The sequence below is a fragment of the Panthera uncia genome, chromosome B1 (assembly GCF_023721935.1).
Source record: "Panthera uncia isolate 11264 chromosome B1, Puncia_PCG_1.0, whole genome shotgun sequence".
Classification (NCBI taxonomy): Eukaryota; Metazoa; Chordata; class Mammalia; order Carnivora; family Felidae; genus Panthera; species Panthera uncia.
In genome coordinates this window covers 102,935,543-103,007,631 of record NC_064811.1, presented here as the reverse complement: position 1 = coordinate 103,007,631, position 72,089 = coordinate 102,935,543, and the positions used below count along the sequence as shown (strand labels likewise).

Here is a 72,089-nt window from a genome sequence, read left to right as displayed (position 1 = left end):
CTAAACTTGTTTCAAGGAAGGCTGACCATGGAAAATCACAAGTAAACTGGGATATAAGGGGAGGGCAAGAGACAAAGAGATAATTATCTATACAGAGGAAAAAATCTTTGCAAAGATCCTTTAATAGAATGAATTATGGTGTTCACCTAAATTGGTGCTCACAGCTCCTTTCTAGCCTCTATGAATGGTGCCCTGGGAGTGACTCATTGACCGCCTTTCATGACTGCTGATGAGGGTCCTGCAAGCGGGACTAAAAAGAATGACCCTAGTGCAGCGAGAGGTTGGAATGGTAGGAGTTAACCAAAATGGAATTTATAAATCATTTGAAGTATTATTGTTGATTTCAGAATTTTAAATTGTGAAGTCACACAGATTTAGAAAGCTCATTCTAACTGTAGTGTGGAGAACAGAGCAGAGGTCGTACAGAGTGAAATCAGGGAGAGCAGGTAAGCAGTTAGAGCAGTTGTTCAGCTGAGAGAATATGGTAACAGCAAAGGTAGAAATAGCCTCATGAAATCCCTAGGAGAGAATCAGCCTTAAACTTTGTTCAGTTGTACTTCCAATCTAATGTTTAATCTCCTCTAGAAATCACCACCAGGTTGCTATGTACTTCTCCTCTTAAACACCTTCCAATGTTGATCTAAAATAAAATTATACGTAGGCTATTATAATTGAGCAATAAAGTACCCAGACTGGATTCAGACTATTTGGTTTCAGATCCACTATCACCTTGCATAATCATGGGAAGGTTTCTTAATTTATCCATGTCTCCCTCTTCTTGTTGGTAAAATAGTGAAAATTGTATGCACATCAGAGAGTTGCGATGGTTAACTAAAATAATATACTTTAAGAATGTAGTACAATTCCTAGCAGGAAAAGCTCAAGAATTAGAGTTTTATATTAATAAATGATGGAGTTTGATTTGTAAAAACCTAAAACATCTGAATCATTTTAGCATCATATTATTTCATAATTATTTTAGGATAAAGTGAATATTTTACAATATTCTCTCTGAGAGCCATTAAGAGACTAAAACCAAGGTACTTTCTTCCATGAAAAATAAGATTTCTTATACTTTTATTCCAGTGACCTTGACAAAAAATTTTGACACTAGGGTATATTTGGAGGCCAAAGAAACTGTTTTAATTTCGATAATTCACACATCAATATATCCTTAAAAGTTAATTGTATTATTTATATTTAAAATTCTTATTTATATCTCCAAAATAGAATGTGAAAGGAATATAAATTTAGCTATCATGGAGAAATAAAATTTATGACTTGATAATAGTAAGATTTATAGAGTTTATTAATCTTGTAAATTTACTTAAGAGCATTTCTGGTGCATAAGGTGGGAGCCACAGATATAATGCTGCCTAATTCAGCTATTGTGGCATAAAATATATTCACTTTTTATTGAAGTATAATACTTCTTAATACTATAATATAATTTGTGTTAAGTGCATAAAAATTTACACATCATTCCAAGGATACACACTCCTTCATCTTTTTCTTTAACAGATATAAATTTTAAGAACATTGGGATAGGGGTGCCTGGGTGACTCAGTCAGTTAAGTGATCAACTTTGCATCAGGTCATGATCTTGAGGTTCGTGAGTTCAAGTCCCGCGTCAGGCTCTGTACTGACAACTTGGAGCCTGGAAACTGCTTCAGATTCTGTTGTTTCTCTTCCTCTCTGCTCCTCTCCTGCTCACGCTCTGTTTCTGTCTCTCTCTCTCAAAAATAAATAACATTTAAAAAATTAAAAAAGAACATTGGGATAACAAAAATGATGATAATCATTATTGAAAAAGCCAACTTAATTATCTTCATCATTGAAAATGGACATAAACCTATTTAAAGTGTCACATTTGGAAAGTACCGAATGTGTGTGTTGTTTTTAATTTCATGAAACAATACATGCAGGTATAATCTAGCATTTTACGTTTACTGTTGGTTACTACTTTTACTTTTTATTACTATGGAGATAAAAAATCTGGCTATATTATTATTAATTCATGTCATAATTTTTATTCATGGCTCTTTAATGAACAAAGATACTATTTAATGCCCCTTTTACACTTGAAGAGATGATTTGACAATAACTGACAATGGAATATATGATTTAAAATTTTAAAAAATTGAGAGGTTTCCTTTCCTATAATTCATATTCATTTATTCCTCAATTCTTTTTCACAAGAACTTATCCTGTGCCTAATGAGTGACTTTGTAAAATACATTCCTCTTGGTTTTAAAAAGTACACATTAAAAAAAATCTGTATCCCCAGAGAATCCAATGGCGACATAGACAAACACAATGCGACTGCTTTAATGGAATAGGTGTTAACTATGGAGACAGAAGAAGGATTAGGTGAAATGGTTCCTGGAAGAAATCAGGAAAGGTTCCATAAATGGGGTGCCTGGGTGACTCAGTCGGTTGAGTGTCCAACTTCAACTCAGGTCATGATCTTGCAGTCATTGAGTTCGAGCCCAGCTTGGGCGCTGTGCTGACAGCTCAGAGCCTGGAGCCTGCTTTGGATTCTGTGTCTCCCTCTCTTTCCCTGCCCCTCCCCTGCTCACTCTCTGTTCTTTCTGCCTCTCAAAAACCAATAAACGTTAAAAAAAATTAAAAGAAAAAAAGAAAGTTTCCGTAAAGAAACTTAAAGCTAATGGTTAAATAGGGGAGTTTTTCTTGTGTAAGGAAGTTTGTGAGAAGGAAGTATTCTAAATAGAATGTTTCCAAAAGTATGGAAGCATAAAGGAGATCAAGCAATTTAGTATGCACAAAGTGTATACAGGGGAAAAAGTCAAGAGATAATTTGGACTGCTAGTTAGATACCATAGGATGAAGAGCTATACAAAGGAGTTTAGCTCCCACATAGCTTCAGAGCAGCCAATAGGGAAAAAAAAAAAAAAAAAAAAGGACAATGATGACCAGGGTTTTTTTGTATTCAAAATATCATTTTTGCAATAGGAGAGAAGACAAATGACAGAAAGTTGAGACTAGAAGTAGGAAGACTAGAAGAGAGAGGTGAGAATCTGAACTAAATAGTAATGCTTAAAACAAGACAGATATAAAAAATATTTAGGAAAAAATAGAATTTAATATGAAGAATAAAGAAAAGGAAGAAGTGTGAGACGGTTCCTAGGTTTTTGACTTGAGCAACCAAGTATATAATGTAACCAAACAGTAAGAGGGAATCCAGGAGGAGGAACAGATTTGTGTGGGATGGGAAGATATGTTCATTTGAATTAAAATGAAAATATCATGTTGTGGGAATATTAAGTGAAGTTGCTTTTTATAAAAGTAGCTCTGTGGTTCTCTGTATTAGTCATAGTACATTTATTTATTCAACATTCTTGTTGGGGAATAACAATGCCAAGGTAGGGTGATGTGTGAGGGTGGACGGTAATGACTAGTAATGGATGTGCATGGTCCCTGCCCTTCAGGAGCTTATAATAGAGTGGCAGAGTGGCAGTAAATTTCAGAAAGAGTTAGTTTGTATCATAAAATATCACTATGAGAATTCAGATAGGAAGCCAGTTATATGTAGTGGCAAGTCTCAGTAAATATACTTCTTTAAAAAAGATGACATTTAAATTATATCTGAAAGAAAGAAAAGGATTTTCACGGAAAATGTGGGGAGGGCATTTTAAGAGAAGAGAAGAGAGTGGGCAGAGAGGGCAAACCATATAGAAACACCATGTGACTACCTAGTTTGACTGATACGGAAATTATATTTACAATAGTAATGAGCAATAATGTTGGAAAACTATCATTTTACCTCAGAAGAAGCCAGGGAGTCATGATTTGACTTAGCAGTAATGGGAATCTACTGAGAGTTTCTGAGAAGGGAAATGAATGATCTATCAGAGCTATTCTTACTAAGATTAATTATCAAGTTGGTTTAGTGGGAAAACCATTTAAAGGGATATCAGGGCTTACCTAGAAAAAGATCAACTGATACGGGGAAAAAAAGACAACATAAAACCAATCCATGGAATTTGTCCAATTGTTGGAATTAACAGAACTGAAATAAATGATGACCCTGAAGTTTTAGATCAATATTACTGGATGTATCATAGTGACATTAACATTGGGAAGACAAAAGAATTCTTATTTTAGGAGAAAATAATGAAAGTCTATGGAGGAATGCCATAAGACATTCAAATGATGTTGCCTAGCAGTCTTTTGCAAACAAAAGACTAAAAGTCAAGAAAGAGGTTAGACCTGGACTTATAGATTTGCAGGCTGATGAAAATAAGTAATATAGGATCTTCATTGCAAATATGAAGATTCAGTCCTTCGGATGTATTCTGAATCATATATATGTAATGTTTGTCCTACTTCTGGTGACTGAACTCTGTAGGTGCAGAGGTATGTCTGCATCCCAAGCACCTGGGACATAATAGGGACTCATTGTTGAATGTTTGTTTGGGTGATTTTGGTTGCAAGGAGCAGTCACTTACACAAGATCCCATGATGGACGTTTAATATAAGACTCAGTAAGAGAGATGAAGCTTACATAGAAATATAGGAGAAAGATCCAGAATAGAATCTGTGGGGATTGGAACCAGATTCATGGCGGGAATAGGGACCTCAGAAGCAAGAATTGCTGTTTTTTCCCTTTAGAGACAGGCAATGAACATAACACCACTATTTTCTTTCCCATTCTTTCTTTTTGAGTCTTTTCTCCTTGTTCCAACTACAAATGGATGTAATAATTCTTTTTTCTCTATTTTATGATTGTTGATAATTTCTGCATTCTGATTCTTCCGCATTAACATGATTCTTATTGGAATTCATGGTCTCTCTGCCTCCTTTCATTTATACCTCCTGCTGTATCTGCCTGGTTTTCTCTGTGGATTGTAATATCTGCTCCATAACATACAGCACTGTTGGTCCAATTCATCCCAGGTTTTGTGGAGCTTTTCAGGCTTATTCACCTTTTAGGCTTTCTGGCCAATCTAAAAATTCCCTTACTAGGGTTAGCTGCTCATTCCTGGTCCAATCAGCTGAAGTCTTATGGGTGGAGAGCAGGGGTGGTTCATGACAGAAAATACAGCCACTTACTGCTATGAGTGTCATTGAGGTGTTTAGTACAAACACAATTTTTCCCATTAGAGGTAAGTTGTTAATACTGTATGTGTTTAATTCAAAATGATTTATTATATAAATATTATTTCACTAAAAGTAATGTAGGGGTGCCTGGGTGGCTCAGTCATTAAGTGTCAGACTTCGGCTCAGGTCATGATCTCATGGTCTGTGACTTCGAGCCCCGCGTCCAGCTCTGTGCTAACAGCTCAGAGCCTGCGGCCTGCTTCAGATTCTAGGTCTCCCTCTCTCTCTGCCCCTCCCCCACTCGTGCTGTGTCTCTCTCTGCCTCTCAAAAATAAAGAAGTGTAATAAGAAAAAAAATTTTTTTAAAAAGTAATGTAGGAACAGGATTCGAATTCTGTTAAGTGCTATGAAAATAAATGTATTCATTAACATAAAAAATTTCTTCATTGTGTACATTTGAAACACTTCAGAGATTTACTGTTTATTCTTAATAAGTTTCTATGATCATATTAATATTAAATTTATAAAGTTAAATTGGACATGACTAATGGTAAGGCATTTTGTTTGATTTCAACTTGCAAATCATAGAATAGAGTCTTCTATGGGGGGGAGGGGCTTTATTTCATGGCATATTCTATCAATATTCTTTTATTATTTTATCAGTATATGTTTTCTTTTTCAAAAAAGTTACAGGATAAACTACTTTAAATCAAGCAGTATGTGGGACACCTGGGTGACTCAGTCACTTAAGATCAGACCATGATCTTGTGGCTCATGAGTTCGAGCCCGACATTGGGTTTTCTACTGTCAATGCAAATCCTGCTTGGGATCTGGTACCGCCCTCTCTGCCCTTCCCTTGCTCATGTGCACACTTGCTCTGTCTCTCTCTCAAAAATAAATAAGCATTAAAAAAAATAAATCAAGCAGCATGTTTTCAATTGATATTGTATTCTCCACAAAGTTTCATAGAATTGAGAGTAAACAATTAAAGGAATGTTGTTAGATAACCAGTTGAATTCAGGTTCTATAAATTCATACTTGTCAATTTTAAAAAAGTTTGAAATGTAAAGTTTAAGAGGTTTGTTATTTGTGTGTATATGGACATGCACATGCATGCATACCCACACACACACACCCACGCATGCACACTTGCACACACACACGCACACATTATTAAATGCCTGCACCTTGTAACTCATGTCTTTTACTCCTCAGTCCACTTAAAAGATAAGGGAATTGCTCCAGGAAAATTTTCTAATCAAGTGCATATATGTAATCGCACTTTTCTATCTCATACTATTTGGCATTTATTCTTTTTTATACTTAAAAAATATGAAGACATATGAATAATGGAAGTGAGAGCAAGATCCTTCAGACTTTTCTGCTGAGTCACTCATGATAACATTTTAAGGATCTAGCTTAATTTGTAATTATCTTTTTTCTTTTTCATTTATGTAGAGTCAATTTATGTTTCTGTTAATTAACTCTCAAAGGCTAATAGCCCACTCATAAAGAAAGCCAGCTTCACTGTCTACTTCCAGTAGATATAAACATTATATTTTTAAACCATTATACTGACCACTCTGTAATCGCTCCTTTTACTTATGAAAGAAGCAAAGATCTTGTGATACTTCTGCACACCTTGAAGAACCATCGTGGGCAAGTATTGTGCAGGCACTGGTAATACTTAAAGGAATAAAAGCGAGTTCCTGTCTTTCAAATGTTTAGTATCTAGGTGTGGAAGACAGACTTGCAAACAAATAAATGAAATGAAGTGTTATTAAATGCCATATTAGGAGTTCAGCATGTAAAAAAATCTTATTCTTCAAACACAATGTGCCTGAAATGTGATTTTGTTTTTTCTGTAATTCAACCTATTTCTATTGTGACTCCCATTCTACTTGATAACAGAAAGTCCATCTCAGAATCAGTCAATTTAGAATGGCCTCAGGAAACTCTTAATTCCCTTAGTCAATTCGGAGTTTCCTTGGTCACTTTTCATAGTTCACCCTAACCCCTGATCCTGAGAATTATCTCAATGTTCTAGGGGATATCAGAGCTCCCAGGTACAGTGGAGGAAGAAGCAGTGGCGACTAGAAAGGGGACAGTCTGATTAATGGTTGTTATCCTCCAACTGCACTGGTTTCTCCTAAAATGTTCATATTCCCATTGGTTCTCTAGTTTTTTACCCATGCAAGCCTCTGGTTTTGTGTTTGTTTTCCTTTTTAGTTATACTTAAACCTTAATCTGGAAGACCAGCTCTCTAAGATACTTATGAGCCCTTCTGAGACATATAACAAACAATTGATTTTCACTCACCTCACACTGGGTATGAGAAAACTCTGGAATCTGTCTCAGGCACCTCTGCTTAGACACTCTGTTTACCAATTCTCTGGTACTCGAACCGCAGAGTTCCACTCTGGAAATACAGCACGTGTCCTCTCTGCTCTCATGCTCCATCTTCTGAAGCCATCTAAGCTTTCCGTTGTATTTTCTATGAAATGAAGCTGAGGACATGGGGCTTACGGTCCATTCTCAGGAAGCCACCACTATCTCCTTCTCTTTACCTCCATTCTGATTCTCCCATTTCTCCCCAACTCATGGGATATTTTTTCCCCTAGAATGAGAAAATTTTGCTTTTATATCATCATGCAATTCTTCTAAGTCTATGATTTATTACCATAAAATGTGCACTCTTCATCTTCCAAAGGTTAGGTTTTGGAAGCTCAAATACCTAAGATGTTATAAATCAAAAGCTTTGCTTCAGAAATGAAAGTGACATTTTTCTTCCTTTTTGTTGTGGGATCATCTCTCCCTTGAGGCAATGGATTCTCACTGTCTATATTAATAGAAAATAGGCTATATGGATAAAAGGAATTACTAGGAACAGAAGACACATCCATTGACAATCAAAATGAATCCTACCTTGATATATATACAGACTTCAGGAAATGCTAAGAGAGGGAGTTATGCCACCAGAGTTGGGTTGGTGGAGAGGAAGGATAGAGCAAAGCCGCACAAAGGCTTTAGAGAAGATATTCTGTTGAGTTGAATTATGAAAGATGAAAAGGATTTCCACACGATATAATGTTGTATATGTATTACCTATTCAAATAAATTAAATACATTTTAAAACAATGAAAATGAGTTTATCAGCTTCATGAAAAAAGGAGAAGAAAGAGAGGAAGGAAGGAAGAGAGAAAGGGAGGAAGGGAGGAAGGAAGAAAAACAAACCAAATTGTGTAGGAGTTCAACAGGATACGAGAAGGGAAAGAGAGTGTCAAGGTGGTAGGATAATATGTAAATAGACATAGGAATGAAAGCATTCAGGTAAGATGGTTGCCTTTGATTAGAACATATGATGAGGGACACCGGGTGGCTCAGTGGGCTAAGCGTCTTCAGCTCAGGTCATGATCTTGTGGTTCCTGGGTTTGAGCCCTGCGTGAAGCTCTGTGCTGAGAGCTCAGAGCCTGGAGCCTGCTTCAGATTCTGTGTCTCCCTCTCTCTCTGCCTCCTAACCCACTCATGCTCTGTCTCTCTCTCAAAAATAAATAAACATTAAAAAATATTTACAAAATTAAAAAATTAAAAGAACGTATGAGGAAAAGGTAGGAAAAGTAGGAGTTGAGAATCATCAGCATCAGATATGTAGGAGTAGAATCATGGAGGGATCTTTATACCCCAACAAGGATGTTAAGTTTTACTTAATGGTTATATGGACTCAATAAAACATTCACATGTTTAGGAGAGCCTGGGTGGCTCAGTCGGTTAAGCATCTGACTCTTGGTTTCTGCTCAGGTCATGGTCTCACTGTTTTACCAATTTAAGCCCTGCCTCAGGCTCTGCACTGTCGGCCCAAAGCCTGCTCTTTCTCCATCTCTCTTTCTGCCCCTCCCCCACCCATGCTGGCTCTGTCTCTCTCATAATTCAATAATTAAAACATTAACATGTTTGAACAACTTAGTATTATGGTTAGATATGTATTGAAATGAGCGTTATGTTGGTAATATGGAAGATGGATTGGAGAAGCCTAGATAAATGAAAAACAGACAATTACATGCCCAGGTAAGAACGGAGGAAATCCTGAACAGAAACAGTGTGATGATGATGAGAGGAATCAAATACAAAAAATGTTCAGGTAAATTAGGAAGGCAAAATTCGAATGCTTGAATTATGGGTTTAATGAAGGAGGTGTAAAATACCTTCCAAGGCTAATTTGGGTCCCTGGATGTCTTCTTTTGGCCCTTTGAGATCTGTTCTCTGCTATTCACTAGCCTTGTTCCCAGAGGCAAATCTGTGTGGATTCCACCCTTGCCCTGGCAAGGTTCCAAACCTTGCCATGGTTTCAAGTGAAACTTAGGCAAGTGAGAGGTGGGGAGAAGAGATGAGAGAAGGGAGGGATGGGAAGTCATGATATTCTTCTAGTTCTTTCCCAGAGGGTTCACCACAGGTTGGCTCTGCCCTATAACTGAAGGCCAGCTTCAGGCAGCCCTCTTTTTGTGCTACTCCCTCCAGCTTCCAGTAATTACTCTCTGTACTTGTCCCTTCAGACCTTGGATGGTAACACTTTCTGCTGTGGCTAACCTCAGGGTATTGTACTATTCTTTCTTAGTTTCTATAAACCTTGCTTACATATTTCTATTCAGCTTATTTAATATGATCTTTAAATCACTGAGTTTGAGTATGCCTCCTTTTACCTGCTGGGACTTAACTGAAAATGGTACCATTAAACAAGACAGGGAATATGGGTAGAGGAGCCAGTTTAAAGACAAATAGAATAAATACAATCTCTGCTCCTACTCTCTACTGTAACCCAGTCTCTAAGATAATGTAAATCAACTCTTCTCAAATGTGATCTTTAGACCACTAAGGGCCTCTGAAACCCTCTCAGGGGATCCATGAGGTCAAAATCACTTTCGTAAAAACACTAAAATTCTTTTGACTTTTTCACTATATTGACATTAACACCAGTAGGTACAAAAGCAATAGTAAGTAAAATTGCTGGCACCTTAACGTGATTCAAAAGCAGTGTGCTGTGCTTGTAGCCGCTGCATTTTCACTGCTGTGTATTCATATTTAAAAAAAAAAAAAAAGCTACTTTCACAGAAGAATACATATGACTTAGCAATAAAAAATATTTTGTATTAAATTTCATGGCTGAGTACCTATTCCACTGCATACCAAACTATGACTGACTCAATGAAAAACACTTGTGTGTGGTGTGAGTTAAATTGGCCACTTTTTTAATGAAACTCCATTTTTTAAAAATGCTTATTTATTTATTTATTTATTTATTTATTTATTTTTGAGAGAGAATGCACAAGCAGGGGAAGACAGAGAGAGAAGGAGAAAAAGAATCCCAAGCAGAGATCTCACAAACCATGAGATCATGACCTGAGCCCAAATCAAGTGTCGGGTGCTCAACCAACTGAGCCACCCCGGGGCCCCGTGAAACACTATTTTTATTTGAAAGAACAACTGATAAACAAACTATGGTTATTCAGGGTTGGATATCTGGCAAATATTTTCTCAAAAAAATGTATGAAGAGAGCTTGTCACTTGAAGAAGACCAGGTGACTGTATTTATTGCCGTTGACAAAATTTATGCTTTCGACCTGAAATTAAACTTTTTGAAATATTAGCTCCCACATCTGTGAACTTGACCAACTTTTCTGAGGCGATTTGTAGTGACATGAACAAAAGTAGAGTTTTTTTGATATTGCATAATGAAATTTGTTTGCATAACTTTGTGAACCAATATTTTTCACATGACCAATGCATGATGCTACAAAATCATGCATGGATAAAAGTCAATTGAAAGTTCAAGATAAACCAGCTGTTATTGACTGAATGTGCCCCCCCCCACTCTAAATTCATATGTTGGAAACTCAATGTGTTGGCATTTGGAGTGGGACCTTCTAAAAATGATTAGGTTATCTCTGTGGATTAGTCCCCTTGTGAAAGAGACCACAGAGAGCTTCTATGCCTGTTACGCCATGTGAAGACACCAAAAAGATCGTTGTCTATGAACCGAGAAGCGGGTTCTCACCAGACACTAAATCTGCTTGTGTCTTGATCTTGGACTTCCCAGACTCCAGAAATAAATTTCTGTTGATAAGCCATCCATCTATGGCATTATAGATGGATGCCATCTATATGGTTATAGCACCTAAGCACATGAAGAGACCAATTAAATTTATTGTAACAGAGTATGAAAAGTTCATTGATATGGATTCAGATTCCATATTGAAACTAAAGCTTTAAGGCTTTAAGACATCACCATTTGCCATGTTTTGGTGTAGTATAAGAGAGAATTATACATTGTCTGAAAGGTTATTAAAATACTGTTCTTTTTCCAATTACTTATTTGTGGGAGGCTAGATTTTTTTTTTTTTACATATTTCAACCAAAATAGCATATAAAAGAGAGTGCATGCACAGGCAGATAGGAGAATCCAGTTGTCTTTTATTAAGCCAGACATTAAAGACATTTGCAAAATGCAAAACATTGACCTTTTCTCACATAATATTTTTTTGGGGGAAAATATAATTATTTTTTTATGAAATTATGTTATGTATATTAACATGAAATAGGCTTATGGTCATTTACACATAATATATTTACAATTTTGTTTTAATTTTGAATATAGTACATATCAATAGATAAATCTACATAAACCCAGTTCTTCTTCATAAACTGTTAACAATGTAAAGGTATCTTGAGGCAAAAGAATTAAGAACTGATATAAAATATTTAGAAAGAAAAATATATGACTGACATAGTGACTGACATTAACAACTTCCATTATAGTTCACTTCAAAACACCTAAGGATATTTCTCTAACCTGCCTCTATAATGCAGAGCTTCATAATTTGAGTTCTGCCTTTGAAAACAAGAGCATAACAAAATCTAGAAGCCACTTTAACTGATAGTCATCCAATCCTTTTGCTTCTTTATCAGAAATACAGACTTGAGGGCTTGCTGTATTTTGCTTTAGTTTTCTTATCTCTAGCAAGTTTGCACTGGAAAAATATTTACATCAACTCTAAGATTTACATTATCTCCCTTCTATTTTCTCAGTGCACAATTTCCTCTATTTTAAAGTTATCATTGGCATTCAATTTTGGACATAATGAGTTTGAGATCCTGTGCAAAAATCCAAATGTAAATATGCAGTAGTGAGCATAGTACCGAGAAGCTGGACCAGGCGTATCTATTTGGGGGATCCCTTCAAATAGAGACAATAGCAGAAGTTGAAGGGTTGAATGAGAATTTGGAAAGAAAGAAGAGGACAATGAATAGAATGCCGGAGAATATCCTCATTTGAGGGGAACATGGATGAAAATGAATGAACAAAAGAAGACTGGAAGTGATAGTCAAGGGTTGATGAGAAAAACAACAGAAACATGACTTGGAAATAAGGGCAACTTAACAGTGTTGTTTCAACACGGTGAGATTGATTAATGGGGACTGAGGAATGGCTCATTAGAAGGTCATTAATGACATAACTGAAAACCAATTTTGGCAGAGTTGTGAAGGTAAAAGCTAAATGACAAGAAGTTTCAGGGAAAATGGAAGGTAAGACATTGGACACATTAAACTTGGCCTAATATTTCTGGAAGTTTGAAGTTAAGGACACAGCCCACAATTCAGCCTTCATATTTCTAGTTGTGTTTATAAGTAGGTATCATGGTTATTGTTCACTTTTGGTTTTACTACTAGGAAAAACAACAACAACTGATGAGGTCTGCACAGGGAGCTACAAAGGCACTGTATCACCCTGTTAGGGCTACTTTAACAGAACACCACAGCTTGGATGACTTAAACAACAAAAACTTATTCTTTCACAGTTCTAGAGGCTGGACGTCCAAGATAAAGGTGCTGGCAGTGTTGGTTTCAGGTGAGATGGCTCTCCTTGGCTTGAGGATGACTACCTTCTCATTGTGTCTTTACCTGGCCTTTCTTCTGTTTGTATACGTCCCTTTCTTGTCTTATAAAGACACCAATACTATGGGATTAAGATTTCACCCTTATGACCTCATTTAATTTTAATTACTTCCTTAAAGGACCCACCTCCAACATTGAGGATGAAGGCTTCAACATATGAATGTTGGAGGGGACACAATTCAGTCTATAAAAGACATGTGGAAGGGCACCTAAATATATTAAGTAAAGCATTAGAGGTTTAGAGATCTCATTTCTAAAGGATGAAAAGTGCAGAGGAAAAAAACATGACAAATAACATTGCAAGTTAGTTGAGAGTAAAAAGGTCAGGAGGCACAAGAGAACAAAGAACATGTCTAGGGAATTTCAGGCAGTGTCTATTCAATATGCATGGCCGGGACAGAGAATACAAGTAGAGTAATCGTGAAAGAGAGAGATGCAGGAGCCAGATGTCTCTTTAAAAATGTGGAAGAGACGATCATATCAGAGACAACTACAGAAGTAGCAGCAGTGCCACAGAAATAATAACTAATATGAATACATTGCTTCGCATTTGTTTAGTATTTTTAAAGCTTTTATTATGAAAAAAAACCTATGACGAAAAGTGAATGCAATAACTTAATTGATTTGCTCAAGATTAGAATCAGAAACCTGATGTCTGGATTTTTAGGTTACTCTTCTGATAGGCCTTGTTCTCTCAGAATCCATTAAAGCTTTATCCCAATGGCCAATGAAATAGAGTACTGTTTACTGTTTGTCATTTTATTTCATCAATATTCTTCAGATAACAATCATTCTTGGTGGTGTAGAGAGGGTGTGTCTATAGAAACGGACACTTAGAAAATCAAAGGGAGGGTCCATCAGAAACACTGGCTTGTGATTCTGACTTTAACTGAGAGGACACATTTTATGTGTACGGCTAAAGTACTGAGGGCTTCTCATTGCTTACAATTAAAATGGGTTCATACACTCAAATACCAGAGCAAAGTTTGAAATGAAGAAGAGAAAATCAGACATATTCAAAGCACAAGGAGGATTCGATGGGCTTTTGCTGTCCCCGAAGACGGGGGCCTTTCTTCATGTGCAAAGAAACGTAGGCAATCTGTAGGAGATAAGACTGGACCCCAGCTGATAGCCAGCAAGGAAATGGGGAACTACATGGAACTGAATTCGGCCATTAACCTGAATGAGCTTAAAGGCAGACTCTTCCTCAGAACCTGAATAGAAGAGTCCCGCCTGGCTGAGATCTTGACTTTGTCTTTGTGAGATTCTGAGAAGCCAGATAAGCCATTGTAAATTCTGACTTAGAGAACTGAAAGAATAAATTTGTGTTGTTTTAAGTTACTACCTTTGTGATAATTTGTTACACAGCAATAGAAAACGAATGTGGTTACAAACATTCTGGCCCAAAAATTAGGAAAATGGAGTCTTTTTTAAATCCAGCTGAGAAGGCCCCATTAGATTTCAAGGCTTAAGAATATACTCTGGGGCTTTCACCTCTGCCTTCTGGGATCTTAGTTCTGAGTCATCCTTCCTTTCTTAATGAAAGGTAGATCCTGTTTGTAGCTGACTTGTATCATCAGAACCAGCTTCCGGCCAAGAGAATTTGGGAATGCTGAGAGTCTCCGTTTATTTCATATTCTTTCTGTCTCTTTCGATCCCAGCTGGTGGTGCTCCCGCTGATAAAATATTCCCAAGTACCTTGTGGGTTGATGTGGATTTCTGGAGGGGTTGCTCCACCAGAGAAAAGGCTCTCTCACTGATCTTTTTTTTTTTTTTTTTTTTTTCTGAGATAATTCCTTTTCTATTTTTTGGTTTGAGCTAGGATGGCTAAGGGACACTGCTAATAAGCTTCTTAGGCCTTCAAGTCTGATTGAGATCTATGAGGCACACCTTTAATCTCTGGTGATTGAGCACTCTGACCTTTTGATCTTTCTAGGGTGGTAGCAAAATGTCGTAAACACACACCCACACCTTTTACGCTGTGCTACACTTTCAGGGGTAATCTCTTAATTTTAGGATCTTTTTGCCATCTCTGTAGGCTGAGAATTTCCCAAATCAACATGCCCTGATTCCTTTTTAGTTAACAGTTCTTGCTTCAATTTCTTTCTCCTTTCTTTTATTATAAGGAGAAAGAGATCTTACTTAGAGATCTCCTCAACTCAATACCCAAGTTTATGATTTACAAATTTCTGCTTTCTATATAACAGCAGGAAACAACTTTTATTTTTATTTTTATTTTTATTTTTTGTAACGTTTATTTATTTTTGAGACAGAGAGAGACAGAGCATGAATGGGGGAGGGACAGAGAGAGAGGGAGACACAGAATCGGAAGCAGGCTCCAGGCTCTGAGCCATCAGCCCAGAGCCTAACGCGGGGCTCAAACTCAGGGACTGCGAGATCGTGACCTGAGCTGAAGTCGGACACTTAACTGACTAAGCCACCCAGGCGCCCCAACTTTTTTTTTTTAATGTTTATTCATTTTTGAAAGAGAGAGTGCGAGCAGGGGAGGGACAGAAGATCCAAAGTGGGCTCTGAGCTGACAGCAGAGAGCCTGATTTGGGGCTCAAACTCATGAACCATGAGATCATGACCTGAACTGAAGTCAGGGCTCAACAGACTGAGCCACCCAGGTGCCCCAGAGAACAACTTTTCTAAACTTCCCACTACTATGTAGCAAGGATCTCTCTCCACTGTTCAGTAGCAAGTTCCTCAGTTCTTGCTAAGCCCTCACCAGCAGCATTTTTAGTGTCCATATTTCTACTAACGGTCTTCTCAAAGCAGTCTAGGCTTTTTCTATCATGTTCCTCAACCTCGGTTCATTACCTGATTCCAAAATCCCTTCTACATTTGTGAGTATTTGCCCTAGGGGCACCATAGGTACCAAAACCTGCACTGGTTTTCTCTTGCTACAAAATTATCACAAATTTAGCAGCTTGAAACAACATACACTTAATATGTCACAGAAGAATATGACACAGAATATGTCACTTCATATGGCACTTGAGAAGTCCAGGCAGCGTTGAGTGAGTTTCAAGTATTTAAAGCTTAAATAAAGGTGTCAACTGGCTGCATTTTCATCTGGAATTCAAGTTCTTCTTCCAGGTTCATTCTTTCTATCAGCAGAATTTTTTTTTCCTTGCAGCCGTAGGACTAAGAGCCACCATCCAGTCCTTGCGCGTTGCTCCCTCCCTCCGTCTTCAAAGTCCACAATCCTTCTCACACTTCAGATCTCTTTGTATCCAAAAGAAAAAAGATTTTACCTGAAAATCATCACTTATAGTTGGGTTTAGTCCAACTGTGAGGCTTGAACTATAGATTTTTCATTTCTATTTAGCATGTAATTTGTGGACTTTGATTTTAATATGAACTCCCCACCATGAACTTTTCATTAATTTCTGCTGCTGTGGTCTGAGAGCATACCTTGATTAAGGTATTTTCCTCTTTCCAGCTTCTACCTCTTGTTATCAAACGGCAGCACACTGTTCCTCTCAAATTGCAGGAACCATATGAGAGTTTCCTTTATGTAACCTGTGTACCTAATCTGAAAGTCTTGCTTTTATCTTATCAATTACAGATTATAGGCTGAAATGCCAGGCACTTACCTATGTGACATTTTAAAATTCTTCTGCAAGCAAATAGTAGATGTATATTAATACAAGTAATAAAATATTCTTTATTTTAATTGGGATTTAGCCAAATTAAACTACCATGTGTTATAATACTTGTTCATATCACACAGATTGTATTAAATACAAACTATGTCTTCAGAATATATTACTAATGTCAGTTATTACATGGGAAGTTATTTTTGAGACGTGTTCGTGTTGATATAAACCCCAACATGCACTAGTTAATTTTTTAATTATTAACTAAAATTATGCAAAAACTCTACTTCACTTCCCTGTTTAGAGAAGATCCTTCAACCACCAGTAACTAAAGAAGATAAAAATAGATTGCTTTTAACCTCCTTAAATTAAAAGAATTTAATTGCAGATAGAGTGACAAGTTGATTAAAATCAGAAATTTTTAAAGAACTAGAAAACAGAATATTGTCTTTTGTTATGTATTAATTTATATAAGTAATAATTTCATTCAAAGTGAAGTAAATTATCAGTCACTACTCAACTATGATGTAAGTTTTTTGTGCCTTAACTCTTCAAAGTCCTGTTAAGTAAAAACATAATTTTTGACACAGGATATATAAAACTGAGAAAAATGTCAGTGCAGATGGCTGTATTTTTTCTTTAACCTTTCACAAATCCTTTTGACTGTATTCTTGTTTATTCATGTTAAGTTGCACATTGAATTTAGGGAGAGCTATTTATTTTTTAAATGTTTATTTATTTTTGAAACACTGCGAGAGACAGAGCGCAAGCTGTGGAGGGGCAGAGAGAGGGAGACAGAATCTGAAGTGGGCTCCAGGTTCTGGGCTGTCAGCATAGAGCCCAACGTGGGGCTCAAACTCCTGAACCATGAGATCATGACCTGAGCGGAAGTTGGATGCTTAACCGACTGAGCCACTCAGGTGCTACAAGGGAGAGCTATTTAAATCAGGGACTCTTAGCCTGAACTCCCATCACATAGAAGGGCATTATTGCTTTAAAATTAACACAGACTTTGCATACATTTGCCTTTTTTTTTTCTTCCTGGTGGAGAGTTAAATTATTTGTCAAATTCTCAAGTTTTCTATTTGTAGTACTTAAAAATCATAGCAATAATATTCACCTATCAAAAGGTGAAGTCTGTCTGTTTTTCCACCCCTTGAAACTGGTCTGTCCTCGGAATTGCTTTGACCTATAAAACATGGCAGAAGTGACATAGTGTGAGTTCCAGACAAAGGCCTCAAGGGACTCTCCAGATACTGCCTTAGCTCTCATGGAACTCTGAGACCACCTTGCTGTGAAAAAGCCATCAGAAGAAGGCCCAGCCACCTCATTCTTTGCAGCCGACCCAGCTGGTGACCCAAACATGGGAGTGAAGCCAGCTGAATACAGCTATATGAGGGTTTCTAGGTAAGACCAGCAGAACCACCTAGTCAAGCCACAAAATGTGAAAAATAATAATTCAGTGTTGTTTTAAACCACCAAACTTTAGGTTATGGTATGTGATGTAACAACAGATAACTGATTCACCAAAAATCTAATATGCCTCAAAAAGCTGGATTAGAAGCAGAAAGTAAGTTTACTTTCAAATACTTTTTCCTTTGCTACTTTTGACAAATGTGTCAAAAAAGGAGACTGTCAATGTTTTAATGGTATCTTTCTTCCAATCTCAAAAGGAGGCAATATTGATTTTCAGAAAAAAAGTATTATTTTACAAGGTTTTTATAATTTTAAAAATACTTTTGTAATAATTTTATTAAATAAAAATGATATATAAATGGTTTTTTTGTTTTTTGGTTTTTTTGGTTTTTTGTTTGTTTGAGGTGTCAACATTTCCAGGATCATTTTGTCAATACAAGAGCTCATGGGCCTAAATCCGTATTCAATTTCTCTGGGTTAGGCAGCCGTTTTGCAGGTAATATTGGCTCTGCCCTATTATTCTTCTGAATTTTCCTTTCCCTTGATTTTTCCTCATTGGCTTGGAGAATTAAGGAATCCTTTGGGGTAAAATTGATCTATACCATTGTAGGAAATAGAGCCCAAATCTGGGAAATCGTGTGCTGTATATAGCACAAGAATTCTCTATCTTAGCAGACTACAAACCAGGATGCAACTATTGCTCTTAGACTGGCAGTTACTTTCTTTAGCTGCCTTATAAGCTTATCTCCTTATTTCTCTTCATCCCCCTTGAAATACTGTCAGTGGAATTTCCTGACCCTCTCTATGCAAAAATGTATAATTTCCAATTTGAGCTTTTCAAAGCTATCATGGGGAAGGAGTCTCCCTCCAAGAAATCGATCATTTTATGTTCACTAAGTCTTGCCTCAAAAGTGGTTATGTATCTATATCACCTAGTCTATATCTTCTTTGCCCTGTTTACTTCCAGTCTGAATGCATATGATATGAATTTAAATGTGGTCTAATCTAAGCAGAAGGTGATCGCAATTCAGTTGTCACTTATGATTTAAAGATACATGGTGTTGATTTTCAGCCCATGATTTATTCAACTGTTATGTGACATTAAAATACATAGCTTAGTTTTGCACACACATTTTCATTAAAATGTTTTTTAATCCTTCAGTTAACTTACCACCTGGTCTTCTATTAGATTTTCATTGTCAATGACTTTATTGATTTATTATTGTGTGACAGAAGTTTGATAATTTTAAGACAAATTTAAATAAAAACGTCCCCCTAAAGTTTAGAATGTTAAACAAAACAGAACTACTTGGTGAATATCAAGTTGAGGGAAAATAATCTGACACCAATAAAATAAAATAAATCATTGACTTTCTCATAAGGCTTTCTCCCCAGGATTTAGAAGGAATTTTAACATTTTATTCTAAACTTCTAGTCCTTCTATCAATTTTCTTTGTAGGTGACACTTTTTCCTCAGTATGCATTGCATGATGAGCCATTTTAATAATGATATGCATATCCTGAAATAACGTATTTCCATACCCTTCTGAAATTCTTTCTTTGACAATCTCCAGCCCTGGTTTGCCTTCCTCCTTTACCTTGTCTATTTTTGTCGCTGGGACGCTGAGCATTCCTAAAGAAAGTCACAAAATTATGCACATCCTGCTTTGTCTTCCTAGTGAACTTTCTGTATTTCTTCCTACAGTGGAACCCTGATTTTTTCGGGTAGCAATGTGTCTAGCTAATATAATCTATTTCCTAGCTTACCTTGTGCAGTTCTGGTAAATTAGATGTGTGCTGAGAATTACTGGAAAACTTTTACTTTTCTGTGTACCCCCTATTCTCTACTTCCTCCTTATCTTCTTCCTGTCTCCAAGATAGAAGAAAGACATGAGGTGAACATGAAAAGCTAGAGGTAGAATGCCATGTTGAGACCATGTAGGGGGACCAACTGGTTTACTTGAGACTAAGGAGTTTTCTTAGATGTGTAACTCTCAGTTTTAAAGCCAGAACATTTTGGTCATCCTGCTGTGATGTGACCATGAAAATGTCACACGCACTTAGGATAGCAAAAGAGAAAGAAGAGAAAGATAGAAGGGTGATTCCTGATGGCACTCTAAATCTACTGTATAAGCCACGCCATCCATCCAGGCTTCTATTACACAAGAGAAATAAGCCCTTATGTGTCCAACCATTGGATGTGGGTTTTGTTACAGAAGCTCAAATACGATCTCTAACTGCACTAGCTCCTTGATGCACTCTGGTTTACATGAAGCACATGACAGTCTATCTGAATGGTGTCATCTGCAGTGGGGCAGCACACAGCCTATGCAGCACCAAAATTACACTTTTTTAAAGTTGCAAACCTCCTAATGTTCCAAGATGATTCTCCCTTGCAGATGATGCTGTTTCTCAAATACCTTCCCTCTCAAAATTTCCCAAACTATATTCCCTTTTTTTCTTCCATGTGATCTCTTAGAAAAAAGAATTATTTCTCCTTTTCAGAGTGTACCTCTCCAAATGTGACATTGGTAGCTTTCCTTCCCATCTCTTCTGGGGTCTTAATTTATCTGATTTGATTGAAAATATTTAGTTTTATATTTCTGTGATTGCAACAATAAATTTGATGAAACACTCACATAAAGACATGATCCTTGGGTAAACTAGTTTACCTCCATGTTAAATACTCCAGTGAAAAAAATGAAATTTGAAGGGGTGTTTGAGTGGCTCAGTTGGTTAAGCATCCCACTTCAGCTCAGGTCATGATCTCATGGTTTGTGGGTTCAAGCCCTGTGATGTCAGCACAGAGCCTAGAGCCTGCTTCAGATTCTGTGTCTCCCTCTCTCTGCCCCTCACTCACTTGTGTGCTGTCTCTCTCTCTCAAAAAGTAAATAAATATTTAAAAAAATTATTTCAAAAAATGAAATTTGGAATAAGCTATCAATGAGCTAGTTCACCTGAATCATCCAAAATTTAGATCTATATTTTTTGTATATGTTTCTTAATAATACGTTCTTAGCAAATATAGAATCCTCTATGAAAAAAGAAACAAATTAAACAAAAGCCCTTATTTAAAGTTAAAGCTAAACAAAAAAACTTTTTTCCTTTTAAATTTTGAATTAGCTACAAACACTCAGAATTTAAATCAACATTATTGCAATAACGTACTTCATATTTAAATTTTCCCTGCCTTTCCCAACATACCATCCTAGTGGAAAGTAAAACTTTAGAGGTAAATTGAGAGGGCATCTTCTAAATCTCATTTCTTATGAAGTATTATGCTAGAACCCGATGTTTTTATATATTTGGAAATGTCATATGGCTATCCGATAGGCTAGAGTCAGAGACATTCTTATTGAATGGAAGTTTCTAATGTGATAAGAAATATGCAATGGAGAGAAAAGACACTTGTAAATAAATATAAATTATCATTCGGTCCAATGATCTTAAAAGTTTACTTAACTTCTGTCTCATTTTTCTAATTAGTTCTCAAATGGATGGTGAATACACCACAGAAAAGTAGGATGGTATAAATGAAAGTGTGTTGTTTCAGTTCCCCAGAGTTATTTAAATTGCCCGAGAGACTAGATGAAGAGAGGGACAGGAGAAATCATATGCAGTATTTGTGGAATACTAGATTCATTTCTATCATATAGTGTTTTACTTATTGATCATTATATAACAAACCACTCCAGAATTTAGACGTGTAAAATAGCAATCAGGTTGATACCTCTCATAGTCTGCAGTTCCACTGGGCTCAGCTGGATAAATCTTGCAATGGGCCTACACAGGGTCCTTCATGAGTCATAGTAAACGACGGCTGTGGCTAGAGTCATCAGAAGGCCCAAGCAGGATGATGGGCTGGCTGGGCCTCTCTGATTCTCCAGAAGATCTCAAGGCCTTTCCGTGTTGCCTCCTGGTGTGGTATCTCCACATGGTCTCTTCAGCAGGGGAGCCAGACTTCTTGAATGGCGGTTCCCAAAGGTGACCATTCCAAGGCACGACACAGAAGCTGCCAGTCCGCTTCACATCTAGGTCAGCAGAGGGTATAGTGTCACTACTGCCTCATTACATTGGTTAATGCAAGTCGCGGGCCAAACCAGATACAATGTGAGGCAACTACTTAAGGGTGGAGAGTCCAGTAAGCATGGTTCCTTGAGGGCATTTTTGGAGGCTACCTAGGATATGTATCATGAATAGCTAAAAGGAAAGCATAAAAATGTTGCTTCCTTTTTCCGGTGTGGAAATCTATAGATGTGTCTTTTAGAAAATACTCTTGGGGTGGTAGTTTCTAGTTTACCAATCATCTCTGACAGGATGTTGTGTTTCATAGTTAAAAGACTTGTTATTTGGGTGCTCTTCAACCAATTCAGTTCTAGACTTGGGATATTGGTCACGTTTTTCCATCAGATGAATTTTCAAAAATAGAGGAGGCTTATTCAAAATTATGTGAAAATAAAAGGAATGATCTAAAGGAATGATCATATATTAGGCTAAACTGAAGTGTGCTAATAAGAAATATGGGCATGTAGATAAAACTGACTAGTAAGGAAATTATGAGTTACCTCATGGAGGTCATTTACCATCTAGCCTAATGGAGAAAAAAACAAAACAAACTTTCTGGGTAATTAACCACCCTGCCACAGGCCTCTTGACACTCCTATTTTACACGACTCTCCCTGCCTCCACCACTACAGCAAAATATAAATGAGTTCCCTGGCAACTTGTGTGGGATGAGAAGTGTGGGATTCACAGGAGCCTTTGTGACCTTAGGAAAATGTTTTCTAGGATGAGTTACTCCCACAGACTCTTCCTTCAGTTTATTTTTATGCTTTCTAGTATTAGTCCTCCAAATTGATACAACCTACCTCTCAGAGGTTGCTGATGCCAAAGTAAACTGGTGTAGCAAATAACAGAGTCTTGGAAAAAGGCAAAATAAGGTATGGTTTCTAGAAAAGTGGAGAGATTAAGGACAATAAATAAAATAATATCTCTCATTTACCTGGGGACCTATCAAGTTGACAAATTGTGTGCACCAAATGAAGACATTAATTCTCATATTTCACTGAAATTTTATCAAAGAATTCATAGTACATAGACATAATAAAATTAGGGAGGTCCATCTTGACCAATGGCATTTTGCATTATTTCAAAATTATTATATGTAATTATTGCCATTTTCACATATGACACAAAAGTCGGGAATATAACTTATTACTAAGTCAGTTTCAGCTGTTTCAGATATTTAAAATGTGGTTCAGAGAATACACAAATGACCTTTATCAGGATAAGAGATTTGATAAAAGGGTGATAGTGACTTTGTGGTTGGACCTAGGCATTTAAGCTATGTATAAGCCTTTAAAATTAAAGGTAGGATAAAGCAGTTATGAGAATCCAAGGGAGGAACATATTTTAGAAGATTATAGTTTGTTTCTTTAAGCTCCTTGCTGTCTTTGGGAGGTGGACAAGGGTATGAACTTCAGATTCATACTATCACGTGTACTATAGGTATAATTTTAGGGTCTACCGAGAGTTTTCTGTTCTATCTAGGAGCCTGTAGGATAAGGTAGAGCATTGTAGCCAGCTACTCAGTAACCACAGCTAATGAGTTTTTACTCCAGTTAGCTTGTAAATCTGCAAAATATATCTTATTTTGGAGTTTGTTTAATCGCTTGAAGGAAAGGACTATACCTTACAAATCTTACAAGCAAAAACTATTTTTAGGCTTGTTTTCCACAACAGAAACAAATACAGCTGGCAACAGTAATTTTAAAACGTAAAGCTTAAATAAGCATTCTTTTAAAGAGTATTTAAGCAGACAGCCCCAGCTGGATATTCCTATCATTATGCTTACTATGTCAAAGACTTCTATAGTCCAGGGCCACATCAGGTCCATTTTAAGTAACGTAACTTGTGCATATTTGTGTAAACAAAGCACTGTTATTAGCAGTACTATTAAAATAGTCTGGGTGAGGTTTGGTAGACCTTCATATTTATTTGCAACTTCTGCTACGGTCTTGTTTCATAGTGCGTGAGATACATTATTAGCAGTGGACAGAGTTCTTTAAATTTGTGGTAAAATTTGAAAGACTGCCAGCAATAACTCTTTTCCGGACTCTTTCCTGATGCAACGGAACTAACCCCTTCCTTTCAAGGATAGTGTGCAGGATACCAGATGGGGGAAAAAAATAGTTTGATATGGGAGGCTAGGTACAGCCAACTCTTGGTCTTTGTAATAGAGAAACTTTCAAGCTTGCTGCTCCTACCAGGCATTTTGGTACACCAGTCAGATGTGCTCTGGCCTGCTGCGGCTGCTGCTTTGATATGCATGAACTCACCAGGCTGCCACTTGTGAGAATCAGTGGTAAATGTGGAAAACTAAAGGTAAGGTAGAGCTGAAATATGTGAAATAGAGACTGAGTTACTCTGTAGTACGGCATATAGCAAATAAGCTCAATGTTTGGGGCAGTAAACAGAGTTCTTTAAATTGTTGGCATTGTCTGACGATCGCCCGCGATGTTTATTTAAAGAATTACTTTGTCAACAAATCTGAATGACCTACATTAGTTAAACTAGAGGACTAAAACTAATCTTTTGAATATTCATAGCATTTCATTTAAAATCATCATAACTCTAAAATTAAAATATTAGACTTTTGCAACTTCTAGATATTGTTAATTATTGAAAACAAAAGTTGCAAATAGGAGGATGTTGAAATATACTTCTACCAATCAAAGAAGGAACCGAAGAGCACAGAGGTGTCTGGGTGGCTCAGTCAGTTAAGCATCCGACTTCCGGCTCAGGTCATGATCTCACAGTTCTTGGAGATCTCCAAGTCCCACATCGGGCTCTGTGCTGACAGCTCAGAGCCTGGAGTCTGCTTCAGATTCTGTGTCTCCCTCTCTCTGCCCCTCCCCTGCTCTGGCTCTGTCTCTCAAAAATGAGTAAATGTTAAAAAAAAAAAAAGAGACAGAGAGAGAGACAGATTACAGATATTATCAAAGACCCAGTTTCCAAATTTATAATTGTGCTTTGGAACACCTCAATCAACTTGTGAGAATGTTTTCATAGACCTTCTGTTTTTGACTGAATAAAATTGTATTTTGTATCCAGTGGATCAAAACTGAGAAGACCTTGGGGCACCCTGGAGGGCTCAGTCAGGTAAGTATCCCACTCTTGATTTGGGCCCAGGTCGTGATCTCTCAGTTCATGAGATTGAGCCAGAATTGGGCTCCACGCTGATAGCACAGAGACTGCTTGGGATTCTCTCTCTCCCTCTCTCTCTGCCCCTCCCCCAGGCACGTGTGCACACACTCTCTCTCTCGCTCTCTCTCAAAACAAGTAAATCAAAATAAATAAATCAAAAAATGAGAAGACCTATAATTTTGCAGTATCTAAATCTAGTTGAAACTATCAAAATACACATAAAGAGAATGTACATGATGAGCTTTGTCTTATAAAAATGTTTGTGGAATGATGTTACTTTGAGTGAGGTTAAAAAGAGAACACACCTGTGAAAAGATTTGGGTTGAAAACTTTGCACATTTCAACATAAAGATTTTTAAATTGAGAATATATTTTATTTATTAGAGTTTGCTTTGAACTTACTAGGTACCTCAGCACTTACAGAGAAAATTTAAAAAAAAAGTCATTGGGGTGCCTGGGTAGCTCAGTTGGTTAAGTGTCCAACACTTGCTTTGGTTCAGGTCATGATCTCTCAGTTTGTGAGATCAAGCTCCAGGTCAGCCTCTGCACTGACAAATCCCAAATCCTACTTGGGATTCTCTGACACATGTTAGATATATACATGTACACATGTCTAATATATGTCTAAATACATGTCTCATATACATGCATATGTGTTTTTTTTCCCGAAAAATGGAGATTTCAGGATTTTGGTGAGAGAGATTTGAAGGCAGAAATATGGTCTAGAGGAGGTGGAAGAAACAGAAAACATCATTGCTTCATATCAAAAATTGGGGAGATAAATGGATATTCTGAAAAGAAAGGAAGGCTAAAGTAAACCCAAGTTTCCTTTGCCCTTCAACGACACCCCCAGACTTTAAGAAACTGTGTTCATCCTGCCACAATTGTGTATAACCTACCACTAAGCACAGCATAATGCCAGGTACATTGGAATGCTATAAATAAGTAATTGTCAGAATGAAAGAACAGACAGGCTTCACATGTAGGGAACCTTGCTAAGTGCTGGGAATGCAAGGCTGTGTAGGGCAAAGACCCTGCTCTTCAGAAATTTTTCTATTAGGAAAAGCCAAAAGCCATAAAAGTGTAATGTGAAATAAACTTTAAAGCAAAAAAATTCTAAATGAGTCTGAAGGTTAATTAAAGCTCAGTTATCGCTGATGCTATTTCAACCAGCATTCTGAGATGGTTAGTTATCATAAAAAAAATAGGCCCACTAAACTAAGTTTCTGTAACTTCTCTCTCTATTGGGCAGAAATTATTTTAATTATTGTATTAGCAAATAGCTTAATGGAAATGATAGTTTAATGTACATACTTAAATTTTTTCTCTAAACATATAATATTACAGCCATGAAATGTCATTGAAGGAGTCAATGACTATAAAGCTGAATGGCAAACAAGCTAAGTGGTAATTAAAATTGCTTAAGCAAATGTAAATCAAACTTGTAGTTTTTTAAAAAAAATCAATTTTAATCTAATTCTGGAGAATTTATATCTTCTGCCTTTTTTGCTTGTGTTTTGGAAAAGAATCTCAGAAGTCACAAAAGAATGAACTAAATGTTAAGATAAACAAGCTTCAAATGCCATGGATAGGCTAGTAATAAACAGAACGGAAGGGTAAGCACAAGTACAATCTATTTGGTTATACGCTTTTCTAGTTAAGTGGGATAGCTGTACTTGGCAATTCCAGAAAAACCAGATGGGAGGCTGGTTTAACATTTGGGAAATAAACATTGAAATTAATGGAGAACGGGAGATGGAGAACTCATGGCTTTAGCATAAATAATAAAATAATAAAGATAGCACATTTTCTACTCTGTCAGATGACAGTACATTTACCTTCCCAGCAGAAACCTGGAATCTAAATAACCCAGGTCCAAGTGAGTGCAAACAACTGGCCTGCCTTGTTCAACAGTAACTGCCTGTAGTTAGGCCCTCTAGGACAGTTTACCTGATTCTACAGTCTGACCTCGACCATGGACTCTTTCCCTTAGAGTGGCCTCTGCGGGTCATCCAAGTGTCCAGAAGGGCAGGAGCCTGAGACCGATTCATGACTGCTTTCAACCTCCACCTGGTGGAGGCCACGTCCTTTTCATGAGGCCGATGGGAATGTCGCGCTACAGCCCCACTATTTTTTATTCTTATAATATTCTTCCCAGTCCTTTCCTTGCTTCTCTCAGTCTCAGGCTGAGAAAGTAAAAGCATCACCGGAATTTAATGGATTGAAAGGGAACCCAGACGACTGAAGAATAGGACGGGTCTGGAGTGGTCTTTGGAACAAGGGGGTTAAGAAGGCGGCAAGGGGCAACTCTCCCAGCTCAACTGCCCTTCGTAGGAGCGGATATGGCCCCCAAAGCCAGCGAGTCCTCGGCCTGAAAGACAAAGAAAGGCTCGGGGCCGAGTGGTGACGGGGTGGGTGGGGGCAGCGACTCGCGTGAGCTCGGGGACGTGAGAACGCAGCCCCCGCCCATTTCTCCTCCCCCCACAAAGGCGGGGCCCGAAAGCCACCCCCAGTAAGGTTCCCCCGCGAGGCGGGCAGCGGGTCCAGGCGCCCGCACACGCCCAGGCACCCGCGGCGATGGGCCGACGCGCAGGGGTAGGGGAGGAGTAAGGGGAGGAGCCGGCGGGCGAAGAAAGGCCGAGCGGTCGGGTGGGGGCGGGGCCTGGGCTGGAGGGCGGGGCCACGGAGTGGGGCGGGGCGGAGCCGGCCGAGTCCCGGGCTGCCTGAGACAGTCACTGCCCTGACGGCGGCGGCGGCGGCGGTTGGCTGGTGGGGGTTGGGAGGAGCACGACCGAGGCTGCTGGGGCAGCTGGAACTGGCAGTTGCCGGGGGCCAACAGGAGGATCCGGAGCTGAGAGCGTGCTCCAGGCCGGGAGGAGGAGGAGGCTGCAGTTGGAGTCCCGAGAGCGCTGGCGGCCGCGGATTCTCAGAGGAGCAAGTGTCTGAGGCTTAGAGTCCGCAGCGGCGGCGGCGGCGGCGGCGGCGGCCACGGCGGCGGCTGGGGCCGAGGTAACCGAGGGGCGGCGTCGGCGCTAGAAGCGAGGCCCCTTCTCAGGTCGGAAGCTCGGGGGCTGTGGCTGGGCTCGAGGCTGACTCACCCACCCACCCTTTCCAGTCTCCGTCCCCTTCGTTCCGCCGTGGGTCCGGTGGGGGCGGGAACGGCGCGAGGGGTGGGGGCGCAGAACTGGGCGCCGACTGGAAGGCGACCCCTCATCTGGGATTGGCAAGGGCGTCGGGCACCCCCTCCCCCTCCAAAAGACACACCCCAAAATCTCGGGGCGGGGCGTTGGGGCGTTCCCAGCCTTCTGGAAGGGAAGACCTCGGTGTAGAGGCTGCACCTCCGTCCGTGGCCTCTCCGAGGTGGCCCCCCTGTGGCTCCTTGAGGCTGCTCAAACCGAAGGTGGTTCCCGTCTCTGGGAATCCCGGAGTTCCTTTTGTCTATCAGCTGAAACTAGAGGCCGGAACTGTGGGCAAACACCCACCAGCCCTGAAGCATTCTACTCCTTATCCCTTTTCTGTCTCGGAAGGAATTCTCCCCGGCAGCCTTTTCTCCGGCCACAGTAGTAGATTCCATTCCTCACCCCCATCCGAAACATTTATCTTTGGCGCAGAGGAAGGAAGGATTCACGTTGTACTTGTATTTGGCTTTATCATTCGTGTTAAGATTATTCCCATCCTCCCCCTCTATTTTTTTTTAACCCATTCCCATCCAGCCGCAACCATAGTAATCATCCCCTAGATTTTGCAAACTATCAACAAAGAAGTGTGACTAGTCGAGTAAACAGAGTCCTTGACTGGCTGGACTGTGCAATTTAATAGAGCTTCCTTTAACTGGCGCTGTTCTACCAAGCTTGTCGGAAAGACCTTTTTGGCTAGAATTAAGGATGTTACTGTGTGTGCATAAAGCCTTTTTTAAAAATCCAGGGTAACTGGATTAAAATGTAGCTGCTTGGGAAGCATAACCGTAGAGAAAGTAAAATATAGAAAGGAAAGTGGAATTATGATTCTGGGGGTAATTGTCCAACTTTTTTAAAGTGCCGAAGATGAAGTATATGGATTTTCTTAAAGTATATGGGTTTTTGAGATTATTTTAACTGGCAAATTATATCCTTTTGTAAACTTTTAAGTAAGTAAGCTCTTAACATATAATATTATGCACTAAGATATTTTTGTTTTATTTGAGTTACTTGTAGAAATTGTTGATTTCCCAGATATCTTACAGCTAGGAACCTGTGAACAGGTTCATTAAGAATCAGCTCTCAAAAAAAATGGCATTTTATCAATACTTTGGATTAAGGATGTGTTAACAGTGGCCTGTCCTTTCTGCCACATAAAAGACCCTAATCTAAAACAGTTCCCTCCCTGGCAGTTGCCCAGATGCCTGAAAATGGCAAGGTCTAGTACTTTGAGTGACTATCCTTCAACAAGAAATACAGAGCTACCTATCAACTGTATACGTGGGATCGCTTTGATGGCATTTACTGTAATGGACATCTTTTCTGCATCTAATTTTCAGATACAGAATTAACACTTGGAATCTGGAGAAGCATTTTGTACACATTGAAAGATTGGGCATTATCTTTAGTTTTCCAGATGTATTGTCTCATCTGCACACTTGAAACATCCACAATCACATAAACTCCAGATATAACCATGGAGTTATGTGACCCATCAAGATTTAGGAAAAGTATTGCCACGCTTTGGAACCAGGCAATTTTCCACCAGTTCAACAATTAAACTAATATATTTTCTGCTGATAATCAAGAGTAAAGAGCTAAATAAAGTCATGCACATTCGATTGGCAAATGGCATCTCTCGCTGTTGAGTTTTACTGTAACTCGTTACTGTATCATTCAGAGTCAACTTAATATGCAAGTTATGTCCTAATGGATGTAAAGACCTGTGTTGACGTATCCAGGATCTAGCGAATGTTGAAGATAAGAAACCTATTATGACTAATCCTTGGGAAGAGAAAGTCTGCAAAATGGCTCAAACGAGTTTACTGCAGGGGAAGCAGTTTTACTGTAGGGAGTGGGTTTTCCACAAGCTTCAGCATTGCCTCCAGGAGAAAACTAACTGCTGCAATAGTGCTGTCAACACACCATCCCTTGTAATGAATTCTGGGAATAATGCTAGTGTTGTCTCTGGAAAAGGAGCTGCCTGGGGTGTGTTGTTGGTAGGAGGGCCTGGCAGTGGCAAGACAGCCCTATGTACTGAGCTGTTGTGGCCAAGTTCACCTACGAGCTTGCAGAGAGGTTTACATCGCCAGGCTTTGGCCTTTCATTTCTGCAAAGCCCAGGACTCTGATACTTTGTGTGTTGGAGGGTTTATTAGAGGTCTAGTTGCCCAGATCTGCCGCAGTGGACTACTCCAAGGATATGAGGATAAGCTAAGGGATCCAGCAGTCCAAAGCCTGTTACAGCCTGGAGAATGTGAAAGGAACCCAGCTGAAGCATTTAAAAGGTAACAATAAGAATGCCATGATTCTGGTTTCTAAGCAAAAATTAACATGTTTTCTAGGTTTTTTGTTTGTTTGTTTTAGTTTTTTGTCTGTTTAAATTTTGTGGGGTACCTGTACTACTGTGCATTTGGGGATAATCTGTAGTTGTAAATACACGTGTTACTTTGAGTATCGAAAACAAAATTTAAGCTTTGAATGTTGCACAGGATATGAATTAAAAGTATGTCTTTTCTTTTACTTCTTCAATAACAGAATATGAAACAGAAACTTAATTTTTATTTCAAACTTAGGACAATTGCTTATTTACTTATTTATTTTTCTAGTATTATCTATAATTGGTAAAGGATATTTCTTATGGTAGAAAAAACCATTTAGCTGCTTGGAAAATAGGCTGCATTTTCAGGGAAGGCATATTATAAATGGTGCTGAATTTAGAGGAACTCTCAGCGTAGAATCTAATCTTTTTTGCTTATAGTAGTCTTTCTTCAAGTTATTTTTGAAAGAGATCATTGGCCATTGAGAATCTGAAGAAAATCTATGTTTGGGATTTATTCCCCTATCGAGAAAACAAAAAGTTAAGTAGTACTTTTAAGTATATGATATTTATAAAATAATGAAAATCTGGCATAATTTTACTACTTTTAGTGAGTGATATGAAAAACAACTTTTTTTCTAACCTCAATTAAGCATTTTTCCTTTGGTAAATGGAGTGGTCTAGGAGGGGAGTAAGTTGCTTTTCAGAGTTGTTGCAGATTCAAAGTGTATTCAAGAAGACATGATGCCTTGAAAATAATTTTTTGCCTATCAACCCTCTGCTTGTTAAAAGAAGCAGGCAGATTGTTATTTTTGTGCTTGCTATTGACTCACTGCTGCTTGAATTACTCATTTTGTGTATACTTTTATTTCTACACAGTAAGTAGCTCTTAGCAGGTGGAAGTTTGTTCCCCAAAGATGTAGGTATACTGTGCGATGGAAGTTAGCATACGTGTGTGTATATGTGGCTGTATGTGTCTGTCTCTCTGTGTGTCTCTAGGAGTCTTTTGAGTAGGATTTGAATTGCTGTAAAATGAGTGATATTTATTTTTATGATGTCCTCAGATTTAATGGTATGAAAAACGTAAGTTTTAAGTGGTGTTGAAAATATTAACAATAATAGCAAACGCTATGTGTCAGTGTTCTAAAAGATTTACGAATATTAACTTACTTCATTTTCATCGCAATCCTATGAGGTAGGTACTGTTATTATTCCCATTTCATGGATGAGGAAACTGAGACACAGAAAGCTTTGTAACTTGTCCAAGGTTACAGTCTTGTATGTGGCAGGCAGAGCTGGGATTTGAAGAATGTGTGCATGTATACAGGTTTGTAATCATAGAAATTCTTTGAAGGACTAGAGGGGGAGGGTAGATTAGAATTTGTGGAGGACAGGGGGGTGTGTCACAGTTGTGATTTGAGTGGAGTTTTCAGATTGCCCATATAAGTGACAGAGTAGTAGTCTGGAATGATCTTTATGGATAGTGGTATGGAATTCAAACGTGGGAGGGGTATATTAAAGTCAGCCAAAGAGATGTGTCTTTGAGAGGTGTGCTATTCTTGCAGATTTTTTAATGTTTAAGTGCAGTCCAGTAAAATTCAGGGCAAATCTCTTATCTTTTGCTCTTAGCCACCAACATCAGGGTTAAAACTATTCAATCATTTTCAAATAAGAAGGAAATCCGTTAGGTGATAACTGGTGCACAAATAGGAGATACTGGCTTCAGTGGACAGTTTTAAATATGGACTGTGTTTATTCAATAACGTAGTCTTCAATATGTAAAACTTTACCTTTTAAGAGACTTAAAAGTCTCTGGGCATAAGCGGCTCTTTTCCTATTGACTTCCTACTTTTTCTGAAGATACTTTCACTAGTTGAAGAGCTGAATTTTCATTTCTTATAATTTCATTTCTTAGAAGTTACTTGGATTTAACACCTTAGAAAATCAGTTTCAAAGAGCTTAGCTAACTACGTTAAACTTAGTCCAACTAAATTCGGTAATTATACATTTTATTTTATTGAAATTTATATGTAAATTTCTAATGCCTTTAAATATTTAAAATCATGTCTAATTGTACATTTTTGCTATATTCTGATCTTGAGCAGACCTTTCTGTATGGTATCATAGGTTTTCCTGAAAAAGGTCCGTCTACTGAGATGGTCCTGGTTTTTTGTTTTTTTTTTTCCTGTGTAAATTTTAGTTATCAAATAATTGAAGAGAAATGAGAAGCAATTAGAGCTATATGTGAAAACCACACCGGTGCTGATTTTCTGATTGACAGAAGGAGCTAACCACTTTGTATTCCCAGGCTGTACTTTGGTAGAGGAAGCACAGCCTTTCTTTTTGGACCATTTTGGTGATCTTAATCTCCTTCTGGATCTTTCAAAAGCCTGGGTTACTTTCTTTCTTCATCATTAAAGTAGTTAATCATTAAATAAATTAGGTAACTCTGATACTGTAACAACTGTTTCTGATAATTCATAGAGTACATTTCCTCTAAGACTCTGAAGCTTTCATATAACCATAGTCAAATGCAAGTATGAGAATACAAATCACAGTTAAAGAGAAATATTTTTGCATCGTCTATGGCATTAGATAATCTAAGCCTTTACTTTTGGATAGCCAAGATTTTATTGTAGGTTCTATTACAGTAGGTTCTATTTGTGATTGATTTTTGTTAAATAAGGCCTTAGAGATTTTTAATAGGAATCTTATTTTGTGTAGGCAGGGAGAAATGTAATTCAACAGGTAGATAATCATTGCTTTCAAGAAGTTATAATATTTTGAGAGAGACAGAGATCAAAGTGATATGATGGGAGATGAAATATAAACAAAGAGAAGTAAAATCTTTTTTTGCTTTTGAAAAAAAATTCAAAACCCACTTTATTCCTTTTTTAACATCTATCTAACACTTGATAATATTAATGGTTTCATATATTCATTTGTAAAACAATTTAATAGTAATAGAAAATTGATAAAGAGAAATCTTAGTTCTTGACAGATGAACAAAGTTGGGGAAATTGCAGAGAAGTGATTCCGTAATGAATGCATTTTATAAACTTTTCTTCAGTTTTACTTCCTAATTATTTACGTAGTTTTTATGTTTAATGATACTAGATAGAATACGTAATGCCACAAAAAAACTTCTTACATGAAATCATATACCTACGTGGTAACTTGTTAATTGCTGGTGTATTGAAATCACTTTCTCTATGATAAGAAAAATGAGAGGAATGTCATTTTAATCTAGTTAAATGCTGCTACTTTCTTTCCCCTCTGACATGATATCACAATTCTTAGACATAGTAGTCACAAAATTTATTCTGACTTTCATTAATTCTTACAGCAAATATTTGAGAGCCTTTGGTGTTTTAAACACAGTTGAGCTGGAAATATTTATTGAGAACCTTCTGTGTGTTCAGTTCAGTTGTAGATAAATCAGTGAGTTGAACAGACAAAATACCCTGCCTTCATGGAGCTTAAATTCTTATTATAATATTTATCTTATTTCTATAAAGAGAAATAATATTTGGGATAAATGCCTGTTACAGTGTTCATGCAACACATAAATGTTTTAAGACTAGTGTAAGGAATTATATGATCTGCTAAAGGGAATGATGAATGAAGACCTATTAATTTCTTTTTTTCCCTTTTCCATTTTTCTATCTTGATTAGTTAAGGTGCGAAGCTATTGTTACTGTGTTTAGATTTTTTTTTTTTTCTCATTTCTGTTGGTGGAACTAAGATGGTCTAATTGATGACAATTAACATTTTTACCTGAAAACCAAAGGCTGATTTCTTTCCTTCTGCCTTTCCCTTCACACTCTTATTGCAAAACTTTGTATATTTTGTGTATTTTCTAGAGTTTGTGTTAGAGTTTCCTGGTAGTCCTATAACTGTAAGCCAAATCCCAGTTATTTTTGACAGAAGTATGAAGGCATCTAAGTTTAGGGAAAGTGAGAAGGAGTGGAGTAGTTTCAGATCTTGTGACTGGTTTAGAAGCACAACTGAACATGATTATTTCATTCAACTAGAAACTCCTTTCTGAATCTTACTATCATAGTTATTGCACCCATGGATCTTCTTGGAGATTTAAATGGATGTGGAACTGGGAAATACAAATTTTTGCTTCTGGTAGACACTATTCTCTAATTTTTATTTCTAGTTAAAATCTGCCAGACCAGGTTATTAGTTTTCAATGTGTGATGTCAATTTTCCAGATTTGAGTAAAAAGATTTTGTTCTGTGTAATGTGTAAGTGGAATAAAATTGTGATGAAGAATTAGGTAACTGACTCTAAACTTTGAGAGTTTAGCCAAAAAAAAAGTTGTGTTGGTAGTGAAAGGCTTGTTAAGTGAAAGTAACTTGTTAAGAAAAGAGTTGGAAACTGGAAGACCAAACTGACATTTGTGTTTTTTGTCAAATAGGAACCCTCAAGTGGTTGAATCTTCTTTCTGATTTTTTTATTTCCTTCTCCTTGAACATTTATAGTTTTTCACTTGTATCTCTTTAGATTTTTAGCTTCTTTAGTTAATTATGCATATATCTTCTGTTATCTCTTCTATTAGGCATATGCTTCTTCATGACGTTATTCATGACTGATTAATTTTTTATATTTGTGCTTTGAACAGCACTTTGCATGTAGTAAGTGCTAAATGATTATCATTTGAATGAGGGAATAAAGCTACTTACCTATCTAGAATATGTTTGAACCTAACTGAAGGATAGCTGAAGCTCTTGCATAAGGAAGGGAATTGAAATGTTATATTGTTTAGGTCAGTTTTCAGTGTAGACCAGACTGGTATAGTGATTATTAATTTATTAACCTGCCGTTGTGTACTCTTTAGCATGTATGAATATGGCATTGGTCCAGATAGTTTTAAGTGGCCAGATGTCTATCTTCTGTCTCAACTGGCTGCAAGTATTTTTGGCTTACTCAACAAAGGGACTAACAACAGAATGAGATTGGAACGTGTGCTTCCTTTTTACCCTCCTTTGTGGGGTATTTTCAAGGCAAAATATTCCCTTTCCATTGTCTGTCTGGTATAACTAGTACTATTTAAGATAGCCATCATTATCCATTCTTCAATATTACCAGATTAAAAGATCTCGTAAAGTGTCTTTGCAGTTCACATTTTAAATGAAATAAATGAATTAATATAATTTTCAAAATCAAAATTCTACATTTCTTTTAGTCTAACATAGTCATTTTTCACCAAATTGTTGTTTCCATCTTTTGACCATGTTATTTTTACTTTAAGATGGACTTCCATTCATTCAGAACCTCCCACTTTCCCTTCCTAAAACCTTTTGTTTCTACCCTTGATGGGTTCTTTTTTATGCTTCATATCTAAGTGCTGCTTCCTTTGGTTCCTGTTGCTCATACTCCATAGAATTTGCTGAACCGTTCCTCAACCTTTAATCACTTATTCTATAATGGCATAACATATTCCTCCATATTTATGTTATTTAGTATCAGTCACGTTTTTAGTTCTGCTTGGCCATTCTTCCATTTACTTCTTAGTAACTCTGTTTGTGTTTTGTTTTGTTTTGTTTTGTTTTGTTTTGTTTTGTTTTATTTTGTTTTGTTTTAGACCAGAGAGAGTAAAGTTATTCCCTACAGGTTGAATACTTTTACCCAATTCAGGAAATTTCATACACACATCCAGATTTCTAGTTTTTCTCGGAAAAAAAGTGGAAATTTTGACAAAATTAGGTTCTCATTCTTTTGAATCAGTAATCTAGTGGAGCCATGTTAGCTGCTGTCTTCAGCTGGGGCCTACTTGCCCTAATTTGATTCATCCCCCCAAGTCTGTTATTCTATTCCACGACCACTTTACCTGTTCATATGTGCCAGCCTGGCTGCTACTGGCATTTTCAAACACAAACGTGTTTCCTAGTACTCTGACAAAAAGTGTATTTTTTTTTATTTCCTACCAAATCTTCATATTATCTCTAATTTGTGTACGCAAGTCCTACTTATGTGTCACCTCATTTCTTAACTTACTGAAGTCTGACTTCTATATGTATATATTCACAGAAAGATGTTTGTGCAGAGTAGCTTCTGAACTCATTGCTCACTCTATCTTAGCCTTAGATGATACATTCTAGAACTTTTTTCATTATCTGTAATTTCTTCCTTTCAAAATCCTTTATGTTCTTTGGTCTCTCTCCCTCTAGGTACTCTCTCGGTGTTTGTCCATCGAAGCTTACTTAGATCTTCTCTCTTTATACATATTCCTTCAATAATTTTATTTATTTACATGGCTACCAGCGTTCATATCTAGTATGATAGCAGTCAAATCTGCACCAACATATCTAATATGATAGCAATCAAATCTGCGTCAACAGCTTTTATCCTCGCCCTGATCAACATGTATCTTTTCACTGGAGTGTTCTTCACTAACCTTGCTGTGTTTTTCAAATCAGCATCTCTTTCAGCATTTCTATTCACTGGCTCACTCATTTATTTCTGAAACGTATTCTGCACCTGCTCTGTGCCAGATAAGTGGTCAGTGTCAGGGCTAAAGTTGTAAGCCAAACAGTTAAGTGGTAGGGGCAAGAGGGAAGTACATTGAACAAATAATCACAAAAATAAATGTAGAAATGCAGGCTTAACAAGTGCCAAGATGGAAGGATACAGGATAAAAGCATATAATCTGAAGCCTGATCATTATTTGGAAATCTGGGAAAAGTGACTCTTTAAGTTATTTCTTAATTCTTGTTTCCTAGACTCTGCTTAAAAGTGTGATCTTAAGATCAACATTATCAACATTACTTTTGGAGGTTATTAGAAATGCAGAATCTGAGGTCTGTTGAATCTCAGTCTGCCTTTTAACCCATTTCCTAAGTGAGTGAATCCTGTGCACATTGAAGTTTAAGAAGCACTGCCCTAGGCTTGTTTCTAGAGTTTGCTTTGATTATTTTCTCTTATATTAGTTTATTCTAAAGCATTTAATCCTTTTCTTGTAATCTTTTACCGTAATCTAGAATATTATTTATCTACTCCTAGAAGTAATTTTAGCCTCTCTATCTTCTAATTCCTTTTGTTCATAGTTGGCCAGTTTTACCATAGTAAAACAGTGGTTTCTTTAGGTCCTTCTTCTGAGGACTGTGATAACTTATACAACAAACTCAGATTTCTCTGCCTACCTCTATTGAAAGGTCTGGATAATTTCATTTTGTTCTTTTAAAGTATGTTTCGTGTTTCCAAAACTTGATTAGAACACATAAGTTCATTTATTGTTTCAAGAAACATTTTAAGCATATGAGGGAATGTTAAAGTCTTTAGGAGATATGAGAAGTAAGAATATTCTTATTTTTCTTAGGATTTAGTAAGAACTTCATATATATAATAAGGATATAGATTTTTTTTGTTATGTATGTTACAGGTTTTTTTTCCGTTTTTTTTTTTAGCATTTTTGCTGTTTTTTTTTTTTAAATTAATGAAATAAGATGGTTTCTATATGGTAAAGTGGTTTGATTTTATGAAGTAAAATAAGTAAATACTTTTCTGCCATTAAAAATATCTTAAAGGGTGCCTGGCTGGCTTAGTTGGTAGAGCAGGCAACTCTTGATCTCGAGGTTGTGAGTTCGAGCCCCACGTTGGGCATAGAGCTTACATTAAAAAAATAAAAATATCTTTGGGTGCCTGGGTGGCTCAGTCTGTTAAGCTTCTGACTTCAGCTCAGGTCATGATCTCACGGTCCATGAGTTCGAGCCTCGCATTGGGCTCTGTGCTGACAGCACAGAGCCTGGAACCTGGAGCCTGCTTTGGATTCTCTGTCTCCCTTTCTCTCTCTCCACCGCTTCCCTACTTGCACTCTGTCTATCTGTCTCTCTCTCAAAAATAAACATTAAAAAAATTTAAAAAATATATCTTTTTTTTTTTTTAATTTTTTTTTTTAACTTTTTTATTTATTTTTGAGACAGAGAGAGACAGAGCATGAATGGGGAGGGGCAGGGAGAGAGGGAGACACAGAATCAGAAGCAGGCTCCAGGTTCTGAGCCATCAGCCCAGAGCCCGACACGGGGCTCGAACTCACGGATCATGAGATCATGACCTGAGCCGAAGTCGGACGCTTAACCGACTGAGCCACCCAGGCGCCCCAAAAATATATCTTTGAAATATATTCTGATTGGTTGCCTGTTTACCCTACAGTTGTTCTAGTTATCTTTGACCATACTATATATAATTGTCTTAAATTTTAAATCAATTTGTCTTTCATGTTATTCTAATCTCAGAAATATTCTAATGTTATTTTTTTCTACTGTATATGTGTATAGTTAAGTATAATCATTGGTAAAAAGATAGGATTTTAAATGCTCATGTAATTGCTTAATAAAAATAAGTATTAATTAAGAGAACTAATTATACGTTACTTGTGGCTATCTAGAAGAATGATTTGGAGCTTTCCAGAAACTACTGACCTTTTACAGTTATGACTCATGATTTGAATACATGGAAACTGTGGTAGATTGAATTATTTGTTTTTGTTCTTCATCTCTCCGTGTATTCTTGGTCTTTGCCATATGATATTGGAAGTCCTTCTACTAGAGGAGAAGTATACTTCTCTGCCTTTTTCTGTTTGGGTCAACCATGTCATTTGCTTTGGCTGGTGGGATGTCAGTAGACAGGATCCAAACAGAGGCTTAAAATGTGCACGAGTAGTTGGGCTTATCCTCTTTGCTTCTAGCATCACCATGAGAATGACATGCCTTCTTGGCTCAAGAAGATGAGAGAGATGTGGAACCAATGATATGCCACTGTTGTAAAAATTGCTAACAATAAAAAAAACTAAGGAAATAATATTTCATATCAAAACCCGTAATTTTCTTCAAAAATTTAGGAATCATCATTGATTCCTCAGTTTCACTCATTCACTACACTCAATCCATTAGCTACTTTTGTTTTATTTCAATGATAAAAGTACCTTCACTTCTCTGCATCCCCATTGCTGCTACTCCTATTCTTTCTTGCCTAGCTTGCTGCAGTCGCCTCCCAAAATGGTCTTCCTGTTGCTATTATTGTCCCTCTTATCTTTACAAAGTGTTAAAGTATCAGGTCATATTAGTTACCTGCTTAAAACCTGCCAATGGCTTCTGACTACCTTAAGAATAAAATCTAAGCTTTACATGGTCCAGTCTTTGCCAACCCTTTGACCTCAGCGTGTATCACTTTCATCCTTGCTCATTGTTCTGCATCCACATCATTACCCTTATCATGTTTTGAAATAGGTGACATTCCAGCCAGCAGATTTTTATATGGCTACTTGTCTGGTATCACTTAGGTGCCAGCCTTAATATTACCTCCTCAGAGAGCCTTTCCTTTCCATCAAGTCTTTGAGACATCTCCCCACCCAGTCAGTTTCTTAAATCCGATCCTCCCACTTTGTTTTCTTTATTTCTTAATTTTCAGTGTCTAGCATGATCTGAAGTTATTTTGCTTCATGTGTTTACTTTGACTTTCTGCCTACCTACTGGAACGAGCAGACTACCTACCTGACTTTTTCACTTTATATCTCCAGAACATAGACTATAGAAGACAGTAACTATTTCTTGAATTGAGGGAATAACTATGTTTTAATTAAAAAACATCATAAATTTGGTCACATTTATAATTTGTGTTGCTCTAACCACATTCCGTTTGAAATAGTACATGTTTTTCTGCAGAGTGATTTATACATATAGATTATATAGTTATTAATGACAGAGATCCATTTGAACTAGTATTTTTTTATTTTGTTGTTTCTTACAATGCATGCTAAAATTAATTTTTATAAAATGGAAAACTTTTTAGCGGCATCCGATTTATATTCTATGATGTGAATCATGAGGTCACGTTTTGCCTATCTTCTATAAATCCCTAGTTTCTTCTGTGTTTCATAGTTTCATTCCTATAAATCTTTATGAGATTATCATTTAAAATTTATATTCATTAGAAAAGAGAAAAAATGTTTGTAGCTTAAATCTCAGTTATGATGTTTATTAATTGCTACTTTAGCGAGAGAAACAACTCGCACACCATAGACTTCACAGGAATTGAAACATAAAAATTAATGACACCAAGTACAAGAAGTGGTTGCAGAAAAAGAATTTGTGGAGAAAATGATTGTTCCTATCCCTGAAGTTTATCATTTATACAGGGAAATAAATAAAATAAGAAAACAAATATGCATCTACCTACCTATTTTGCTATATTTACTTTAAATCTAGATTTACTATTTTGTTTTAAAGAAAAAATAGGGGTGCCTGGGTGGCTCAGTTGAGCCTGCCACTCTTGATCTCAGGGTTGTAGGTTCAATTTCTACGTTGGGTGTAGCGATTACTTAAAAATAAAATCTTAGGGGACATTGGGTGGTTCAGTTAATCATACAACTCTTGATATCGGCTCAGGTAATGATCTCACAATTTGTGAGATCGAGCCCCGTGTTGGGCTCAGCGCTGACAGAACTGGATCCTGCTTGAGATTCTCTCTCCCTATCTGCCCCTCATCCTGCACAGACTCCCTCTCTGTCTCAAAATAAATAATTAAACATTAAAAAAAAAAATCTACATTTGAATCTTCCCTGGTATCCCTTGCTAATTTTGACCTACTCACACCCATAAGATGACCCCTCTTATGGAGGCTGAGTGGCTCATTCGGTTAAGCGTCTACTTCGGCTCAGGTCATGATCTCACAACTCTTGAGTTCAAACCCCATTTTGGGGCTCTGTGCTGACAGCTCAGCCTGGAGCCTACTTCAGATTTTGTCTCTGGCTCTCTCTGTCCCTCCTCTGCTCACGCACTGTCTTTCTCTCCCTCTCTCTCTCTCTCTCTCAAATATAAATAAACATTTAAAAAAATTGAAATTTGAACTAATAAAATTTTAAAATAATGTATTAATAAATATTTAATAATAAATTCATTACATATGAACAGAAGTAACATTTTAATGACAGAATTAATATTGTCAAAAAAAACAAAAACAATACACAAAGTTAAAAGAAGAACATTGTTTTACCTTTTTTTCAAATCTTTTTAATATTAGGCTTAATGTATTGGATTATCATCTCTGCTTTTGAATGCAGCCTCTGGAAAACTCCACTCTGTCCTTGAGAGAGAACTACAGTGAAAAAGCAAATCACATCTTAGTTTTATTCTGGCTCTGAAATGCTCTAGGGTATAGGGTACCCTTAGGGACCCTCACACCACACTTTGAAAACCACTGTTCTATATAAATGGTGTTGTGTTGCTAGCAGTATTCTGTAATGTTTTCTGTGTAACATTTTTTTTTTACATTGTTCATGTTGTTACATGTTCTATATGATTCATCTTCACTACTATATAATATATAATTCCAGTCTGTATAATTCACTTGTTGTTGTCATGTTGATACTCATTTAAGATGTATTTAGCATTTTAACTTTTATGAAACAGTACTGCTGGGCTCCTGGGTAGCTCAGTCAGTTGAGCGTCTGACTCTTGATTTCCGCTCAGATCACGATCCCAGAGTCGTGGGGTTGAGTTCCAAGATAGTCTCTGTGCTGAGCTCGAAGCTTGCTTAAGATTCTCTCTTTTTCCCCTGTGCCCCTCCCCTCCCCCCCTCCCCTACTCTCTAAAACAAGCAAACAAACAAAAAACCACAGTGCTGCTAAGAACATTCTTGGATACTCTCTTGGACATATACTAGGAGAAAAGTAGCAAAGGGTAACTAACTCCAAATTGCATAGTTAGAAGTGAAATTTGGAATCATAGGGTATGTATATTCATCTTCAGCTCTGTGAGATAGCACTAAAGCTTTGACATTGTATCAGTTTGTCCTCATAGATGTGTGTAGATCACCAACAGGTGCTGTATTGTCATTGTTCTTTGTGTTTTAGAAAGCGAATGTGAAATGATATCTTACTATTTTAAACATCTTTGATCCTTTGGCACTTGTCATTTTGTCTGTGAAAATTTTGTTTTGAAATGTAAAGAGTGAGTATTTTTTAGTTATTTCCTTTATGTTTTATCTTTTTTGGGTCTTAATGTTTAAAAACGCGTTCTCTACTTGGTTGTTCTACTGGCATTTGTTGAGTGGCATGTGTTTCACTATTAATCTATAATACCACTGTGAGATACACATACATACATATGTATTTCTGAGTTCTTCTACATTGGTCCATTCATTCATTCATTCATTTATCAGTTATATATTGATGCTAGGAATGTACCAGATGCCATACTGGTATATGTTAGTAAGTAAAAATGGAAATGTCAAACGTGTTTATTGAGCTTACATTTTGAGGGTTGGAGTACGTGGCTGGTAGAAAATAAAATGTTAACAATATATAGCATATCTATTGGCAATAAATACTGTATGGAAGATCAAGCTAGAGTAAGGAGGAGAGTAGTGATGTACTGGGTAGGTTGTGGGAGAATTCTTATTTTATATAGGGGAGATTAAGATATTGTGAAGGAAGTTTCTGACAAGAATTTCCAGACTGAGGAAGTACTAAGTGAAAAGTCCTGAGGTGAGAGTTGGCTTAATATAATCCAAGAAAAAAACAGGATTTTTTTTGGAGAGCCTGTGTGGCTAGAACAGAGTGAACAAAGGAGTATGTGTAGGAGACAGGTAGAGAAATAGGATTCATACAATGTATGCACTTCGAGGCTATTATAAGCACAATTTATTTTTACTTTCAGTAGATTGGAAGACATCAGGTCTTTCAAACAGTAGTAACATCATCTGGTTTAACATTTTAAAGGATCACACTGTTTACTTTTTGAGAATTGGGTTGAAGGTGGAAACAAGGGAATCAGTACCTGGCCAGTGCAGTAATGGAGGTAAGAGGCAATGGTGCTTGGATTTGGGTAAAGTGGTTGATTATTTTTAAGATTTATCTGGTAGCACATTGGATGTGAAGTATGAAAAGGAAAAAAGGATTAAAGGATGATTCTAAAATTTTTGGCCTGAGAAACTGAAAGGATAGGATTGCTCTTTACTGGAAAGAAGAAGACTAAGGTAGGAGCAAGATGAGGATTAGAGGTCTGAAGTTTAGGTTTTAATATGTTCAAGATTAGACAACTAAGCAGAGAAGTGGAGTAAGAAGTTAGACTCACAAGTCTGGATGAAGAAAAGAGGTGCTGACTGTGTATATAAATTTGGTTTCAGGGCATTAATAAACTTACGTAAAAAGTGAATGGAAGAAGATCCAAGATACAAATATTGACATATATTTCAAAATTGAAAGGTTGGGAAGCTGTGAAGAAGAGTAGCTAGTGTGGCAGGAGGAGAGAGCCACGTGCTAGGGGAGGAGGTATGGAGTTGGAAGAGCTTCACTTTAGCCTTACAACGTCACACAAATAATACAATAAGTTAATTTGAGAATGGGATTGACGCTACAAAGAAAACAGTCAGATGGAGTCTTTAGAGTAACAGCAGTAAATGATGATAAAGGCTTCTTAAGACGTGGTGATTCGGAAGGTGCCTTTCAGGATTAAACTTTGTGTTGAAACATAAAGGATAAGAAATTTTGCCTGGGGGAATTCTAGTAGGAGGGAGTACCAAATACATCGGCTTCAAAACAAAACAAAACAAAACAAAACTGAAAGGAGAGTCACGTGGCTGGAACAAATGGGAGGATTCAGGAATGGATCCTAAGATTTTGGCCTAAGAAACTAGGGGATGATGAGATACATTAAATGACATGGGGAAGTCAGGTGGGGAAGAACTTATTTTGGGGGTAAATTGAAAGAGGATACGTCTTTAAACATACTAAATTTGAGACGCCTATGGGGCATACACAGAGAGAGATAGCAGACAGTTTGGGAGATTTTTACTTTTGAGTTTAGAGTGAGGTCAGGGCTAGAAAAAATATCTCAACATTTTTAAAGCCATAGCTTGGCTTCTGACTTATAGTATGACTGAGTAAGGCATGGAAAATAGCACAAAAACAAGAAAGTAAAACAATGAGAGAACTATAAACCAAACCCCAATAAAATGTGGAAGTTAATATCAAATTGAGATGCAGACAAAACTGGCAGAACATTTATTCTTTAAAATAAGTGTGTACTCTGAATATCATCAAGAGTATAAAGGCTCTTTTTTTGAACCATGGAGACAGGTTACAGACTTATGCTGGAAGTTCCCCTGGACCCAATTAGGCAGAAAGAAAGAACAAAGAAGGCAGGGAAGAAGGAGTCAAACATTTGGGGGGTAGTCCGGGAGGGGTTTGTGGTGAGAAATCCTGCCTTATATATATCCCCACAGCTTCTGATCTTAATTGGCTGGGGAGAAGTAGAAGCTCAAAGAAATTTTTCATGCTTATAGCTCTGAGTCATAAGGAGAATTCTTACAAGCCTGGACCTTGGATACACTAACCTGCAATTGCTGATCCAGAGGGAACTTAATCTTATTGAAGAGCTGTCGTAGATATATAAAAATGTATCTCAAGAACAAAAGGAGGAAGGAACACAGGAAACACTCACCAGAAAAATGTTGCCCTGGAACAAAAAGAAATCTGTGGCCAAATATATTGCCTTAAATGAAAATGTAATTAATAAGCAATTGCCTGAGTTAAACAATTGCATGAAGCAGAAATAAAAGTGCTTGGAGAAGAGATGGTGAGACAACAGGAGGAGATGAAACATACCCAAAATATATATGAAAGCTTACTCTGTGAAAAGAGATATTTCCAATCACTAGGAGAAAGATAATTTCATAAATAGTTTTGGGATAACTGTGGAGCCATGTGGGGAAAAAAAAATGTTTAGGAACCATAGTTCACATCTTTATGCCAAAATTAATTTGATTTAAAAAATAAAATTAGGGGCACCTGGGAGGCTCAGTTGGTTGAGCGACCAACTTCGGCTCAGGTCATGATCTCGTGGTTTGCAGATTCGAGCCCCACGTCGGGCTCTGTGCTGGCAGCTGGAGCCTGAAACCTGCTTCTGATTCTGTGTCTCCCTCTGTCTCTGCCTCTCCCCTGCGCATGCTGTGTCTCTCTCTGTCTCAGAAATAAATAAACATTAAAATAAATAAATAAGTAAATAAATAATAAAATTAAACGTTCAAAGCTTTTGAAGAAAACATGAGGAAATGTTTTTTAAGCTGAGAGTTGGGAAGGCCCCTCAAAAATGTGACATAAAACTCAAAAGTCATAAGAGAAAAAAAATTAATTTTGATGTACATAAAAATTAAAAAAAAGAAACTGCATGCCAAAAAAACCTTAAAAAGTCAAAAATAAAAATAACAAATGGTGGAAAAATTAAAAACAATGTATTTTCTCTATACTAAAGAGTACCAAGAAGAGAAAAATTGATAATCTTTTGTAAAGTGGGTAAAAGGATATAAAGACACATTTTAAAGAAAAAAAGAAATATGACTCCTAGGCATATGTAAATGTGATTGGCTCATGAGAAACAAATGTAAATTAAAACTATAGTGGTGCCATTTTTATGTATCTGTGGAAGAAGTAAATAGGCATTCTTACACAGCTGTTGGGAATGTATATTTATATAATTTTTAAGGAGAGTATTTTGCCAGTTACTACCAAAGTATACACAGATATGCCCTTAACCTAGCAACTGTAATCCTAGTAATATATCTTACGGATATACACATTGCAAAACATTGCAGCTTAACACATTGCAAAATGATATGTATAAGAACAAGGTAGGTTTAAACTGAACTATATCAATAATCACATTAAATGTAAATGGTAAATACCCTAATTAAATGAGTTTGTCTGATAAAAATATGAGATCTAACTATATGTTGGCCACAACAAATATACCTTGTATATAAAGAGACACATAGTTAAATGAAAAAGAATGAGAAAATACATACCATGCTAACCCTGATCAAAAGGAAAGACTTGTATAGCTACATTAATGTCAGGTGATGTGAATTCTGAAGAAAAGAATATTACCAGGATAAAAGAGGATCTTTCGTAATGACATAGGGGTCAATTTCTCAAGGATATAACAATCATAATAATTGTTTATTCCTATAATAACAAAGCTTCAAAATATCAAAAACTGATAGAATTGCAAGAGCACATAGACAAGCCACATTTATGTTCTGATATTTTAACACTCCCCTTTCAATAATGATAGAGCAAATAAACAGCAGATCAGCGAGTACATAGAACAGTTGAAAAACACTATCACCAAATTGACCTAACTGACATTGGTAGAACAGTCTACCCAACAATAGCAGACAGTACACATTCTTTTCAAGTGCCCATAAACCATTTAGTAAGATAGATATATTCTGGGCCACAAAACAAATCTTAATAAATTGAAGGGTACGTAAGTTATACAGAGTATGTTATCTCATCACAGTTGAATTGAATAATGATAACACAATAACATAAAAAAACCTAAGAAATCCCCAGATATTTGAAAGCTGTACAACCCACTTCTAAATAACCTATAATTTAAAGAAGGAATCAAAGGGAAATTATTTTGAACTAAATGGTATTGGAAATAGTAGGGAATTCATAACATTAAGGGATTATCATTAGAAGGAAAGTGTGAGGGGCACCTGGGTGGCTCAGTCAGTTAAGCATTGGACTTTGGCTCAGGTCATGATTTCATGGTTTGTGAGTTTGATTGAGTCCTGCATTGGGCTCTGTGCTGATAGCTCAGAGCCTGGAGCCTGCTTAGGATTCTGTGTCTTCCCCTCTCTTTCTGCCCCTCCCCATTTGCGCGCGCTCTCTCTGTCAAAAATAAACATTAAACAAAAACTAAAAAAAGAAGAAAAGTGTGAAGCAATTATTTTAGTTTCTAAGAAACTAAGCAAAGAAAAACAACCCAGAGTAAGCAAAAGCAATAAAATCATCAATTTCACCCACCAGATTTCCCTCAACTCTGTTATAATATTTGCTGTAAGTATAATCAGTAGACCCTAATAGATAAGAGTGTAGACTAATGTGACTGACTGCCTTGGTTTGCCCAGGACTGGGGGTGGGGAGTGGGGATGAAGGACAGCTAGTTTCTAGGACTCTGTGCTTAAAACTTGGAAAGTCCTAGGCAAACCAGGATGAAGGGTCCATCCTTACCTAAGTTCTGGAGTCACAGCTTGGACTTGAATTCCTTTCTTTAACTGGATAAATGACTTATCTTCATGTGCCTTGATTTCCTTATCTGGAAATTGGTATTATAATAGTACTCATCTTAAGTTTATGTGAGAATAAAATGAGTTAATTGGTATGTAAAGTACTTAAAGCATGTAAAACACTGAATTAAAGTTAGAAGTGGTCCCCCTGCTTCTCCCCTTGCCCCACCGTTTTTTATAAGCAGTGGCCTCCGATCTCACTCTTTTCTTCTACTTACCTGCTTCAGGCTTTCCTTCAAATGTAGCCAGTTATCTTTCTAAACAGAGATATAAATGTATCAATTTCCTGTCTAAAATATTTCAGTTGACTCCTTAGTTACCCTTAGGTCATAGCCCAAATTTCATAATAACGTTTATAAAACACAGTATTTACTCATTTTCCTAACTCTTCTCTTCCAGACTTTGTTCACAAGTCTTTCTTTTCTTCAAGATAAATGTGCTGTTGCCTAAACTAGATTTTTTTTTTTGTCCTATGTGTTGTCTTTACCCTAGCTCTTTCTGTTGGCTAAGCTTGTTTATTTGGCTTCCCTCCCCCCAACTCCCATCCCTATCAAAAGTAGGTTCTGTGTACTCCCACAGCATTGTGTGTTATTTATCAAGTGATAGTGATCATATAGTACATTAGTATATCATATACTATAGTGTATATATATTACTGTAGTACTTGCTTTTCATCAAACTTCTTTGTTCTCATGATAGAGGAAATATGTACAATAAGGTACAATAAATTGTTTTCCCAAATTTAGTATATTCCTTCTGCCAAGATTGCTCTGCTTTCCTTTTATTACAGTTTATTGTAAAATTTTCCCAGTTCCTGGAGAATAACTGTTTCTTCAAAACTTAACTCATTTTGAGCACCTAATATTTGAATATTTCTCTGACATTCTCTGCCTTTCCTCTCTACCCGTCTTGAGTTGGTCATTTCTTATCTACCACATTAGTAATTTTACTGCTTTTTATCATAGCACTGAGTATACTGCATTGAAGTTATTTGTTTTCCATTCTAGAGTACAACAATGTCAAGTCTTCATTTAGGATCTACTATGGGCACAGCACTATGCTAAGTCCTGGGGTACACTCATGAGCAAAACTGACATAGTCCTTGTGTCTTGATGCTCACAGTATAAAGGAAGAAATAAAAATTAATGGCATTAAATTAGTAAGTATAACATTACAAATTTGACACTGCTACGAAAGAGAAATATTTAATACAATGAAAGCTTACTATAGGGATTCAACCTTTGGAAAGTGACTCTCAAGCTTACAATTAAAGATTAAGGAGGAGTTAATTACATGAAGAGAGAAAAGCTCATTTCTGGCAGAGAAAACTGCTAATGAAAAGGTCCTTGTGTAATTGTATCTAATAAAAGTTATTGAAAGAAGGCTAGTGTGGCTGGAGTAATATTCTAAAAAGGTTCTTTGGCTGCAGCAGGAACTCTGGGGAAGTGGTTGGAAACATGTAACATACAGAGCATACAAGTGATTGTGGCAGTCCAGGTGAGAGAAATGATGTTACAGACTGAGGTGGGTTTGAGAGACATTTATAAAGAAATGTTGGTAGGACGAGGTGATAAAAACGATCGTGGTTGCTATGGGATTGAAAGTTTAAGAAGAGAGTTGTAGAAAGGATTATCTGTAAATTTTTGGTATTAATAACTATATGGATCATGTCCTTTTCACTATTGTATTTTTCAGTGCCTTATTCACCACATGACATGCTCAAGTAAACATATGAAGAAAATGAATGAGCATTGTTTCAGTTATGAAAAAGTTATATTCAATTGCTATGTAAATTTTGAGTAGGAAATGCATTGTTCTGTGGAATTAAACCTAGAAATTTGCTCTTTACATTGAAATTTGAACATATATCAAATGGGACCTAGGTTATAGTAATTTATCTTTAAACGATCTTTTAAAATAAAATTTATATGTGACAAGCTAGTATAGCCTGCAGTCATTTTGTAAGAGAAATGATGATAAAACATTTCTAAATTCTGTAGGACCCTTGGTATTTTCTTTTTATTAAAGTGATCCCCAAAGTTGTTTTCTTTTTCCTTTGCAACACATTTTAACTTGGTTATAAGCAACTCAAGCTTTTTATTGGTGACTTAAAAAATCAGGAAAGGAGTATTGAAATCTAGTTTCCTAAAGTTCCTACTATCCTTCCCCTTAATTATGCTGACTTACTAATACACACATATACACACACACTCATGCACACCCTTTATTGTGGAAAATTTTGTTACTGAAAATGTGAACTATTTGGGACTAGTATTCTTAAAGTAAGGAACTGAAACTTACACAATATTTTTATTCTAAAACCTAAATTTATTTCTTCTTAAAACATTTATAATCTATATTACTAATATCTGAATGATAAATCTTAATAACATTGTAGCCAGTAATATTGAGAATGCTCATACAGATGTATTTTACAGGTGTGTTCTACTCCCTCTTTTGGGAATGAAGCCTCCCCAACAAAGCCTGTATCTACTTGTTGACTCTGTGGATGAAGGGTGTAACATTACCGAAGGTGAACAAACATCTACCAGCTTATCTGGAACTGTTGCGGAGCTCTTAGCTGGTCACCATGAGTTCTTTCCACCATGGCTATTGCTTCTGTGTTCTGCCCGAAAACAGAGTAAGGCTGTTACTAAAATGTTTACTGGTAAGTGTAATTAATGCCTTGTGTGTACTTTCTGTGTGTTAATAATCTGTTTCTAAACCGTGTGTCATGTCTTCTAAACTATCTGTTGGCATTTGGTGCAAATGCCACATCGATTTAGTATTTCTATTTTTTTTTGTTGTTGTTGTTCAGTTATTTCCCAGCCCTCTTTGTCACCAATATTATTATTCTAAATCATATTTTTACCTTTATTCCTCTAGATTGACTTTAATAGCATACTTTTAAAAATTGGAACTATTAATGATATAAACCAAAGAATTATTAAGTGTGGTTAAAACTTTTAATTTAGAAGAAGTTTGAAATACACACTTTCTTTCCATCCATGAACATAGCATATTTTTTCTTTATTCAACTTTTTTTCTTAGATCTTTTTTCAGTTTTCCTTGTATATGTCCTATACATTTCTTTCTGCTTTTTGCTAATGTTTTAAGTTGAAATATATGGGTTTTGAATTGAAATGTATGTATTCAGAATTGAATTTGCGAGTATATCACTACAGGGAAAGAACATTAAGAGTTTTACTGGCTCTAAGTAAGTTTCATCTACTCATATCTGAGGATTTAACAGAACTAGTTCCTGTTCTCACAGATTCTTCAGGATAATAAATAATTGCAGTGAACATCAGTTTATAATATTGGCACACATCCTATCACTGTCATTCTGTCACCAGCACTGAGAAGTTCCATCCCTAAGAGATATTTTCAGTAAGAATACAAAAGTGGTTCAACAGACACATGGTCCAACATTTCAGTAAATCATGTTTTTATTCCCCTAAAAATTTTGAGCATTTTTCAGCCTTTTCTTATAAAAAAAATGGCTAAAAGTGTTGTGATACCAATGTATTAAATTGTGCATACTCATACTAAGGGAATTACATGTATAGGGATTAGAAGTTGCAATTTTAAAAAAAGTAATTATTTTCAGTAACTTTAACTCAGGATATTCAGATTACTGATTAACAGATATTCTTAGTTCTGTTTCAATGAACAGATAACTATCATGAATGATGAACTTTATAATTTATTCTATCCAGGAGCACCTGGATGGCTCAGTCACTTAAGTGTCAGACTCTTGATTTCTGCTCAGGGCATGGTCTCATGATTCATGGATTCAAGCCCTGCATCGGGCTCTGCATTGACAGCACAAAGCGTGCTTGGGACTCTCTCTGTCCCTCTCTCTGTCCTGCCTCCATGTGTGCATGTCTCTCTCAAAAATCAATAAGCATTTAAAAAAAATTTATTCTATCTAAATTCATATTACGAAGCATTTAGAGGTGGGTGAAAGAGCTTTATTTTCCAAATCATAAGCATTTTATATGTATTCTTTATGAAAGTACATTTACAGTGGTAATTTAAAGGCAGTGACAGATGATACTCTAATTGGATGTAAATATTCAGTCCCATAAGTAAAGCTAGTGTATATTCAGGTATGTGGATGGAAATATATACATTTTTCATGTGAAAAAATCAGCTTATAAAAACAAACAAGTATTGTTGGTTTTCTCTGGCAACTTTTTTTCCTGGTCATTTGGGACTTCAGAAAAATCTCACCAAGGTGCTTTTATGGATACGCATGTAAGACTGTCCTAATGCTGAGTTTAGTACCCCTTATCACTAAAGTTGAGCAGAGCTCTGAGCCACTAAAAGAATAAGAAACAGTTGCATTCGTAAACAGAAAAATGAAATAATTTATCTACCTTTAATGTGTTTACAGAGGGAAAAGAGAACTGATTTGTATACTCATAGGTGTTAATTTATTGGTATTAATTGATTTGTTATGTATTTATTTGCTTATTAGTTTATTATGTATTGAAGACATCCTCTTTGAATATATGGCAACTTCTGTGATCATTTTCAACTGATGACACCGACTTTTTTCTCTCTGTAGGTTTTCGAAAAATAAGTTTAGATGACCTTCGGAAGGCATACATCGTTAAGGATGTTCAGCAGTACATCCTTCATCGTTTAGATCAAGAAGAAGCTTTGCGACAACATCTCACTAAAGAAACTGCAGAGATGTTAAATCAACTTCACATTAAAAGCAGTGGATGCTTTCTTTATCTAGAACGAGTTCTAGACGGAGTTGTAGAAAATTTTATTATGTTGAGAGAGATTCGTGACATCCCAGGAACTCTTAATGGTCTGTATCTCTGGCTGTGTCAGAGACTTTTTGTAAGAAAACAGTTTGCAAAAGTCCAGCCCATTTTGAATGTGATTCTTGCAGCCTGCCGGCCTTTGACCATAACGGAATTGTATCATGCAGTCTGGACTAAAAATATGTCATTAACCTTGGAGGACTTTCAACGTAAGTTAGATGTCCTCTCCAAACTTCTTGTTGATGGACTAGGAAATACTAAAATACTGTTTCACTATAGTTTTGCAGAGTGGCTTCTGGATGTGAAACACTGCACTCAGAAGTATTTATGTAATGCAGCAGAAGGACACAGAATGTTGGCTATGAGTTATACCTGTCAAGCCAAGAATTTAACACCATTGGAAGCACAAGAATTTGCATTGCATTTAATTAATTCAAACTTGCAGTTAGAGACAGCTGAGTTAGCTCTCTGGATGATATGGAATGGTACACCTGTCAGAGATTCTCTGTCTACTTTAATACCCAAGGAACAAGAAGTGCTACAGCTGTTGGTTAAAGCTGGTGCGCACGTCAACAGTGAAGATGACCGCACATCATGCATAGTCCGACAAGCCTTAGAAAGAGAGGATTCCATTCGGACATTATTAGATAATGGAGCTTCAGTAAATCAATGTGATTCAAATGGGAGAACATTATTGGCTAATGCTGCATACAGTGGCAATCTTGATGTCGTGAATTTACTTGTCTCCAGGGGAGCAGATTTAGAGATAGAAGATGCTCATGGACATACACCACTTACCCTAGCTGCTAGGCAAGGACATACCAAGGTGGTTAATTGTTTGATTGGGTGTGGAGCAAACATTAATCATACTGATCAAGATGGTTGGACAGCATTAAGATCTGCTGCTTGGGGTGGCCATACGGAGGTAGTTTCTGCACTACTTTATGCTGGCGTAAAAGTGGATTGTGCAGATGCTGATAGCCGAACAGCCTTGAGAGCAGCAGCGTGGGGAGGTCACGAGGATATTGTACTGAATTTGCTACAACATGGTGCTGAAGTCAACAAAGCTGATAATGAAGGTCGAACTGCATTGATAGCAGCAGCCTACATGGGACATAGAGAAATTGTGGAACACCTGCTGGACCACGGAGCAGAAGTGAATCATGAGGATGTCGACGGCAGGACCGCTCTCTCTGTAGCTGCACTTTGTGTGCCTGCAAGTAAAGGACATGCATCGGTTGTCAGTCTTTTAATTGACCGAGGTGCTGAAGTAGATCATTGTGATAAAGATGGCATGACTCCGTTGCTGGTAGCTGCTTATGAAGGACATGTCGATGTGGTTGACTTGCTTCTAGAAGGGGGAGCAGATGTCGACCATACAGATAACAACGGTCGCACACCCCTCCTAGCAGCAGCTTCTATGGGCCATGCGTCAGTTGTAAACACACTTTTGTTTTGGGGTGCAGCAGTGGACAGCATTGACAGCGAGGGCAGGACAGTCCTCAGCATAGCTTCAGCCCAAGGAAATGTGGAGGTAGTACGTACCCTACTGGATAGAGGGTTAGATGAAAATCACAGAGATGATGCTGGATGGACACCTTTGCATATGGCAGCTTTTGAAGGTCACAGATTAATATGTGAAGCACTTATTGAACAAGGTGCTAGAACAAATGAGATCGATAACGATGGACGGATACCTTTCATATTAGCTTCGCAAGAGGGTCATTATGATTGTGTTCAAATCTTATTGGAAAATAAATCCAACGTTGATCAGAGAGGTTATGATGGAAGAAATGCGCTGCGTGTTGCTGCGTTAGAAGGGCATAGGGACATTGTTGAATTACTTTTTAGCCACGGAGCTGACGTTAACTACAAAGATGCTGATGGTAGGCCTACGCTTTATATTTTGGCCTTAGAAAACCAGCTTACAATGGCTGAGTATTTTTTAGAAAACGGTGCAAATGTAGAAGCAAGCGATGCTGAAGGAAGGACAGCACTTCATGTTTCCTGCTGGCAAGGCCATTTGGAAATGGTGCAGGTTCTGATAACCTACCATGCTGACATCAACGCTGCAGACAATGAAAAGCGGTCTGCCTTGCAGTCTGCAGCTTGGCAGGGCCACGTAAAAGTGGTTCAGCTTCTGATTGAGCATGGCGCCATAGTTGACCATACGTGCAACCAAGGTGCGACTGCCCTCTGTATTGCAGCCCAAGAAGGGCACATTGATGTTGTGCAGGTTTTGTTAGAGCACGGTGCTGATCCAAACCATGCCGATCAATTTGGACGCACTGCTATGCGGGTTGCAGCCAAAAATGGACATTCTCAAATAATTAAATTATTAGAAAAATATGGTGCATCTACTTTGAATGGCTGTTCCCCGTCTCCTGTTCATACAATGGAGCAAAAACCTCTACAATCGGCGTCTTCAAAAATGCAGTCATTAACAATTAAATCAAATAGTTCTGGCAGTACTGGTGGAGGGGATGTGCAGCCTTCACTGCGTGGTTTACCTAATGGGCCAGCTCATGCATTCAGTTCTCCTTCGGAATCTCCAGATTCTACAGTCGATCGTCAGAAGTCGTCATTGTCAAATAATTCCCTGAAAAGCTCAAAAAACTCATCTTTGAGAACTACTTCATCTACAGCAACAGCCCAAACAGTGCCAATTGATAGCTTTCATAACCTGTCATTTACAGAACAAATTCAGCAGCATTCATTGCCGCGCAGTAGAAGTCGACAGTCCATCGTTTCCCCATCTTCCACAACACAGTCCCTGGGACAGAGCCATAATTCACCGAGTAGTGAATTTGAGTGGAGTCAAGTAAAACCCAGTTTGAAGTCAACTAAAACAAATAAAGGGGGGAAGTCAGAAAATTCCAGCAAATCGGGGGCAGCTGGAAAAAAGGCTAAACAAAATAATTCTTCACAGCCAAAGGTTTTAGAGTATGAAATGACTCAGTTTGATAAAAGAGGACCTACAGCCAAATCTGGTACTAGTGCACCCCCTAAACAGACGCCAGCAGAATCTCAGTGCAAAATTATGGTACCTTCAACTCAGCAAGAAATTGGTCGATCTCAACAGCAATTTCTTATTCATCAACAAAGTGGGGAGCAGAAGAAGAGAAATGGAATAATGACAAATCCCAATTATCATCTTCAGAGCAACCAGGTCTTTCTTGGTAGGGTTTCAGTCCCACGGACAATACAAGACAGAGGGCATCAGGAAGTGTTAGAGGGATATCCTTCCTCAGAGACGGAATTAAGCCTTAAACAAGCCCTGAAGCTTCAGATCGAGGGTTCTGACCCTAGCTTCAACTATAAAAAGGAAACACCATTATAAAAGGTAACATTTCATCAACATAAAGAATAAAATATCAAAAGTATGGTTCCCTCTACTGAGGATACTCTTTTCCCTAATAGTCATGTGGCCAGTTCCCTCGCCTAATCAGTTCAGATGATATCCTCTCAGCAGCACCTTCCCTTAGTGCCCTTGTGAATTTGAATTGCCCCACACCACCAGCATTCTCTTTTTGCCTTTCCTGTTTTTTTTGTTATCCAAAGAATTTATTATTTCACATACGTTATATATTTATTATTATGTTTATTATTTGTCTCTTCCCAACTAAAATATAAGTTCTGTGAAGGTAGGGGTTTTTATCTGTTTGTTCTCTGCTATATTCCATGTACTTGGAATACTGTTTGGACCTATATTAGTTTTTCAGTAAAAATGTATTGAGTAGGTGAATGGATGAATGAATATACTACTTATGAATCTCAGTAAGAATTTCTTCTTACATAGTCATTTCCCTTCTTAGAAATTCTTTGGTGGCAATAGAGGGAGAGGAGAGGACCATTTCTGTAATACTCACTTTTTGGTTTGAATAAGATAGTATATGTAGTGCTTAGTAGATAGGTAGTCAGTGTTAATTTCCTTCCTTTTTCACCCTGGAAGAAGTCAAAGATTTAATCAGCTAAAAGTAATTTTTACTATGGCAGATCTCTTAAGAATCTTCCAAATAAAATTTGCACACACCAAGAAGAGGTGAGGAAAGATGTTAAGTTGGATGTATGCACAAGAGGGTATTTAGAGCCCACTATATTTACACATAAGAATTACATGTTTAAACCTCAAAATAAAATTAGATTTAAATACAAACATTTTTTTTTCTTTCCACCACAATGGACACTTCACTAATTACATAGGGGAATTTAGTGAGAAAATATATATATAATTTTATATAATAGATACTTTTTCAGAAGCACATCTCTCTCATTAGAGATAAATCCAATGGTTTCATTAGGAATCTTTGCTATTTTATACTACAAGTATATTTATCCCACTTTGCTTAATCATTTTTCATTCTTTAAAAAAAAATGTACTCTTTAGCAAACTGAAATATCCCTTGTCTTTCTGGTTTGTTTTTCCTTCTTTCTTGCTTTCTTTCTTGCTTTCTTGCTTTTTTTTTGTCTTTGGAGATATATTTTAGGGGTATTTTAGGTGAAACATTATAAATTGTAAATTTCCTGTGCTTTCTAATAGTAAACACCTTTCAATCTGAATCGATGGATGACTGGTCAAATCTCATTCCGAAATAATTTGTATAAAGTAGTTAGTTCATTCTCCAATGTGACTTATTTTAAAAATACTTAGTGATGGTACAACCCTCTAACTCTTGTGCTATCTTTTGTAAAGGCAAAGTATACGTATATATTACACAGTAAAACACATTAATGAAGGTAAACATTTTGTGGATTCTTTAAAAGTGATTGTAAGTTAAATAATGAATCTCTAATAGATGTGTCCACTTTATGTTTTATATAGTAAATACATAAATATATATAATTATATAGGGTCTTAAAACTATATGTAGTTATATAATAAGTATAATGTAGACATTAATTTTTTTTTTAACTTTTGCATTAGTTTCCTATTCTGTGAAACAGAAGACATTGTGATTGGAGTGGTTCTTCAGCTACTGGATGAAAACATAAAATGCCTGTTGATTTGCTGAAAAAAAAAAAGTGAAGAATGTGATATCTGCAGTACAGTTACCTTAATTACTGTCATGTGCCTAAATAGTAAGGCTGCCTTCTCAGTGTAACCCTCTGTGCTTAAAAAATTTCATTTTGTGTGCTTTGTATTCACTACATAAGAATAAGCACTTTTTTGAAAAAAATGCAGATGTATACTGCAGTTCCCTGATAAAAGCTGAAAAAAAAATTTGCGTAAAGTATTTTAAGTTAAGATTTGATAAATGTGCATGTGCCATGATCAAATATATACAAAAAGGCAGTGTCCTTTGTATTTATTTTATTTTTTTCTTTTTGTGGCAAATGAAACTTAAGCATATTGTTTCACATTTGCATCGTTGTAGTGTATGGCTTGTTTCTTGTATCTTTAAAAATGTTGCTCAATAAAATAAATCATGCAACTATTTTATGTTCAGTACACCTTCGGCATTGGTTGAAAATGTGTTTCTATTTAATGCCACACTGAAGTGAAAAATGGTTTCTTGACAGATTTTTTGAAAATAATCCTAGTATTTTAGGGAGCTGCTCTAAGTAGTTTAAATATGGATTTCCCAGTAGAATCCTCCTGATCTCTGGCTAAAGATGAAAAAAAGAAAAAAAGAGGAAAGGATGAAAGGGAGAGAGATAGAGGAAAAAACACACTATAGGCAGAACAAAGTTCTGTTTCATTCACTGGGATGCAATTTCACCTTCCACTCGCTTGTCATTCCACCTCCAAGAAGACAGACTATCATTTCTGAGGCATAAAAATTCTCAGGGACAAAGCCATGCCTCAGGGCGTGTGTACGTAGAGGGAGATGCACCTGTCTGAGGGTAGATTTTTGATCCCTGAACAATTCATCGACTACACTTACCTCAACTGTCCAGTGAAGTACAATATAATTTACCAGTGTCAATTTTAATGCTGGCTTTTCTCTCAGTCCTTTCTATCTTATAAATCACTGCATGACCCAAATAGCCCCAACTCAAAAATCAGTGGAATCCATTTTAGTGGTTAATTGGATAAATATTTTTGATGAATGTGTAATATGTGCCATCCTTCACAGATGACGCCATTAACCTGTCAGTCATAGCACGTGTGTATTTTTTTTACTGGTATTTGGTAAACGATAGTGATGGATTTGCACTTTTCTGTCCACATACTCTTTCCTGTTTTCTTCTTTGGACAATTGCTCACAGGATAACTGGATGGCAGGGTTAAAGGTGAAGTCTGTGACAAGGAACACAAAGTTGACTGGCTCAGATGACCATCGGACCCACGGCCTGGCCTTCTTGATGGACTCTAAACCAGTGGAGCTGGCTTAGATGGGCCGTGTGTATGTCCGGAAAGGCTGGGATTTATTGTTAAGAAGCCATGGTTCTGAGTCTGATCTTTGAATAAGCCTTGTGAATTTTAGAAAGCCCAGAAATTCTGTTTCCCATGTGCTATTGATAAGAAAGAGAAATGAGGAAAGAGAATTTGGAGATTCAGCACAACATTGCCACTACCGGAAAAACAATCTTTAGAAAATGTCTTAGTTAATAACAGAGGTCAGTACTGTCCTCTTCATACATGAAGGGTACATGGGATACATTGTTCACAGGAATAGAAACGTGTGATTAGTTGTGATAAGTGTCTCACTTGAATCTTCGTGTGAGGCTTTTGTTTTTATTTTTTAAAGTCATCAAAACACATTCTGTTTGTGTCATCAGTCATAATCAGGAATAGGAGATAAGGTCAATCGATATTAAGGTGACATGGCAATATTGATAACTCGAATGTGAATGTTTCAAGTATTGAATTTTTGTCCCTATGGGACATTTATTAAATACACTTAATAGGACTCTTGCAAAGTAGCCTTAAAAGTGTTAATGATTCTATTGATAAATATGAATACATACTATTATTAGAACCAATGTTACTCATATCTCAAATACAGTACATTTACATTACTGTAGAGGATGAAGCTCTAATTTCTTATTAGGTGTATTTTTCTTTAGAAAGAGAACCCTGAAAGCTGCCAGTTTTTCTATTAACCTTGAATTATTGGAATTGTATTTATTTAATTTTATTGTTTTTTACAAAAATGCACCTTGTGGCCAAAGGGCAAAGATATGACTCATTACATAAGGGATTTATGTTTTTCAAAGAGCTAAATGTTTTCGTATCCATATTATGTACACTTGAAACAGTTGGTAGGAAGAGAACCTGTTGGAAAAATATGATTTTCAAAAGTAAGTAGTCCTCTGGGTGTTTTTATATTCATTGCGTTTTGGAATAGGACAGAAGAGGTTTTTAGTTAGGATAAGGATGATTAAGAGTGCTGGAGATACCCTGCTTTGCCTACTTGTTTCTTTGGGGATTTAACAGCATGACTGAAAACAACAGCTTTTGCTTCATTAAGAAGAGTAAAAACTAGTCCCCCCAACTTAAAATGCCTAAAGAGCTATTTTAAACATCAAAATGCTTCAATTTTGTAAATCACCTGACGTCACTACACACATATGATGCCGTGTGCTTATAACTTTTTAACATTCCGCCTGTGCCCATTCCCTAAAAGTCATGAGTTGATAATAAGGGAAGCGATTAAAACAACAGTAATGAAAAATTAAAATCTGAATGTGTGTAGGAAAGGTTTTGGAAGGAAAACTGACTGGCACTCCGCATACTGCAAGGTGATGCCAGTATCTTTTGTCCTCCTTCCTCACTCCCCACCCCTACTGGAGTCCTTACCAAAAACAAGTCACTACTTAGAAACAGGAGTAGTTTTCTCATTATTGTTTGGCTATGCGAATGTTCGTTTTGCTTCATGTTGCTCCATTTACACTTCTCAGCAAATGTAGTTGCAGACAAATAGTTTCTTTTTATTGTTTCCTTGGTTTGGGGTATGTAAATAGCCTAAAATGTACATTGAATTTCACATTGTAAAAGTTTTATTTTATTCCTTGTATTATATTAAGCAAAAATCCCTATGTATATGAAAGTGCATAATAAATATATTTGCTCTCTAGAGGATATCTTGTTTTAATTTTACCCTTGAACCACCAGAACGTGCATGACATGTTTACAGTAGAAACAACTATTAGTTTTAAGTTGTTAGCTTATTTTAAATAAATACGGAGTACGGAGAAAATGAATTTGGGAACATTCTACCAAAAAAGAAAAAAAGAAAAGAAAAAAACTAAGATGTAAAAACTTCACAGAGGAAGGTAGAAAACCAAAAAGATCTAGACTTTATGTCTCTGAAAAGTTTCTGTAAGGACCTGGTGTTCTTCCCCCGCCGCCCCACCCCCGACTGATCACCGTGTAACTGCTGTACCTCCCCATGTCTGGCTTCATGACTCTGAGGTTGCGTATCCTGATCAGTTGTGTGCGTGCGTGCTCCGTGATCATCAGAACAGTATGGCCATCTCACATTTGATATTTTGGAGTTTATTGCAAGTGTGGTCATTCGTTTTCTAAATAAATTTCTGTGTATTCTTCACTCGGTAAAGCTGAATCGCTTCATGTTCTGCTTTTTCCACCAGAACACAACATCCTGTACATGTATGAGCGTGTGTAAAAATTTTTACAAAATACATACAGTATATTATTCGAAAGAGAGGTTTCTGAAAAGGCCAGCTAGGTATTATCTGTCAATTTTATGATAATTACAGAGTTCTGCAGTAATTACCATACATTCTTTCTAAATGTGTTGTATTAATAAGAATCCAACTCAAACTTTTTAATAACAATGCTTAATTAAACACAAATGGGTGATGAAAGTAGAAGCATTTTAAAACAGACTGGTTGACTAAAACTTTTATGGAGTTTTCTAGCTGGTGGTCCAAAGACATACACTGTGAGAACTTCGCAATGACTAAGGTTTCCATTCCTTTGCCCTAGTAGTTGGAAGGATTCCAACTAATAGTGATATACACTCTGAAGGCTTAGATTCCTGGATTTGGGGGAAATTTTCAATTATCAAGCAAATATATGCACTAAATCTTATTTCAGGATAGGGGCGCCTGGGTGGCTCAGTCGGTTAGGCGTCCAACTTCGGCTCAGGTCATGGTCTCAATCTGTGAGTTCGAGCCTCGTGCTGGGCTCTGTGCTGACAGCTCAGAGTCTGGAGCCTGCTTCAGATTCTGTGTCTCCCTCTCTCTCTGCCTCTCCCCTGCTCATGCTCTGTCTCTCTCTGTCTCAAAAGTAAATAAAAACATTAAAAAAAAATTTTTTTTTAATCCTGTTTCAGGATAGGGCCTCTGCTTACCCATCTTGCTAGTATAGTAAAATTAAAATTATCCAGTATTACAATGGAGTCATTTGAAACTTACTGCATATTTAGATATACTCCTTCTTTTTAAGTGTTTCCTTTTTAATGTTAATTTATATTTGAGAGAGAGAGAAAGAGCACAAAAGGAGGGGCAGAGAGAGAGGGAGAGAGAATCCCAAGCAGGCTCCTCACTGTCAGTGCAGAGTCCTACACAGGGCTTGAACCCAGGAACTGTTGGGATCATGACCTGAGCTGAAACCAAGAGTCAGACACTTAACTGACGGAGACACCCAGGTGCCCCTAGATTACTAGTCTTAAACGTACATGATCATTACCCATACTGACAAAATTTAGATAACAAGAAACGCATTCATAGAAGAATATATTTGTAATGTTTAGAAGAAGTTTTACTTACAGCTTTTACTTATTTTTGGTCTACTTGTTGAAATGTGATCTAACGATAGGTCCCAAAAGAATTGATGTACATTCCTCCCATTTTGTTTGTAAACTTACACTGAATGATAACTTATACAGGAAAATATGCAAATCTTAAGGCACGGTCCTATAATTTTTTACAAACCGAACATATCTATTTGACCATCACCCTGACCAAGATGTAGGCCATAACCACGTATCTAAATATAAACCTCCTGTGTCTGAAAATAATATTTATTGTGAAGGTAGAGGTTAAACGAGACCATTTGATTTTATGAGATTTGATTGTAATTTAATAACTCCATTAGTACATTTTAGTAGGTAGACACAACAAGCACAAACACTTGTATACATTAAAAAAAAAATGCTGCTACTGGGGCGCCTGGGTGGCTCAGTCGGTTAATTGTCCAACTTCAGCTCAGGTCATGATCTCACAGTTTGTGAGTTCGAGCCCTGCGTCGGGCTCTGGGCTGATGGCTCAGAGCCTGGAGCCTGCTTCGGATTCTGTGTGTGTGTCTCTCTCTCTCTGACCCTCCCCTGCTCATGCTGTCTCTCTCTGTCTCAAAAATAAATAAAACATTAAAAAAAATTTTTTTAATGCGGTAATTGTGATTAATTCTCCTATGGAAAGGCAATTTATTCATTTCTGAATACCTGCCAAAAAGCCACAGGTGTATTTTTAAAGACACTGTATGTTCAGTATATCGAAACCAATAGCCATCAACTTTCTTACCTAAATATCAGGTCTGTTCTTCTGTGAATAGAGTTTTCCATTCTACTTTAAAAAACTGACATCGGATATTGTGGATGAGCTGTATGGGTATGGCTTAGACATGGAATTGGACATGAAAATCCCGAGGGAGACCTTCTTGGCAGAAAAGCCTCTGGTCCTTCCTCAAGAAATTCACCAAGGGATGCCCTGCTATACGTTTTAAGTTAAAATACAACGTGTTGTGACTGAAATTTTAAATAATCAATAGTTTGATTAGAAAACCAAATACCCATCCCAGCTGAATCACTAAGAGGGCTTCTACTTCCCACATGACTCTCAGGCACGTAGGTTTAAAACTCCAAGGTAACGTTGCCGCACTTGGCTCCCAAAATGCGTGGCCAGGTCTAAAACAGATTTTAATGCTCTACTAGGCTTCCCAAATGCCGTGTGCTAGTCTCCTCTCTTGAGCAGTCAACACGCATATTATCATATTCACATCTCTGAGACGTCCTTCAGGAAAAAATAAGTTAATTTAACTTTGCATAGACTAATGTTTTGTTCTCTTTTGCTTTCCCAAAAATAAATTGTGAAGAGAAGAGTGGCCCGCTCCACAGTCTTTTAAAGAATTCCTGTTAAAACATGGGTTAGAAAATGCACGGCAGAGTCATCGTGCCTCAGGAAGCAGTCCTTACCGGGGGACTCTAACTCTTAACTCTCTAGACATTCTTATTCTTGTGCCTGTCTCTACCATCATTGTTTAGGGCCTCACCTGGTCTGCCAGAAGTCCCTCCAGCACTCCTCTCCTCTGTGCTGTGCCTTCTCCAGCCATGCAAACTGAGATGCATCTCTTAAAGCATGGCCCTCTTCTGGTCACAGACTCCAGCCAGCCTTCAGTCTGTCTCCTCAGCGGTCTGTCCTTCAGGAAGGCACCAGTGATCTTTTGAGAACGTTGCTCTGAGGACGGTTTGCTCTTGGAAACCGTCAAGATCTATCATGTCTTATAGAATGGCACAGAAAGCCTTGCACAGACTCTCTCTCACCTGTCTTTCCTGCTGCTGCTGCTGCTGCCTCCGTTTCTGCTACCACTCCCTTCCCCCTGCCCCCACCTGCCACTGGCCACACACCAAACCCTCTGCTCCCCAATCCCCACAGACTCAGTTGCTTTTGCTAGAACCCTCTATGCTCCTCCAGAGCTGTTTCTCTGCTCACATCGATCTTTGTCCCAGTCTCTCAACCATAGAGAAGTGCTTTTTAAATTACTGTCGTATTTCATACTTTTATGGTTCTTTTTCTGCATTATGTGAAACATATTGCCTCCTTTTCTCCCACTGCAATCTTCTTTCAGACAGGAATTGAGTCTTACTCATCTTTGTATCTTTTGGGTTATCTCATACATAGTAAGTATTCAGTTACTATTCCTTTCATGGCACTTTCTTTTCATTCAGAAACAGCTGTGGGAGAAATATTTAAATTCTGCTATTTTGGTCCACTTGTTAAAACATACTGAGCTTACCCAAGCTCTAAGAGTGATCAAACTCAGTAAAAAATAGTATGTATTCTCTTATCACTGCTTTCCCATCTGTTCCACTCACTTAGCGTGTATTGAATATAACAGAAAAACAAGCCAATTATTCAACATTTATTAGAACATATGTGGCTGACTGCTGGATTGCTTTTAGCTGATAACCTGACCTGACCTCTTTGTAACCAGAGACAGCTAAGTTGAATTCAGTTTATTCTTTTAAGAAGAACTTAGTAATTGTCACTAAAATCGAGAAAACTTACCCATTTGTCCTTTAATTATGTAGCAAACCTTTTATCAGTGGTTTTCAGGGAAGCAACAAGGTAAGTGTAGGCTGTCAGCCCTGCTCCACATCACAGATACGTCACTCCCTGACCCTTTCTCTAAGAATCCACCAGAAGTTCTCCTGGTACAATAATAACACACATCTGATCTGAGACCTGGTAATAATTCATTTGATGTAGATTTTAATAGAAAGCTGCAATAAAAACAGTTGGACATGTGAGAAAAAAAGCGCACTAAAAATGAAATAAAACTGATGACATAAAATTTAAAAAATGAGTACCAGAATGAAAGACAAATGAAAATATGATCTTAAAACAAAAATAGAGGCTCTTGCAAGATGAGATTGTATAAACTAATTAATGAAGACTATGGTTTTGCCTTAAAGTTCTGAATTCTATTTCATTTGATTTGTGCAAAAAATGCCATTTATTTTATTATTTGCATTTCTCATACTTATTATTTGTTCTCTTTAATAGTAATCATATTTAGTTTCTAGTAAATTCTTATTTAATAAAGAATGACTTTCAGTGTCCATCAGACGTTGAGAATTTGTCAAACTGATACTAACTTAAGACCTTTAAATTGCCCTCATTTAAATACAAAGAGAACTTTATTTATCCCTTCATCCCTTTGGGTTCTAATGCTCTTAGTCTTTGTCTTGGGCAATTATTTGTGACCAAAAATGCAGATGTTTCGGTGTTAGCAACTTCTCATTGGAAGTGAGATTTGTGTATTTAGTCAGTAAATATTTGTCGGACACTTAATAACTAGTCACCAATAAAAGTGATAAAAAACGCACAAGGTTTATGCCCACAAAGGATTTATATTTTAACAGCCTCTTTTTAAAGAAAGAGTAAAAATGGGATATAGAATAGAATAAGATTGTAAACTCTATGAGAAAAGAGACATTTTCTCTTTTGTTCACTGCCATATTCCTAGCAGTTTTTGTATAAAGGAGGTGCTCAGTAGATACTAAATTAATGCTTTGAAATAAGTTTGTAGACAGAGAAAAGATCTACAAAATCTAGAAATTTAGAGTCCTTTATTCTTTTTATTTATGTGTCTAATATTGTCTTGTTTCCAAATCCCAAACTGTAGTGAAGGGTAACCATGTTGTGTGAAAAGGCAATCCTCACACATATGAAACACGTTATGACTTCCAGGGTGCTAGACCCAGGCTGCTTCTTCTAGAAATCTTTGGTTGAAGGAAACAGAAGTAACTCAAGCCAAAGGAAATGTATGTGGCAAATATCAGAAATTCAAAAAATTCATGGGAAGTGTCACAAAACTGGTTAGGACACAGGCAGAGTTCAGGTTATCTATAGATTTTAGGAAAAGGATATTCAGAAATAGCAGGAAGTATTTGTTTAGGGAGCTGGGATAAAGAATGCTAATTGTTTTCATTGTTTCTGTCATTCTAAGTTTCAGCAAGTTTAGCTTGGGTTATGCTCCCATCTCTTAGGTGGAGAGGACAGAACATCAAATTATATTCCTCAGATAGCATCCGATAGGGAATACAGAATTCTGAAGAGGGAATCAGGGTGAAATTAGGAAAAGGACACAAATGCTAGGAAACCCCAGCTAGAAAATGCTAGCCACAGTGCTTATGTCAACTGAAGCATATCGAGAACTGTAACATCACACTTCACCCCACTTACAAGCTCACAAGTCAGCGTGCCACAGTTTCATAGACACGAGCAGAAGACACAAGACTTTAGGTCAGGAACAAAGACATTTATTACTCATAGAACAGCAGGCATCATGGGCTTCACGTTTGCATCGGTTCTCCTTGCCCCAGGCTCTATGGGAATGATGCAGAAGCAGACCCAGGAGGACCCTACATGCACAACTAAGGAACTATGAGCCTAGGACCCTCCATCTTATTAAAGTGCCGCTAGCAGACTTGCCCAAACTTTGTTCGGGAGAAAGCCATTGTTTTTATCTTAGACGGCAAAGAAATCTGCCCTCTGCACTGAGGGGAAATACTATATTTCCAAGGCTATTTGCTACACAAACATCCTCGAAAAGATATTCCAGACAAATGATGTCACAAGATGGGCAGAAACATGAGGGATTCATGGGGAGTTGTCTACCAACAAGGTCAGAGGATGAGTTGAGGGGGGCAAAGAGACATTGATAGATGCAAGTATGATTCAAATCAAATGAAGAGAGAAACCAATGGCTAAGACATTAGAACTCAAGTTCGAAGGGACTAGAGGGTAAAATAAGCTGAGAGCTTTAGGCTTTGTAGGTTCAGAGGGAACAAGGCAGCGAAGCTGGTGCTACTGTTGGGAGGTGTCCTCAAACCCCGAAGGTCGTTTGTTGCTGGAATGTGACAGGCAGGCTGACAACACCAGGAACTGGATGGATCTTTTTGCCAGTGTGTGCCTCCGTCTATTTGGTGGAACTTGAAGAATTATATAAATGTATTTATGAAGAAGATGTGAGAACATGTGGAGATCAGGCAGAGCTGTTTGGGACTCAATCAAGAGATCAGCTTCATGTCACTGCCTTAGTGACTGGATACTTACACTTCACTCAACAAGCTGTCCTTTGGTATTCCCAGAGTAGTGTCGAGGCCTTTCTTAGCCTCGACCCTACTACTGTCTTGGTAGTGTCGAGGCCTTTCAGCAGAAGGGAGAAGCCCACTGTGGCCACATCATGCTTGGCCACATGCTAAATATTTACCCCATCAAACCTTACTCTGTATGATATAGGCATCTTCTCTGTCCAAACTCACAGGTACTTCCTGGAAGAAAAGAAACCAAACTCAGTCATTGTAGGTTCCAGCCGTTGTCACAGGGCAGCGATGACAGTGCCCAGAGTGACACCCATAACCTTTGTGAGAGAAGAAGGGCAAGTGTGGGCAATGTCCCCCTAGTCATCTGCCTGTATTTGGTTCTCCTGTAATGTGTCTCTCAGGAATATTCAGAGGAATAGTTTAAAAACATGTCAATGGCTTCAGGGTAAGAATTAGTGTTAAGGAAAAAAAAAAAAGGAGTCTTTAATTAGCATTAAAGAAAAAAATTTTTTTTTCCTTTTTTACTGAAGTACATGCTAATATAGATTGAAAAGAGAGTAAAAACTTCAAGTAGTTACCCCATGGAGGTGGTAAACAATTTAAAAGATATATTTTAAGGGAAAGAAAAACTGGTCAGTCATTTTTAAACTAAATGAAAAGCTAGAGAGAATATAAAATAAAGCTTACAATAAAGAAATGTGTTATTAGTTATAAAGTCAAATAGAGGCTTTATCTGAAGTATTTCCTCCTTTTTTTTTTTTTTTTTGTAGTGACCCTATTCAGATCTTGAGTAATGAATTCCTTCATGATAATGATGTACTTCAGAAAATCTCAAAGAAAATTTTGACTTCATGGCACTAAAGCTGCTATTTAAGATATATTTCAGTCAAATATACTCATAGGGGAATGCTTAAGAATAAAGATTGAAGGTGATCCAGAATTTCCAATGGATAAAAAGCAATTATAATTAAGAATAACTGTTTCCCTAAGGTCTGAAAATGAATTTACGAGTTGGTTTAAGAACTCTCACTTTTTCAATCGGTTGTCAGGGATATCACTATTTCTGCAATGGATATTGTTACAGTCCTGCTTAAAACAATCATTTCTGATGTAAAATTTATCTTGGATTGGTGGCTTTCCACACCCAGCCAGCCACCTTAGCAGCTTCTCAGTATTATCTGAAAACTGGCCACACTTTGTAAAGTGCTGCCTTGGGCCATCTAGTTCAACTTCCTCCTTTAATGAACTGACACAGAAAAGTTAATCTCAATCATGTGACCGATCTTAATCCAAGCAGAATGGTTTCCCATTCCCAGGTCTCCCACATCAACCTCTAAGATTTTACACTTCACTTTTTGTATTAATTATTCTGACATTCTTCTTTCCCCATAAGAGAATGCACAGTGAAGTTTGATTATTTCAAAGAAAAGTGGATCATATTTCCTTCTTTAACCTATCACACTACTGAACAGAGATGCCTCTATTTTCCCATCGAAGATCAGTATAGAAATCAGTCATACATATCCCAGTTTTGAGAAGTTTTTTATCCAATTTTTCAAGTGAAAGTAACCATGTTATATGAAAATACAACCATGACATAATGAAACACATATGAGTCTTGAATGTGCAGAGACTAAACAATATTATTGGGTTTCCTACTACCTATTTGTGGTATATCTAAATATCTGGAAGGTCTAAGTTTCTATAGGAAGAAATAGATCTAAGAATTAGAGCAAAAATTTGCTCAAATGTGAGCAAACTTTTTATTTTACTTGCAAAAATGATTTAGGGTTTTTGTGTACTCTTCACCTGGATTCTCCCAGTGATATTACATAATCATAGTACACTTACTAAAACCAAGAAACTGACTTTGAAAAATACTTAAAAAAAAAAAAAACCCACAGGCCTTATTTGTACTCCCCACGGTTTTTTTTTTTTTTCATTTTTTAATAGTTCTCTGAAATTTTATCACAGACATGGATTTATATAACCACTGCTACAATCAGGATACAGAACAGTTCCGTCATCCCCCAAAAACCACATTATCAAACTCTCCCTTAATAATCACACTTTTCCCACAAACCAAGCCCCTGGCAGCTACCATGACAAAAGAATTCACAAGTAATTTAGTTTTAAGAACTCCAACTTTATTGAGCCAAATGTACATATCAAAAAAGAATTGTTTAGCTTTGTGTTGAAAAGCCAGTGACTACTTCTAGTATAAACATGAAGGCAAGGTAGCAATTTCCCTTTGTCTTTCTGGATTTTATGCAAGACTAACAAGATGGACATTAATGAAACCTGTATGCCTCACTTTCAGTGAAATCAGAAGACAGACATAATCCACACATTCAAATAAAAGGGGAGGGTGTGCTGTGATCAGGTAAGAGTACCTTCTAAGCTTCTTGGGATGAAGGGCAGCAAATATTGTTTCAGGGGAAGGGGGACAGCAAGACGGCCCGATAGCAGCAGAACTCAGATAACAGAAGAATGAAGCAAAAACATACTTTTTTAAGGTGAACGATCAACCTGAAGTAACCCATCTATATTTGGTGCATACATTGAGATCTATTTCATGCTGCTCAGATAAATTTGAAAACCTTGAAGAAAAATTATCATTTTCTTAGAAAATATAATTGACCATTACTGACCCCAGATAAGATTTTTAAAACTCTAAACATCTTATTTCCATAGAAGAAATATAGCTATCTTGGGGCAGGAAAAAAAAAAAAAAAGAAGCAAGAATAGATCATTTCACGGGAGAATTCTGAGACAGGGCTGAAAATTTTAATGTCCTTAAAACTGTTCTAAAACACTGTGGAAAAACAACTTTTCAGACACTTTGTATGCAATCTTCATAATGCATGAACTTGTTATTATAGTTTTGTTAAATAACACTAGTCCCTCAACAACAGGGTTCAAATTTCAGTAACCATGATGTATTAACCATGAGTAATTGCATAAAGTAAACACTTCACTGCTGGCTCTCTGTCCACAAATCACTGTGTACATAACAGATGTGCATTATGACCAGTGTCCATCATGTCACCTCTTTCAAAGTCTATTGGTGACGGGTCATCGAGTATCTGTCATTCGCTTTACGCACAGAGAGCAAAACATGAGATCGTGTTGTTTCTTGTTTTCCCAATGACAAACCCATGTATCGTTTTACAAGAATGGAATATTGAAAGAGGAAATTGGCCAACAAAGGTTTAAGTGCAGCAAAGACATGACAATTGATGATGCTGGAGTAGAATTGGATACAAGAGAAGATTTAAAAGGAGCAACAGGGGTGCCTGTATGGCTCATCAGTTGAGAGTCTGACTCTTGATTTCCACTCAGGTCATGACCCCAGGGTCATGGGATCAAGCCCCACTTCAGGCTCTGCAGTTTGGGATTCTCTCTCTCTCTCTCTCTCTCTCTTCTTTCCATCTACCCCTCCCCCACCTGCCTCTTTCTCTCTACAATTAAAAAAAAAGGAAACATAGCAACAGCAAAGCAAAGATAAGGTGAGATCAAAGTCTCCATGAAGTTACAGTGCGAACCATGTCAGCAAAGTTTCTTAAATATAAAAAAAAGCAAACCAAAGTTGTTTCAACATCTTTTAGTTAAAATGTGCTGAGGACAGGAAGCCACTATGGTTGAAACTATATACAGTGATTATGAGGAGCCTGAACTTGACTGCCGGTAAAAGTTGGTTTCATTGTCTTAGGAGTTGGCATGAATTGATTAACGTTATTTGGTGAAACAGTTAACACAACTATGGGCGCTGCTGGGAAACGTCTGCCCAGATTTCAAAGGTTATTAAGACCCCTTTGCATGGTTTTGGGGGCATGGTCATTTTTACAGTTTCACACTACAGTGCAAAATGAGGACTTCCTGTGTAAATTGGTACAAAACATGGCAAAAATGACATGAAAAAGAAAATAATGGACCCATAGACCTAACTAGCTTATCATTTTTTATTAAAAAAACCCTGAATATCAGCAACCAGAAGCCAACACTACATTAAAAAACATTTTATCATGACCAGTGGGTTACTCCTGGAATTCAAGCACAGTTGAATATTGGGAAAGCTATTAATATAGCAGTTCTTTTAATTACATACCTAAAGAGAAATATATATATCCTTCATGGATTCTCAAAAGACATTTAATGAATTACAACAATAGTTCTTGATAAAAACACTATAGAAACAGGATACAATTTACTCCTCAGCATAAAAATCATTTTGTGCTTAATAAAGAAGAGGAGATACAGCCGACTGACGTCAAGGTTAAATCAAGAAAATTCATTATCACCATTATTATTTAACATTGTTCTGAAGTTAGTAGCCATTACAATTAGAAAAGGAAAAAAACAAGGAATGAGTTTGTAAAGAAAGGTGACGCTATCACGCTGTGCAGACACTGTCATCATATACTTGGAAAAGTCCCAGTGAATCACCGGAAAAACCACCATAAGCAACTAAAGATTTCAATAAAGTGGTGAGGTATACAATCAACACATATTTCCAGCAGTTTTCACATATGCAAACAACAACCAAGGGCAACATACAGTGGAAGAGGTATACAAAAATCACATTTTTGTCTATCAGAAATGTCTATCAGACAAAGATCCCCAAATCTGATTGTTTAAAAACTTCTTTTCTGAAAGTCCACGAGAGAACAGGCATGCTCCTACACCGCAAAAGGGCATACAGGCTGCTACAATTCCTCTGGAAGCGATTTACTTGCTAGGTAATAAAATCGCAAA

General features: G+C 37.1%; 1 protein-coding gene across 2 annotated transcripts; it reads left to right on the top strand.

The window, feature by feature from the left end:
• The first annotated feature begins 27,954 nt into the window (after positions 1-27,954).
• Positions 27,955-60,614, top strand: ANKRD50 (ankyrin repeat domain containing 50). 2 transcript variants are annotated; one of them, XM_049631147.1, is made up of 5 exons: positions 27,955-28,244; positions 29,752-30,698; positions 50,251-50,480; positions 52,386-55,936; positions 57,518-60,614. In XM_049631147.1, the coding sequence occupies exons 2-4, from the start codon at positions 30,187-30,189 to the stop codon at positions 55,931-55,933; spliced, it is 4,290 nt and encodes a 1,429-aa protein (XP_049487104.1). In that variant the 5' UTR covers positions 27,955-28,244; positions 29,752-30,186; the 3' UTR covers positions 55,934-55,936; positions 57,518-60,614. The 2 variants fall into 2 exon arrangements, with proteins under 2 accessions (XP_049487104.1, XP_049487105.1); XM_049631148.1 differs by lacking the exon at positions 27,955-28,244 and having other exon boundaries at positions 28,522-30,698.
• The last annotated feature ends 11,475 nt before the right edge of the window (positions 60,615-72,089 follow it).

Coding starts and splice junctions, on each gene's coding strand:
- ANKRD50 (XM_049631147.1), top strand. CDS start 30,187: ATGACTAATCCTTGGGAAGAGAAAGTCTGCAAAATGGCTCAAACGAGT. Junction 30,699..50,250: donor CCAGCTGAAGCATTTAAAAG/GTAACAATAAGA, acceptor TGTATTTTACAG/GTGTGTTCTACTCCCTCTTT. Junction 50,481..52,385: donor TGTTACTAAAATGTTTACTG/GTAAGTGTAATT, acceptor TTCTCTCTGTAG/GTTTTCGAAAAATAAGTTTA.